This window comes from Microchirus variegatus, assembly GCF_963457635.1.
Source record: "Microchirus variegatus genome assembly, chromosome: 6".
NCBI classification, from domain to species: Eukaryota; Metazoa; Chordata; class Actinopteri; order Pleuronectiformes; family Soleidae; genus Microchirus; species Microchirus variegatus.
The window spans coordinates 505,265-570,533 of NC_139807.1; the positions used below are offsets into that span (position 1 = coordinate 505,265).

Consider the following 65,269-nt stretch of genomic DNA (forward strand, 5'->3'; position numbering starts at 1 on the left):
TGAGATTTAGTTTCATTTCAACAGTCATTTAACATACATGTATGTATATGTATACATACATATATACATATATACCACATACCACAAAATGACCTCCCTATACAAAATCATTAAAATACTTTTATGTATGTGTGTTCCCACCTGTTCAATTAAATATTGTCTAAGTCATTATTTTCTTTTCATTTAAAAAAATAAAAAAATAAAATGTATTTGTTCCTATACTTGGTGTAGAATATATAATAAACTATATAGTTATAGGTTGAATGTGTTAGGCCTTCATATTGGGGGGCGAAAATGCTAGTTCTTGGCCAAATAAAACTAACTAATAGGAACAAGGGACATGTTTGCAGTTCAAGCATATGTTTCTTTATGGTTATGGAAGGAAAAGACATAAAAACAAAGAGAACACGTCATGAATGGAGGGAGTTTTCACTTCCTGTTGTGTCTCATAGATAATGTGCTCACTCAAACACGTCAAATATATTCAGGCAACTTCCAAGTTTGTCGCAGATCTGTGAACATATGTGTGTGTGTGTGTGTGTAGCGGGCGAGGCTTGACTTAAATCAGGCTGTTGTTCCAGCTGAAGTAAACACCATCAGCAAACAGGGAACATCAATATTTGCTGTGAGTGTGAGTGTGAGTGTGAGTGTGAGTGTGAGTGACCCTGTTGATCTTTGAAAGAGCACCATTTTTTTATTTTATCTTAAGTTAATTCACAGGTAGACGGTGGTGGTTTTAAGAACTTCAAAGAAACTCTTGTTCACGACACATATAAAGTATTTATGAACTGACTAAGGATCGAGAGCAGATCCATACAACAAACATATGACAACATAGTGCAGTCAAATTATTCATTAAGTGTAAAGGAAAGTGCAGAATTGGCTCTTTAGATGTTGTGGTGTTGCTAAATGTGTCTTAGAACAATACTTTCTTACACAAAACAGTTGATTTTTGTCTGAAACTTAACCTGCAGTTTGACCCTGAGCGATACAAACGTCAACAATGCTAGCAAACAAGCTAACCAACGTCACCTCAAATGACTGCTGTCTGCTGCTATGAGCCCTATGTCAGCTGAGGTAGACACAGCCTATGATGGATGGATGGATGGATGGATGGATGGATGCATGGATGGATGCATGGATGGCCCACAGTTTACAAAACACAGTTTGCCTCACAGAACTTCACAGGGTTGGTGACATTTTTTTTTTCAGGAGTTTTATTTGTTTTACATGAATATGCTTTCAATATGTTTCTTCAGTACAGTTCATATTATTAAAGTAATAGTCTCTTTTAACACAAAATATGTTTTTAAATAACAAAAAAAGGTTACTATTTTCTATTTGGGCTTAAAGTAAACATTCTATGATGTTAGATCAGGAGTCTCAAACTGGCGGGGGGGCCGGGGGCCACATGCGGCCCCCCAATCGATTACTTGCGGCCCTCCACTTAATATCATGTTATAATGAAAACATGGCCCACGACCTCAGCGGTGTATAGGTGATATAATATATGTTTGCTAACAATGTTTATTATAACAGTAATAATAAGACATTTGGTCATAATTATCCCATTATTAAATGTATCATATACAACATTCAATTACACATATAAATACACTTGTTGGGGCCTGAGCCACGAATGGCAGTGGCCAAAACGGCTCCTGGTATGAATTTTAATGACAGTTGTCCACACTAGACCACAATAGATGCGCATTGGCCCCCAGGTCATTTGAGTTTGAGACCCCTGTGTTAGATCTTTTAAAGGAGACCACGAAAAACTCTAAAAAAATATTAGACCAAATAAATAAAAAAACATTTGCGTTATATTGTGACTGACAGTGTTGGAAAAAAAAGAAAAGAAAAATGGAAAAACGCTCATTTTTATGAGGAAAAATACATCATGAGGAGGCTGCAGCAGTACGTTGCTGAACAGCTAAGACCTTGGTCTATAATGAGATGCCTTCAGATTTTGTAATATATATATTTTTTTTTAATATAATTTAAACCTGTTTTAGCCAAATTCCCAAGAATCAGTGATCTTTATCTTTTTTATTTCACACTGAGGGAAGTTTTGGCAGCAACAGAAAGAAGAAAAACAAAACCCTAACCTGGTGACTGTGTGAGCAGACGACTCTACGTCACTGACATCATTCAACATGTGACGGAGAAGAACAACAACATAAACAAATATGTTTCTCTCAAATAGTTTTCTCACAGATCCACTTCTTTTCCAAATACTTAGGAGCCTGTGAAAATCTTCCCAGTCGATCACAGAATCCGGCATCATAATAGTCCATATGAACATTCAACTGTTCTCTGGCCTTGAACCTGTGGACGATAAACCATAGTATTAAGCTGAGCTGGAACTCGGGATTAAATAAACTTGAATTTTGACACCATCACACTCTAAAGCTAATGAAGTTCCTGTTGATGTAACACTCACACATGTCTGTTCATCTGCTCCATTGTGTCACTTTCAAACTTTGACTTTGAGGAAAGTGAATTTAAACAAAAGTTTGTCTCACCCTCGTGTCACAGCTGATCCGTCCGCCCAAATCCATTTAAGCTTATTTCCTGACCACTGCGTTTCCAAACCAATCCAGAACTCGTCGTTCTTACTCAACCCTGTGACAAATTTCTAAGAGTCGATAAGAGACGATGATCATCATGGTCAGAGTTTAGTGAGTAACAGATCAGTGACACTCACCTGCTCCTCTTCACTGTTGATCATCACCAGATCAGCCTTTTTATCATGACAGTATTTCCTGCTGTCATACCAGTCTCTCTTTTCAGAGGATTTCCAGTAACAACTGTATCCAGATCTGGTCCATCCATCAGGACACTGCATCACTTCATAAAGACAGACACTTACAGTCAATGATAACATCTGTCAATGTCATGAAACAGACAATTTAAGGAAGTGGATTTAAAAATAAACATTTTTTCCTTCAGCTTCTTCACCTCATCCTGGTAACTGCTCTGTATCTCAGTGATGTTCACTGACAAATATCAAGACATGGAAAACAGTAACACACTGTTGTCACATTTACACCAAACACTCAGTGAGACATTTGATCCAGTGAAACGTGTTATTGTGTCTTTTTAAACCTTTAAGCTCTGACAGCTTTTTCTGGAGTTGGTTGTTGTTGTCGTTCAGATTGTTGTAGTTGTTGTTCAGGTTGTTGTAGTTGTTGTTCAGGTTGTTGTAGTTGTTGTTCAGGTTGTTGTAGTTGTTGTTCAGGTTGTTGTAGTTGTTGTTCAGGTTGCTGTAGTTGTTGTTCAGGTTGTTGTTTCTGTTCTGCAGCTGCTCATATTCCAAAATGACTAAAATATCTGGTAAGAAACAAATTATAAGACACCAAACAAAATGAAAACCACTTTCACGCATTATTTCCTGTGTCACTTCTCAAGACCAAAGGATATTTTTAAATCATGAAACAGATCACGAGTTCAACAATGTAAGGAAACACAGTCTGCAGCGGGTCATCATTTGACTTAAAGAGCGTTGAATGTGGGCAAAGGAGACTTTAGCGGAAAAAGAAATGCTCACATCGTGTTGTGATCCCTGCTAATATCAGCAGATACAGAATTGCCAGAGTCACAGCAGACGCTCTGGAACGGCATCTTCTCACAGATGGAAGCTTCTCCTCACTCTGTGCTTCTACACATGAGAAATCACATTATTCTGACCTTTTAAACTCTGGTGGCAGCACAAAGAATGACCAAAAATACAGATTAGCTAGAGCCATTAGCATACATCAGCCGAGAGACGAGGTACAAACATAAACAAAGGAAAACATCATAAAACCAATGGAATAGAGTCAACAGTCTCACAGGGGAGGAATAAATACATACATAAAAAGAGGAAATTCATCTTAATGCAAACTTTCTGTGACTTTTCCTGCTAATTTAAACTATTGTTAAGAGCTGTGATTGAGATCGGAAACAAACGAGTTGTTAAACAGGTGAAATGTACAGCGTCAAACTCTGTATCGTCTGCCTGACGACAACAGCTCCTTTACATAGTGCACAACATGGGAGGAGTCACAAAGAACTCTGTGGTCATGTTTGAGTTCACACTGATTAAAGATATACTCAAACACTGTGACCATCTCCCTATAATCATGTATAAAAGACAGTGGAGTGTGACAGTACGCCGACGACAATGTGATATTTCTCTAAAAACACCAAATTCTCAGTCATTAATCCTCAACTTTAGTGTTTTTTTTCTGTCTTGTGTTAATTACCAGCTGTTTGTAAGTCCACATCTGTCTGCTGCTCTGCGCCGTCAAACATCTCCACCTCACTTTGGCCTTGGACATATTTGACAGACATCCTGATGAACCGAAGAGCCGTAGAACGACCTGAACTTCAGTTTGAGCTAAGAAGTTACTAAGAAGTTTAGTTTCTCACAATACTTGGTAGGTTGTAAACGGACAAAGCATATACTGGTTCTGATGATCAGTTAAATGAAATGAAATAACGGTTAAACACACTTTTATAACAGATCTTGCTTTGAAGTTGCATCAAAACTGTACTTTGATGTCAGACTGATGACAAACTGCAGTTTCCTGCTGGAAAGTTCTAGAGTCTTTGCAGTTTCTTTAAGGAAGTAACAGCAGAACAAAGCACAAATACAGTTTCTTCAAAGTCATTCAATAAAAGTCCTCCATTGTCCACATCAAGATCTGACCGCTATCCAATCACGGTCACCTCCCGTTCTTCATCTTCTTCTTCTGCAAAGGTTTCTTGCAGCAGGCTACAGCGTCACGTTGTGTGTGCTGCCGTGTCAACAACAACAACAACAACAACGCTAGCTGCACATGACGTCGTGCTATTTTATGGATTCTGCTTTTCAAGCTGAAGAGAAAAATATCCCCCGACACGTTCGCATTAGCTGCTCGGAGCCACTATTGTGTTTCCACTCATGTAGTAGTTGTGGGTGAAGCGGAGACACATGACTTTAACACTCTGTAAACTGGTCACAACTCGTATTTTGAGCTTCAAAGTGGTCAAACATGATCCACGATCACAGAACACACATTTTAATGCCAGTTTGAGTCAATCTGAATTGGGATCACTCACTTCTTTAGGGAAAGAAGTCTTTGTGGTTTTGTTGATCTTAACAGCTCACATTGACTTTACGATGTCATACATTTTTCCTCCAACTCCACTTTCTAACAGTTTAAGGCTTTTCTGAAGTCAACAAAAGAGGTCACGGTGCACTACCTGTGCAGGACATGATCCAAACTCAAGGAGTTATTATTTGCATTTGTTTTCTCTCTGTGTCTCAACAAACAAGACAAAATGGTTAATGTTGCTTCTCAAATGGCCAGTGGAGTTCCTCAAGGCTCAATTCAAGGCCCTTTGTTCTTGAACATATTTGCACCAGACCTGATCTCCGTGCAAAGTTTCAAGTGTTTTTCTGCACGTTAAGATCCTCAAAAGTGGCCACAATGACACGGAATAATAATAATAATAATGTGAAGGATAACAATTTCGGACCCGAGCATTCGTTCTCGGGCTCTAATGAACTAATTAGAGAGAGCTTTATGTTTCTGTGTTTGAAGACAACGTTCTATAATTTATTTATTAAACATTATTTTTGACAAATCAGTAAATGGAATAAGGGATTCCAGTCTGTAGCAGCTGCAACAATAAAAGGATGATTCTAAAGTATGTCAGTCCATGGAATGTGTTGAACTTTGTCCCACTTTTTTTACTCAAAGGAAATTCTTCCAGCAGCGTCTGCTTCCCGTGGCGTAGAAACACAGGAACATCCCAAAGAAACAGAACCAGGCGTAGAAGACGTTTATTAGGTCACGTTACATGTGATGTGCAGCCTCTTTATTTGCACATATAGGTCGATTTGTTTTGCGGTTTTAAACACGGTGGCTTCTCCTGACAAACATCTTACAGATAACTAAGACTAAAACATATCAATGACGTGAAATAATAACATGATAAGACAAAGTAAAAAAAGTGAGACAAAGAATTCCAACTGAGGCTCATAGAGCAAAAAGGAAAGTAAACAAACTATAGATAAGTAAATAAAGTCGACACACCTGCACCAACACGTCCTCATTCCATGTGCAACACATGTGCACTGTTTACTTGTTAATATACATATTATTTTCATTTGTTGCCTTGCACATATTTAGTGGTATTTAATAGTATTCTACATTGTTGTGGCTGTACGCTGCTCTAACTCTGCACATTTCCTTATCTTATCTTACAGTATAACACTCAAAGTCATTCAAATTCTTCTCTTAAAAGACAAGTTTTCAAACCATGTGATGAGACAGATGCAGATTAAAAACCAGTTCGATAAAAGTCAGTGTGGTTTTGTGGTGTGGAAAAACGAACGCCTCTTCAATTTAAATATACTGAGGATAAAATACAATATTGTTTTTTTATTTTCCTTTTACAGTACACACTGTGTTTGTCTCCTGTTTAAATGGAAACGCAGCAGACGGTCGAGCATAAATAGATCAGAGCGTTTCTCTTTCACTTCCATTTTTAGGACTTGGCCTTGTTAGAGTGACCTGCTGCAGTGGGTGAAGCTGCCACACACACACACACACACACACACACACACACACACACACACACACACACACACACACACACACACACACACACACACACACACACATACATTCTTGAACTTGCTGCATACTGAGGACTGGGTTGCTGACAAAGTGAGGACCAGCATTTCCACTTTATAAATAAACACAATTACAAATATCTACTTCATGAATGACATCTACAAAGAACTACTGGTTGCAGTACCATTAAATGTCTGCAGGTGGAGCCCCAGAGCAAAAAGGGCTGGAGAACTTTTTCGATTTTTTTTTTTTTTTAAATAATTTTTGGTCCAAAATTTTACAAAAACATCAAACAATACTATGTTGTCCAAAATAAAAAAAAATTTGACCAAAAATGTTTGGTCCAAAATTTGACAAAATCTTTGACAAAAAAATTTTGGTCCAAAATTTGACAAAAACATCATACTATACTATGTCGTCCAAAATTAAAAAAAAAAATTGAGCCAAAATATTTGGTCCAAAATTTGACAAAAACGTCATACTATACTATGTCGTCCAAAATTTGAAAAAATCTTATAAAAAAAAATGTTGGTACAAAATTTGACAAAAACGTCATACTATAGTCGTCTAAATTTTTTTTTTTTTTTTTTTTTTTGACAAATTGAGTATAGCATGTTTACAACCTAAGGAAGTGATTTCAATGAAAACAAAGTGAGGACTGGTAAAAATGTCCTCACTTTGTAAAAATGACCTCACTTTGTTGGTCAAAAACCCTCACTGGTCCTCAGTATGACACAAGTACAGTATGACCCAAGTACAGGAACACACACACACACACACACACACTCAAATGTCATTTAACTTCACGCGTTCTTCTCTTTCACTCGTCACATTAATGTTTCCTCATTTAAATCATGTTCTTATTATCTGTGTGTAAAGTGCATGAGAAAGTCAGAGTGTGCAGCAGCGTGTGGTCAAAGATCAATGTCAACATGACCTTTTTACCTTTTATATAAAGTAGGTCGTCCTAGTTTTTTACACTGGAAAAACACATTTCTGAAAATAAGAACAGTATAAAAATACAGGTTATATACATAACAACAGTGAGAGCGTTGTGACCTGACGTCATCTCTAAGAATCTAAGCTTTGATTTGACCGGAGCCACGTGGAGTTTTTCACCTTTGTTGTTGCAGCCAGGCTCCGACTGGTCAATCTGTGTCACGCTTTATTGTCCTTTATTTCCTCAAAAAGGGCAACAAAACTGTACAAAACTGACATCAAAATGTCGTGCAAACCATCAGAGTGGTGGTTATTTAATATACTATATATAATATACTTACTTCCACAGTGGGCGTCCACAGGACAATGGTTTGAACACAGTCGCCTCAGGTCTCGTCTATGTCACACAAACCTGATATTTAGAGGGAGGTGAACAGAACGTGTGAAGGCTTGTCATTACAGATGACTGTACTCTGGTGTGGGTAACTGACCAGTCTGCTTCTATAAGTAGACAACATGGGACATCAAAACCTTATTATAGCGCGTATTGGGCCTAATAAAGAGAATATTATGCCTAATATAGAGAGTATTATGCCTAATATAGAGAGTTTAGAGAGTATTGGGCCTAATATAGAGCATATTAGGCCTAAAATAGACAGTATTAGGTCTAATATAGAGAGTTTAGAGAGTATTAGGCCTAATATAGAGAGTAGTCAGTATTCAGTATTTCAGTCAGTATTTTTAAAACTCATCTTAAAACACATTTTTATTCTTCTGCGTTCAACTCAGCATGAGACTCTGCTCTTGTTTTAGTGTTTAAACATTTTTATTGTTTTATAGTTTTATTGTTTTTTATTATTTAAACATTGTTACTGTTTTATAGTTTTATTGTTTTTATTTTGTCTCCTATGTTTTATGTGCCATGTTTTATTTATTGTACTGTTAAGCACTTTGTACCAGCTATAGCTGCCTAAAGCGCTCTATAAATAAAGTTGAGTTGAGTATTAGGCCTAATATAGACAGTATTAGGTCTAATATAGAGAGTATAGAGAGTATTAGGTCTAATATAGAGAGTATTAGGCCTAATATAGACAATATTAGGCCTAATTTAGAGAGTTTAGAGAGTATTAGGTCTAATATAGAGCATATTAGGCCTAAAATAGACAGTATTAGGTCTAATATAGAGAGTTTAGAGAGTATTAGGTCTAATATAGAGAGTATAGAGAGTATTGGGCCTAAAGTAGACAGTATTAGGCCTAATATAGAGAGTAGCGTTTTAATGAGAAATACAGTGAAACATCATGTTTAAGAGACAGTTTTATTTCACAATACCATAATTAATACTAACATTTTCTCTTATGCTTCATAATTTCAGGACCGTCGGGAATGAAGATGTTTTCCTGGAAATAAAAGGCCTCTCTTGACTGATAATGGTGAAATGATGACCAACAGGAATTCATCCAGGGAAGAAAACTAACACAAATAAACAAACACACACACCTCAGGAAACTGGTTTCAAAATAAAACAGGAAATAATCTAGAGTTTATTGACTCTCTAAGAGGGTCAAACCAGGACATGTGATTAAATATATATCTTTGACTGTGTTTGTAAAATCAGCAGTTGGGAGGCTCACTGAAATATGTTTGCAATGTTTGAAATAGGAGCAGATGGAGGTGTGGTCCTCTGCTAATGCTGTGTGTGTGTGTGTGTGTGTGTGTGTGTGTGTGTGTGTGTGTGTGTGTGTGTGTGTGTGTGTGTGTGTGTGTGTGTGTGTTCTTGTACTTGCAGCATACTGAGGACCAGTGAGGGTTTTTAACCAACAAAGTGAGGTCATTTTTACAAAGTGAGGACATTTTGGCCGGTCCTCACTTTGTTTTCATTCAAATCACTTCCTTAGGTTGTAAACATGTTATACTCTGTTTTTAACACAGATCCTCAATTTGGTACAAAAACCTTTTTTTCCAGCCCTGATGTTTCACACACTTATTTTGCTCTGGGGCTCCACCTGCAGACATGTTATGGTACTGCAACACAGTAGTTCTATATAGATGTCATTCATGAAGTAGATATTTGTAATGGAGTTGATTTATAAAGTGGAAATGCTGGTCCTTACTCTGTCAACATTTTTACCTGGTCCTCAGTATGCAGCAAGTACAAAAGTGTGTGTGTGTGTGTGTGTGTCAGCTGACACAGGGCGGTGGTGAGTCTACTCAGCAGAGGAGGGCAGAGCCTGATTAGACATTGGTCTAATGACATAACAAGATTAAATACACATGCACACACACACACACACACACACACACACACACACACACACACACACACACGCATCACTCTCTGTTTATAAACAAAAGATTGTGAATTTAATTTATGGATACATGTGCATATAGAAGAAAAAACAACATATATTCAGGATTAAACACATAAATATATATAAAAAATGTACAAGATGGAAATAGAAGAATATCTCTAGAGTAAATAAATCCCAGTTTGTCAAGGTCTGGAACACAGGAGGTATTTTTTCTTTGCAGACCTCACACTGCACAGCAACCGATCTGAACCCTGGAAATAGAATGTGTGAACACTCTGCCCTCTAGTGGCTCATGCTGCCTAATAATAATAATGTATTAATAACATGATGTAAGACAGAAGCTGATGTTGTGCTCAAACTTCCACATATACTTCATTTTTCCCAGTGGAAAAGTTGGAGTTATGTGGTAAATTTCATGTATGTTATCATGTATTCAGCACATTTTTCACATCACATAAATAATTGTTTATTTGTTTACTGTCACCATGACACGTCTAATTCTCAGTAATCGCTGTGAACTCTGCTAAAGAGCAGTGTGACTATGTCATCATGATGTCATGACTGAAGCCTACATTTATCCAAATAAACAACAGGAAGAAGACGATCACACACAGTCACATGTGCTCCTGTACGTTTGGTCCAGTCAGAGAAGAACCATGTCGTCCAATGGCGTTGGATGTAGTGGCTCAGAGGATTCTGGGATTAGCTCCTCCCACATGAGGTGACCAAAGGCTTAGTGTGAAGCTAATTGGTTTTAATCCCGGTGGATACAAGATGTTGACAGAGACGAGCGTCCAAACTAATGCGTGGACATCGACCTGCTTCTGTGAGTATTTCTTGAATTTCTTTTTATTATTTGTATCAGGTGATTTCCTGCTCATGTGTTTGTTTATGACCTGTGTGCTGTTTAGAAGTGATGAACATATAACTGCTGTTTGACTGGTTTTTAATTGTCCTTTTTACAGTTTTACTGGGTGATAAATGATCAGGTTACTTGTTTGACACAAACTCAAGGAGAGAACAAATGCATGTTTTCATTCAAACCTTTACACCAGAATCAAGAGGTGGAAAGTACTGAAATATTAATATATATAATAAGTAAAAATACCACTATTTGGATAACGTTTTTACTTAAGTACGAGCAAAGGTACTGGTCTAAAAATGTACTTAAGTTAAAGTAAAAAAGTTTTTTTTTCTTGCGTCTCGCAAAAAAGGACAAGGGGACACAAATCTCACGTTAATTGTAATTCACCTGTCCTCATTATCATTCACCTGTCCTCATTATCATTCACCTGTCCTCATCATTCACCTGTCCTCATCATTCACCTGTCCTCATCATTTACATGTCCTCATTATCATTCACCTGGTCCTCATCGTTCACCTGTCCTCATCATTTACATGTCCTCATTATCATTCACCTGTCCCCATCATTCACCTGTCCTCATCATTCACCTGTCCTCATTATCATTCACCTGTCCTCATTATCATTCACCTGTCCTCATCATTCACCTGTCCTCATTATCATTCACCTGGTCCTCATTGTTCACCTGTCCTCATCATTTACAGGTCCTCATTATCGTTCACCTGTCCTCAACATTCACCTGTCCTCATTATCGTTCACCTGTCTTCATCATTCACCTGTCCTCATCATTCACCTGTCCTCATTATCGTTCACCTGTCCTCAACATTCACCTGTCCTCATTATCGTTCACCTGTCCTCATCATTCACCTGTCCTCATTATCGTTCACCTGTCCTCATCATTCACCTGTCCTCATTATCGTTCACCTGTCCTCAACATTCACCTGTCCTCATTATCGTTCACCTGTCCTCATCATTCACCTGTCCTCATTATCGTTCACCTGTCCTCAACATTCACCTGTCCTCATTATCGTTCACCTGTCCTCATCATTCACCTGTCCTCATTATCGTTCACCTGTCCTCATCATTCACCTGTCCTCATTATCGTTCACCTGTCTTCATCATTTACATGTCCTCATCACTCACTGCCTAATTATAATTTTTTGTACTCTTTTTTTTACTTTTACTAAAATGTACTAAAGTACAGTACAAAGCTTACATTACTTTAAAAACTACACAAACCCTAGTTAATTACAGTAAAGTGAGTAAACGTACAATTCATGTCCAGTGACACTGATGTCGCTGACGATGTCTTATGATGTCGCTGAATGTCTAAAAAGGTCAACACTGTGAAAGAATATGAGACAGTTTGTTAACAACACTGACAACAGGTCAGTCACAACACTGACAACAGGTCAGTCACAACACTGACAACAGGTCAGTCACAACGAGTCTGAGCAGATTACAAAGGACAGATCTGCTGTTTATTTTGGTGCATGGCACGACGACAAACACACACACACTTTACAGGATGTAGCATATAAACAGGACAGGTCCATTCTAGAGAGACAGAGCGACACACTTGGCAGTCAGAGCGCCACCTCAGTGTCTGACCATCTGCACACGTCTGCTAAGGTCAAAGGTCACTCGCTCAAAGCAGCGCCGCCGTCTGTTGGACCGTGTGTGACCGTGTGTCGTCTCTGCGACTGAACCATCTGTTTTCACAGGTACCAGTTCCAGAGACGATGGTGACGTCTGTGCTCGACTTGTTCACCTCCAGTAAACATGTTCAACCTAATGAGCAACTGGTGCAGCTGGGTCTCCAAAATACAAGAGCCGGTCAGGTGAGAGTCTGACCCAAGATCAGCAATCAGCAATGCATGTCTTATACTCTATATACTCTATGTACATATATATACATATACATATATATAAGGCAAAACCTTCACAACAATCAAGACACAGGTTTAGTAAAAGTATGTGTTACATCCGCGACAATAAAACCTCCAGTGATTATTCTACTTCTACTAAGATTTTCCTGACACAGCACCCGACTTAACCCGACTTTCTTGATTTTTGACGCCTGTAATGATTTTACCCGACAGCCTGACATGATTTCTGTTCATCGCTAACACTGGTCTGTCTGTAAACTGACGAGTTTGTCCGTGTCCAGTTTGTTAAGTACAGCTTTTACAAAGTACATTGTGTTAAAGTAGACGTATTATAGCCTATTTCTCCAACTTAGCCTATGTTAACACATGTAGATTTATGGGTCATATTAGCACAAAACATACAAAAATAGCCACAATAAATCCTTTCAACCTGCTGCACCTTATGTAAATACTGTTTGGTTGTGATTTTTTTTTATGTCTGATGTTTTCTTTGATTTTCTAATTTAATTGAATCTAATTCTATTGTATTCTATTTAAATGCACCAAAACACACCAAGTCAAATTCCTTGTGTGTGCAACTGGATTGTGATTCTGAATCTGACATGCTGGCTGGATATTGACAATATTAGAAATATACTTGCTAATATGTGTCATTTTAAACTCACAAACAAACATTACAGGCACATCAACGTAGGGTTTATGTCAGAGCAGGTGTACCTAATAAAGTGACCAAAATTTATTTTCAAGATTCAAAGAGTTTATTGTCATATTTACAGTAAGAAAAACATGTTTCTCTGTGCAATGAAATTCTTAAAAGTCAAATAAATAGATGAACAGTTAGTAATAAAATAATAACACACAATAAGAGCAGTTTAACTATACAATGAATTATGTTGACGTCAAACCCTGTACTCTGAATATCTGTCTGCAGAAAAGTCACCATTTCTGTGGTTGGTCTTGACAAAGCAGGAAAAACCTCCTCCATCAGAGGAATGCTGAGAGGTAACAGTGATTTAACCACGAATAACGACGTGACATCATTTAACAAAAGTATATTTCACCGTGTGTGTGTGTGTGTGTGTGTGTGTGTGTGTGTGTGTCGTCTTCAGTCCACCACGGCGTGGAAGCAGGACCCACTCACGGCTGCGTACGAAACGAGCTGAGAGTGGAGAACTACGTGGTCACGCTGCTGGACGTGGGAGGTTCAGCGGAGTCCAGAGGAGGCTGGAGGGAGGTCTACTCTGAGGCCCATGGGATCATCTTCGTGGTGGACTCCAGTGACAGGCAGAGGATGAAGGAGGTCAGGGACGTTCTGGCCGATCTGCTGAAGCAGCCCAGAGTGGCCGGGAAACCCATACTCGTGTAAGTTAGTCACGTTAAAAGTGATTTAAAGCTCCAGTGTGTGAGAATCAGTGAGACAGCAGAGTGCAACACTCAGGTCACCCTTTATTTCAATGAGGAAATGACTTCAGGAATCTTCTGTGACCTTCACATAATAGACGTCACATAAAGAACACGACCACGACTCCCTGGTGTTTCCTCTCTCATGCATCAGGTTTATGTGGATAAGGCCGATCACATTCATTTCAGCACTAAGCTTCATTTTCTGTCCTCTGTAAACTGTAAAATACATAAAAAACAAGCTCCTTACCTTAAGGCACACTTTTTACAACTTTTTAAAATTTTAATTATAATGAAACCTGTGAAGACTCTTTTTATAATAATACATGAGGTAATATTTATCATATTATTAAATTTGACATTTAAATATATATATGAGGTTGTTTCCTACATGTTATTTTGATTTAATGTGTTTATTCTATTTTATATTTATCTGCTCGTTGTTATTGTCATCAGAACAAAACACTTTTACTTTGAAATGGTGTGCAATATCTATCTATCTATCTATCTATCTATCTATCTATCTATCTATCTATCTATCTATCTATCTATCTATCTATCTATCTATCTATCTATCTATCTATCTATCTATCTATCTATCTATCTATCTATCTATCTATCTATCTATCTATCTATCTATCTATCTATCTATCTATCTATCTATCTATCTACCTATATTTTACACACTGGATCTTTAGAACCATGAGCTGTGCAAACAGTGCCCTCTGGTGGCTGAGGAGAGGAACTACAGAGGTAAACAGTAACCCACTTAAATTCAAACCCGTGTAACGTCCTTGTTTCAGTTTGGCAAACAAACAGGACAAAATGAACGCGTTGCTGGGAAGCGAGCTGATCGAGACACTGTCTCTGGAGAAGCTGGTGAACCAGAGTCGCTCCCTGTGTCATATTGTAAGTCACATAAACCTCAGATGACAGTAGATTTGGCAGGTTCACACGCATGTAAACCTTCAGAGACACACTGACCTCAGCCCTGTCCTTCTCAGGAGCCTTGTTCAGCCTTAACGGACCTGCGGCGCTGGTCGGACAGAAAGACCCTGCGAGGCCTTCGCTGGCTGCTGCGAGCCGTCAATCTGGATTATTCTGAGCTGTGTGTCCGTGTCGCCCACGACAGCAAGAGGCATCTGGACACAAGAGAGAGGGAAAGGAATGGAAAAACCAAGAAGACTCGCAGGAAGACCAAGGCAGAGCAGTAAGAATCCAAGCCTTTGAATTCAAACTAACTTCAAACAGCCAAAATGACTTTTAAACAATGACCTTAAAGGTGCATTATGTAATAAATGATAAAATCCTCCTAATATGTCACAGAGACTCAGGAATAATGTTCATATAACAAACTGAACTCACCAACAACAACAGTACAGACTAAATATTCGCAGACTGCAAATCATGTTTATGTTTTGAAATCATGTTTTGGTGTCATGTGGCGCCACCTACAGCCGTCTACCAATCATTGCAGTCTGTAGAGTCTCAGCTGCCGAGCAACCACGGGTTGCCAGTTACGTCAGGAAACAAAACCTAAAAGACCTCAGTATTTTGAATTTGAATGTAGTAACTGTTTTTGGCCACATTCTTACATATGGCACCTTTAACTCTTTAAGATACGCACCAAGAAAAAAGTAAAGGAAAAAATATTTCTTTGCATGTTTTATTATTTTATTATTTTTATTTTATTTATTTATGATAACAATAATGACAATCAATCTATATATATTTTAAATTAGCCCCTATACAGTATTTCAGATACAGGCCTCTACCAAACGGTGGAGACGTCAGTTCATAATAAACCTGGTTTGCATAATCCATAAAGTACAACATTCAGAACAAGTCACATTAATTTAGTGTTAGTGAGTTCAGTTCGATGCATTTTTCAATGAGATATAGTGACTTAAAGTGTGGTCGACCAAATGGTTGAGTCGCACCTTAAACGGTTAATGACCTTAATGTCTTTTCACCTCAGAATGCAGACCAGCAACTCAGATCTGCGTCGTGTTCATCGGCCAAAAGACAAGGAGAAGACGACCGAGGGCGAAGGAAAGCTGCAGCCCATAGGGAACATGCTGCAGAAGGTCAGGAAAACATGTCGGTTATTCTCGACTTTGACCGTCATCACTGTGACGTCCTAATGATACGATAATATATTATTATATTATAGTATAAGACGGATGTCACTACTGTAGAGCTGAAGCGATTCATGGATGAACCGATTACACTCACCGATAATGGATTACGAGACTAATCATTAGTTGCAGCACGAGATATCACTATAAACAGAGGCGTTTCTAGAGTCTGTAGGGGCCCTGGGCAAAAATTCCCAGGGTGCCCTTCCTTCCAACCAGTGTTCAAAATATTTTTTTTTTTCAAAATGAATGAAATAACATGGAAAAACCTTGTAATTAAAAAGTATTTGAAAATATAAATGAAAAGAACAATAAAATAGCTAAAAAGCTTTAAAAAAAAAAACGATATAAAATACATTACACTGTAAAGAACCCACATTATAAAACAATATAAATATACAGAACAATAAAATACTGTAAATAACTGAAAAAAACATATATAAACTGAGTAAAAAAGATATGCATTACACTGTAAATAATCCTCTTCATTTTCCAACTTGCAGAACGATAACTTCACACAGGTTAAAGTGAGGTGTGGCCTCTTTAGGGAGGTTTACTACTGAGATGTCATTGTTGTTTAAGGTGGACGTGGAGGCGGCTGCTCACTGCACATTTCAGTAAAAACAGCCCTCAGGCTCCGAGTGTCGGGGGCCCCCCTATCGGCTCGGGGCCCCAAGCAGTTGCCTGTTCACAAGCTGCGCCTCTGACTATAAAATTTTTTTTTTTTTTTTCCAGGAGTCGACAATTAAAAAGAAGCTGAAGCCAAAGAGGAAGAACAAGCCAGTTAAGGTCAAAGAAGGTGAAAAAGATCAAGATGAAGCCACTGAACAGAGGGAGGAGGAGGAAGAGGAGGGTGACAGTAATGAAGGAGACCAGGAGAACTCTGGTCAGAAAGCCAACAGTGCCCTGATCCCTCCCAAAAAGGGCAAAATGAAGCGCAAACCAAAGGTGAAAAAAGAGAGTGTGGACGCACCAGAGTCTGTGGACAACGACGAGAAGCCACTGAAAGGTTGTATATGAGACCTTTAACGTCTGTTTGTTAACTGTTCAAGACTAAGAGATCTAACCTTTCTTATGTCACATGTGTGTGTGTGTGTGTGTGTGTGTGTGTGTGTGTGTGTGTGTGTGTGTGTGTGTGTGTGTGTGTGTGTGTGTGTGTGTGTGTGTGTGCAGCTAAAGGGGAAAAGAGGAAGAAGAGGAAAGTTGTGAAAGTGAAACGGAAGAATAAGATCAACACGGAGGAGATGCCCAGAGCTTACTCTCAACCCGTGGACCTCTCTGCGACCTTTGGTGAGACCTCGTCCACTTCTTCCGTCCATCAGTCCGACACAATAACAATTAAAGGTGCATTATGTAATAAATCATAAAATCCTCCTAATATGTCACAGAGACTCAGGAATAATGTTCATATAACAAACTGAACTCACCAACAACAACAGTACAGACAAAATATTTGCGTTAAAAAATATATTTTGCAGACTGCAAATCATGTTTATGTTTTGAAATCATGTTTTGGCATGTGGCGCCACCTACCGCCGTCTACCAATCATTGCAGTCAGTAGAGTCTCAGCTGCCGAGCAACCACGGGTTGCCAGTTACGTCAGAAAAGGAAACCTAAAAGACCTCTGTATTTTGAATTTGAATGTAGTAACTGTTTTTGACCACAATCTTACATATGGCGCCTTTAAAGTGATGAAATTCTGCTGTTTTTTAAAAACTCGACTCCTGTCTCCTGATAGATCTTTACAGGAAAGCCATCCTCGCCCTGAAGGAACGTCAGGATCAGAGGCAGTGACTGTGAGACCACACCGGACCTGAACCCTGAACCCTGAACCTTTGTGGATGAATCTTCAAGTTTCAGTGTGTAGTGAAGGACATGTCTGCATGATATATGTATATGTCTGCATGATATATATATATATATATATATATATATATATATGAGTGTTATTATTACTTTAAAATGTTTTAAAATCATGACAAATATGTGTGAGTGTTTGGCCAAAATGTTTGTATAAATCTATGACGGTTTAATTGTAAAGGGAAACATGATTTATAAAACAGAATCTTCTTTTTTAAATGAGTAATGAACATGTATGTATAGCAAGGAGGATGTTGTGATGAACGAATATTTAAAAATTGTATTAATAAACATTTTTTTTCCACTTTCCTTTCCTTCCTCTTTTACTATTGTGGTCAATGGGAAAATTATGGAAGCCTGTTTCAGCAATAGTATTGAGATAGTATCTCAATATATTGACTTAGTGTCTCAAAATAATGAGATACTATCTCAAAATAATGACTTAGTATCTCAAAATACTGACTTAGTATCTCAAAATAATGAGATACTATCTCAAAATAATGACTTAGTATCTCAAAATACTGACTTAGTATCTCAAAATAATGAGATACTATCTCAAAGTAATGACTTAGTATCTCAAAACACTGACTTAGTATCTCAAAATAATGAGATACTATCTCAAAGTAATGACTTAGTATCTCAAAACACTGACTTAGTATCTCAAAATAATGAGATACTATCTCAAAATAATGACTTAGTATCTCAAAATAATGAGATACTATCTCAAAATAATGACTTAGTATCTCAAAATACTGACTTAGTATATCAATATAATGAGATAGTATCTCAATATATTGACTTAGTATCTCAAAATAATGAGATACTATCTCAAAATAATGACTTAGTATCTCAAAATACTGACTTAGTATCTCAATATAATGAGATAGTATCTCAATATATTCACTTAGTATCTCAAATTAATGAGATACTATCTCAAAATAATGACTAAGTATCTCAAAATAATGAGATAATATCTCAAAATAATGAGATAATATCTCAAAATAATGACTTAATATCTCAAAATAATGACATGATATCTCAAAATAATGACTTAGCATCTCAAAATAATGAGATTATATCTCAAAATAATGACGTATCTCATTATTTCGAGATATTATGTAATTATTTTGAGATAGTGGGATTTTTTTTAATTTTTTTTTACACTGGCGGAAATGGGCTTCCGTAGAAAATTGCTTTTTTGGCCCCGTGAGTATTTTTTGTTGCAGTACCCAGAGTGGCCAGCGGGGGGCGGAGCGCTATACACTCTTGCATCCTTGAATCGCCGCCATCTTTGCGGTTCCTCCACAGTATCCAGAAGCCCCATCCCCCTGGCGCTGCGCGTCTTCACCGGCGGGGGGAACTCTCTCTCTTCATTCATACCCAGTCAGTCGCTTGTGTGGGAAGCGTCCGGCTCCACAAACAAACATGGCCTCGCCAAGGACGGTAACCATTGTCGCGCTGTCGTTTGCCCTCGGCTTGTTCTTCGTGTTCATGGGAACCATCAAGCTAACGCCGAGGCTCAGCAAAGACGCGTACAGCGAGATGGTGAGTGAATGTGAGCCGTGATAAAGGCCATTGTTCTCGTTCGGCTGCAGCCGTTCAACGGTGATGTTGACCTAAATAAACGCTTCTCTGATGCGCTCGTGTGAAACGGTGTTTTCATGATAACGTGAACGAGCGGATGTGTTTTTATGTATGAAACAACACAGTGGGCGCATTAAATTACACAGAAAACACGTATAAATCAGTATTGTTTCAACCGGAGTAGCTCGTTAACGACGGAACAGGGGCGAATAATAATGAATGAATGAATTTATCCAGGGTGTTTCCTGATACATGACGCATATGTGAGCGTTTACACGTTGTTAAAACACGTTAAAGCTTCTCTTTTAAACATCGCTATCGACAACTGAACAGTTATCAGAGCAATGGCGGAGCGTTCGAGCACATTCTGAGGGATGCACTTGCTGATGTTGAAAAACGCCCCCTAGCGGTGGATAATAAGACACAAGACACTGCTGCTGTGACAGGCTTTATATGACATCATGTGCATGGTTCAATTACAGGTTCATTTTTGCAGCGTTTGTGATTCAATTGGGGCATTTCTGACGTGTAAAGGTCCAGTGATGGAGTGGGTAGAAAGTCTATACAATGCATGTGAAATGAAAACTGGTCTGATTTATGGAGCATCTACTTAATTCAAGGACCTTGCTTCATGGAAGCTGCCATCTTGTGTTGCCATGAAGACTAGTTCCCTGGTGCACTTGGGAATGGGAGTGAGTTACAATCTGCAGTCTCACCGTTATAATGGTGATGGTGTAATGGTAAATAGTCTGTGATAAGATCAGCAGAGTGGACACCAAAACCCTATTGTCAATTCTGATTTTCAAATCAGATTAGTGCCACTCGAGTTGGGCCGCAACCGTTATTCGATCCATAAATTTGGGTGTTTTTCTTTGATTTTTAAGCTAATTAAATCTCAATATTTTCAGGTTTCTTTGCTCCATATGACAAAGAAATAATCAACACTCAAAAGACTCAACATTTTTTGGTATTTCATGACGATGTCCATAGCGACTAAAGCATGTTTACATTGGTACGCTCCCGTCTTTCCAAAGCAACTCATGTACACTAGCGTTCAAAGGTTTGGGGTGACCTATACAATTTTTGTTGCGTTTTCCATTAAAAGTCAGACTTTTATTCATCAAAAGAGTTGCAAAATGAATAGAAAATATAGTCAAGACATTGACAATTTTAGAAATACTGATTTGCTCTTCAAACGCTGCTTTTATTGGTGGATTTTCAAGGCTTTTCTAATCATCCAATTGCCTTCTAACGCTTTTAGCAAACACAATGTACCTCTGGAAATGGGCCTCTATACACCTATGTACATATTCCATTAAAAACCAGACGTTTGCAGCTCGAATAGTCATTTACCACATTAACAATGTATATAGTGTATTTATGATTCATTTAATGTTATATTCATTAGAAAAAAGTGCTTTTCCTTCAAAAATAACTACATTTCTAAGTGACCCCAAGCTTTTGAACGGTAGTGTAGACACGTTGCTTAAATCTGGACATAAAAAATCCCGCTTGATCACTTGCGATTAACAGTTTGAACACAGCCTAAAATGTCCACCCATGGGTGTTTGTGTGAACTTGGTTTAATTTTGCACACGTGTAAAAACAAACCTGTTATTTTTCTTGCAGAAAAGGGCGTATAAGAGCTATGCCAAGGCGTTGCCAGGCCTGAAGAAGATTGGGATCAGCTCGGTGCTGCTGCGTAAGATCATCGGCTCTCTGGAGGTGGGCTGCGGCGTGGTGCTCACCCTGGTTCCAGGCCGACCAAAGGACGTGGCCAACTTCCTGCTGCTGCTGGTCATGCTGGCCGTCCTGTTCTTCCACCAGCTCGTAGGAGACCCCCTGAAGCGCTACGCCCACGCTCTCGTCTTTGGCATTCTGCTCACCTGCCGACTGCTTATCGCCCGCCAGGGTGACGAGCGGCCAGAGCGTGAGGACAGCAGAGAGGAACAGCAAATTAACGATCAGGAAAAGAACAAGGTCAAGCAGTCTTAAGATCTTCTTCCACTTTGGTCTCAGACGCAGCAAACGGAAACCTGGTGCACCTCTTATGGATTGTAGTAATTCAAATTTTGAAGGAAACAGTCACTCCCCGGTAATAAGAGCCCTCACACGTCCCTCTCCTCATCCAGCTGGTGGACTGATAACTCCTCTACACTCTTAATGTGAAACTGAGAACTCCTGATCCATAAATCCTCAACATAACTGTGGACAATCGTTCCTGTTCCAAACTCCAATGAGCACCGCTCATTTTAATAATAGTCCATCCATTTCCCCTGTTTATTTCAGTCTTACACTGTGTTTTAAAATGTTCTTTTTTGATAAGGTTGAATTTGTTTTACGTTGCATGTTGAGTTGAGAATTTCATGAAAAGGTTCTCCGTAGCTTGTTTTTCTAATTTGTTTTTATACTGCGAGTAAGACGGGACTGATGACTTATGAGTTTTGGATATTTCGAGCATGCTTCATTTGGTTATTGAGACAATAACACACAAACCAAAAAGAGAACCGGTGAAACGTTTTTGTACTAATCTTACATTGACATGTATTACATATCCTCAGTGTTATCAGATGACTGTTGCTAAATAATATGTACTTTTCATCTCCGTAGAGTACACATGACATGAGTTGAATCCCCTTGGGTTCAGCCTCACGTCTGCTGCTAGCTTGTGCAGCAGAAGCTATCCAAGTAATAATTTTGCCTGTTAAAATGTGAATTTTGTCTCTTTTTTTATATATTTATTTCCAGTTTAATACATGCGTATTAATATACCGTCTGCTCATCTGTTTTGTTTCCTGGGAAAATAAAATGAAGGTCATTCCTTTTTGAAAAAAAGTCTTGCTTTGGGAATAAAATGCTGTCATTTGAGGTTCATAATATTTCTGTAAGTGATACACTTGAAATAAAGAGTTGGAGGTAAGACTGGCTCAATGTTTTTGTTGGTATTACTGCATTTCAAATGCTTAATTGTGGGAACGTATAGTGTAAAATGGTGGGAGAAAACGGTGGCAATGATAAAATGACTTTAGTTTCTCTGTACACCTCTCTAGAATTATTAAGTATTCTAAAGATATCAGAAAGCTGGATAATAGAATTTGCAATGTAGCATTTAATTGAAGTAATGTCATTTTATTTATTAATTTATTAGGAACAATCAACTATTTTAATAATTTTTTTGTTAATATATAAATTAAAAGCTATGTAGTTTTTCAGTGTCTTAAATTTTAATATTTTCTGGTTTCTGTGCTCCGTGTAACAAAGAAATCATAACTGTATTAATTGTAATACTGTAATAATTTGTGAAGATCATCTTTTCCAGATTGTCTAACATTTTAAGGACCAAACAACTACTTGATTAAATCCGCAGATTAATCGATTATGAAAATAATTGTTAGATGCAGCCCTGAAAGTATCACAATTCTCAATTTTAAAAAAAAAGAAAGAATATTGTTAATTAACTATCTGGGTTATTATAAAAACAATCAATAAACATGCTTTGTCCTGTTAAAAAAAAGAAATATATATATATATTTGTGTATCCCAAACTATATTTGTGTATATTATATTATTATGAGAATTCTAACGGATCATATTTCAGTTGTTCCACTTTGTAGTCCAATCCAATTCAATCCAACTTTATTTATAAAGCACTTTACAAACAACAACAGCTCAAACAGTGCTTTACATCAGAGATAAATAAATACATAAAACACATACAGCATACAGACGTGTGACCTAAATAGACCTAAGAACAAACAATAAAACAAAACGATAAAAATACTGGCTTCCTCGCTTCACGTCTTTTGAATGGTTTTGACGGTTGACGACAGATGGACTACATCTCCCGGGAAGCCCTGAAGCGGAAGTACCCTACTGCGCAGGCGCAGACCAAACGGTCGCGCTGAATTTGAGTTTTGTTTGAATGGCCGCGGACGGAGTGGAGACGAGTCGCCGCAGTGTTTTTAAGTTTTTAGCGATGTAGAAATGGCAGCGAACCAAAGCGCGTCGGGCTCGTCGGACACAGAATCACCGTCCCTGTCCGACTCATCGTCGTCTCAAGCAGCGGGCAACGGTCGGAGCTTTAACCGGAGTGTGCGAGTGGCAGAGAAAGAAAGAAGGAAGAATGAGGCGGAGGACCCGTTCGTTCTGGCCCTCAAGTTCTTCTCTGACGGTAGGTGGTGTCCCCGGGCTGACCCACACAAACACACGGTGCTGCCGCAGCAGATGGACGGTTAACTGATTCATACGCTCCCGCAAACAGTTAGCAACAACTTTCATACACGTTAACTTTACTACGGTACTTGTTTATTTACTGGTTGTTAATGTTCGCTAATGTTCGCTCTCAGCTGGATGATGGCTTTAAGCTAGGTTTAAGCTAGTAGCTTAATGTTTTATTTAAACTATGACGAGCCGTTTTTTAACATTTTAATAAGGTGTCCTGATCTGTAAAACATATTTAATTCTACGTCGTCAGAAAGCAACGTTCGGATACCACAACTTATTTCCTCCATGACGTCACTTTCTTCAGTCATGTGTAAAGGGTGGATCTGTCACAACAATGCTAGCTATTGCTATTCAAATTAAAATATAGCTTTTGCAACCTGGAAACATGGATTATGTACATGGATAAAAGTTGGAATACTATTATTGTGGATATCTCAAACGTTCATTTTGTCTAGGAATAATTAAATAATAATAATTACCCACACTAGCTATTACATGTTAAAACGACTTGTCATAGCAAATGGTGGCTATAACGAAACATACATCACTATATTGAACGATGACTTTGTGCTAAAGACTTTCATATCTGTTTGGAAACATTCCCTTGGTTAAGTTATATTATACATTTACTAATAGTTGGTCAGTCAATGAATAAAATGGATAAGAGTCACAGTCAAATGGATAAAACCATTCAGAGCTCTCACCCACACCCACAGTGAGCTGACTTTCTTCAAGAAAACAAAAAGCATCTCGGAATGACTTGAAATTTACCATCATAATAGTCGGCATCACCCTGAACAAGGATCCGTTGAAAATATTTGCAAACCTCTTAAGGAATAATTTTAAGGAATTTTTGAAAATCAGGATATGACCCATTTGCTCTGATGCACTTTGACAGTGAGCTGACTTTCTTCTTGAAAACAAAATGTATCTTGGAATGACTTGAAATTTACCATCGTAATAGTCGGCATCGCCCCGAAACAAGGATCCGTTGAAAATATTTGCAAACCACTTAAGGAATAATTTAAATGAATTTTTGATGGTAAATTATGATGGCACAGCATAGCACTCAGATATCACTGTCAATAGAATCCTGAATCTGTATCCAGATCATCACCAAAACCTAATAACCTGCATAAACACAACAGACTCGCAGACATTCGGTCAAAAACACAAAACTCCTTTATGGAGGTGATAATCTAATATAATTCAAGGAGGCAACTGGAAGACTCTGGCATAAACAAGAAGGGGCATGTCCAAATCTCCCACCTTTCTCCCTGTGTCTGCTGGGATTGACTAAAGCTCCCCCGTGGCCCTCGTGTTGATGATTAATCTGTTGAAAATGGATGGACACCTGTGCTTTTGCTGCTAAAACATGTCAAACATGTCTGTGGTGTGAAAATAATGCATTTGATTTTGTAGATGAAGATGCGATTACATATTTTCGTAGTTGCTAAAACTTAACGAAAGCAGTACAAAAGCAGAAAAGTTGTAGTTTTTTATGCTAACATATGTGTATATTCTTTCTGACATGATGCTTTGTCTCCTTTCTATAGTTGAAGCAGGAACTCCAGTGCATGGGAATGATAACTTTGAGAGGAACCTGGTGCGGGTGGAGACGGTTGCCTACAGTAAAGGACTTTCCCCAGAGGCCGTCTCTGTTATGCTGGAGTTTGCCATGAGCCTCCGAATGGGTAAGACGGTCCCTTAGCGTCATTGGTAGACTTGGTATTAAAATGAGCGAACAATATTGCTTTAAAATGTCTCTCCTCACCTGTACAATTTTCTAGCCTAACGTCTACATGCCATTTTATGATGAGGCTAAATAATAAATATGAAAACAATTCACCTAAACTGCTGGTAAACTATAGGAACCTGCAGACAGGGGAAAAAACTATTGTGTATTTGCGTTCTTCTTTGAAAAGAATGCTGAATCCAAACATTGCTTATGTTCGGTAGGTATGTTGTTATATCTTATCATTGTAACACAAGCTTGTATGTTCTATTTTATAAAGATTGTTTGTGTTGATGTGTGGTCGACTTGATTTTGTTTGTGTTTATTTCTCTGTGTAGGGTCCAGTCCATGTGTGCGGGTGCTGAAGTGTCTGGTTCCGGCCTCTGTGGTGCCACAGGAGGCTGTTGTCAGAGCCATGGTTTGGCTCGGCGTCTGCAAAATACCCGTCAGCACTCAAGTATGTGGATATAATATTGGACTGGAAGCTTTGAGTGTTTGTTTCACTAAAGTTGTACCAGTGAATTAATGTTTGTGTTAACATGCATGTGCTTTATTCAGGTTCTTTTTATAAAGTGGGTGTTGACCGTTTTTGACATGATTGATGCTAAAGATCAGCTTCGGGCCATCTACGGCTTCATCTTCAGCTTCGTCACAGATGAGAATCTGGTACGTCTGCTCGTGTTCTTTGCATCACTTCAATACGCTGTTTTTCTGTGTAAATGGTTCACTTTTATTAATGACATTATCTACATTATATTACCGAGAATGCGACTGGTGTGATGAATAAAGGGTCATTTCTGCCTGGCTGGAAAGACATAAATGAGTTCATGTGATTTATGTGTATGTCAGGAGGAGCCATTTTTCCTCCAGGCTGAGTATCATCTGATAGTTTTAGGCTTTTAATCATCCAGCTATGTGTGTATTTCACTGTCAGTTATAAATATGTATAATTAGCTCTTTACCCATGTAATGAAAGTGAATCAATGTGAGAGCCACTGAACTGGTGTGATTATTTTTTCCAGTGTCCTTTCATCTGCCACCTCCTGTACCTTTTGACCAGAAAGGAAAGTGGTATGTCAAACACCTGAAACATGATCCACAACTTTACTGCTCTACTTACCTTTTTCTTTATTTTCTATTATTTGATCTTTTCTTAACCCTTCTGTCATTTATTTTGTCTTTGTAGTGCGAGTCTTCAGAGTACAGAAGCTGCTGGAGCTGCAGTCTAAACTGGTAACTACACCACTGATTTGACGATCCTCTAGCAGCGTGTATTTGATCATATTTCGACACAAACATTGTTTTCTGTTCTTCTTTGTTGTTGCATTTATTGAAGGAATCATCATTTGGAGTTTATGTGTCAAGTACAATGTTGTGATTCCCTCTTTGTTTCCTCAGGGAAGGCAGCCGTTCCTCTTGCACCTTCTGTCACTTTACAAAGTGTTTTGTCCTGAATACGTGACGCTCTCCATTCCATCCCGAATGAAGGTCAGTCCGTGAACTCTGCAGTTGCTGTTGTAATAGAATCATCCCTACAGCATTGGTGAAATTACACTTTTCTTTTTTGTTGTTGTTGTTGTTGTTTCATGCAGAGTGGATTTAGGAACCACAATTCTCCCTGGAAGTCAGCGTTGATTGCTGTCCAGAGGAGGAATGGCTCTCAGATTGCCTCCAGCACCAGTCTGCCCTCCACAATTAAAGATAAGACCAGCGTGCGGAAAAGGGTATGGGCGTATATTTAAGCTGTCGGGGTGCACTTGTTATAGTTTATGCAATCACTCCTGCTGCACCACAGCGACTGCAGCAGCAGCTTGTTAATATCTGTTTCACCATTAACACAGGCGAAAGTATCGCGTCACTTTGCTTATTCATTGTGCGTGGTTGTATGGATTGCCTTTCATAGTCGTTTACCACATTAACAACGTATAGAGTGTATTTCTGATTCATTTAATGTGATATTAATTTAAAAAAAGTGCTTTTCCTTCAGAAATAAAGACATTTCTAAGTGACCCCAAACTTTTCAACGGTAGTGTACGTTGATAAGTGAATAATCATTTGGCTTATGAATGAATTTAAGTTGAAATGACAGTTATATGTATTTCGGCTTCATCTGTTCCCTATGATTTCATTTGTTCCTTTTGCGAGTGTTGATCTAACATCATTCAACTGTCTTATTTCTTCCAGAAACACTATCACCTGGAGTTACCAGTTTTGTGCTCACTTGTAAATAAACCGGCTCAGGCGGAGCCGTCGTTTGGCAGAAAGTTGGTCCCTCTGGTGCAGCTCAGCTCCTTCACGCAACTCCTCGACCACATGCACCGTATCGAGGTAACAACGCTTGGGAAAAACCTCTGTGTCTTCTGCTGCATTTACTCTATTTCATATTCTGCTTTGAAATAGAGCTGCAACTAACTAATATTAATCTGTCAATTATTTTCTCGATGAATAGTTTGGTCCATAAAATGTCAGAAAATGTTAAAAAAATTTGGATCAGTGGTTGTCAAAACCTGGAAATGACGATGTTCTCTAATGTCTTGTTTTTGTCCACAATCCACAATGATTCAGTTTTAATGGTCGAAGCAAATTTGTCCATGTCATTTTAGATCTTTTACCACAGTCTGCGATGTATCCTCTTATCCACTGGGTGGTGCTGTGTAGCTATTATAATTTTAAACATTGCCCTGGAGAGAATTCAACAGAGGCTGTCATGTTTTTTATTGTTATTATTATTATTATAATAATGATATTGGAGTTTAATGAACATCATCCATGTCATTTGTTTTCATGAAAAGTCTTTCTTATTCAGATAGCAGTTATTTATCTGTCCTGTTATGAATAATGGAAGGAGAGATGTAGCTAAATAATGCATTGATCAAAGTTACAAAGCAAATGGTCATTTAAAGAACGCTCTGTATAATTGTCTATTTACCCTCGAGATCCAGTGACCCGAGAAACTAATATAAGTCATTTTGAATTACGTTCAGACTGTATATATAAATTCGCCTCTCTTAGAAAAAGGTTTTTGGACAACGTCCTCTGTTTTTTTTTTTTGCAATGTGTGAATAAAGACAGCTGAGGACGGTCCATCACTATTCAACAGAGGCATAGACACAGTGTGATGATTTTCCTCATTTCCTGTTGTCAAAATGGAAAAAAAACAAAGATGCTTACTCAGTTTAATGATACAGTCGCTTATTATTGATTAGCTCGGCTGTGTCCACTCACAGCTCCTGTTCTTGAGTTTATTTATCATACAGTCCTAATCTCCATATGTGCGGCCCTGGCTGTTGAAGCACATTCAGAAACGCCATAAAACACAACCTGCGATGAAGGAATCGTCCCAGTCTTGGAATTATGGCCGTTATTGGATGACTTAGCTTAGAATTAGCTGTGTATAACTTCTTTCAGGTTTATGGATTTGCAACCATTTCAAACTCTCAATTAAACTTTCCTCGCATCTGTTCCCCCTACGTTTCCTCACTTTGCCTCCACCAGCTGCCGGCTCAGATGGGCTCACTGCTGGGTTCCAGTCTGGCGCTGCAGTACCTGGACTGCGTACAGGATGAGTCTGCTCTCCTACGCCTCAACTTCTGGCTCGGCTACGCCCTCCATGAAGGTAAGTGGAGATGCAGCACGTGTGGATTCCTCTGCTGCTTTTTCCCCCACTCACAAAGCGACCCTTTTTTTTTTTTAATCTGCAAAGAGTTTCTGTTCTGCGGCGACGGACGAACGTCGCAGAATTCCGAAGAAGCGATGCAGTTTTTGGACAAGTTGCTGTCCACGCAGCACTTCCTCCAGGTGAGCCCCTCAGACACCTCTGATTACTGTCACTCATGATCTCTGATTATACACTGTTTTCTTAATTCATCACATTTCCACACTAGGAAGCGTTTTCCAGTACAGAAGTGTTCCTGTACAAGTTCCTCAGTCTTTGGGACGGCTCCCTCCTCCGCCCACAGATCCTCAGCCTGCTGAGCAACATTCCCGTTGTTCCCAGCTACCGTAAGTCGTCACCGTGAGAGCGATTATTGTTATAATCGATTAATCTGTTGATGATTTTCTTGATGAATCGTTTGGTCCATAAAACGTCAATTTAAGAAATTGTTATGTGGAGCAAAGACACAAAGACAAATATTCTCATTTAAGAAGCTAAAACAATCAGAAATCTTGTTTTAAGCATGAAAAAAGCTTCAAAGCAATGAATAGATTATCAAAATAGTTAACGATTCATGTAGTAATCGTAGTAATCTATTACATCTGTCAACTAATTTTGAATTTTTATAACAAAAAAATAGTGCTGTGATGCGTTTCCATGCCGGCTGACCGGAAAAACGCGCGTGACGCCATGTTTACGTGCCGCGACACCGGAGTCCAGGCGCTGTTTACCAGTTAGCTGCGTTAGCTCCTTTAGCGCCGTTAGCTTGCCTACAGTCGAACTGGAGCTGTCTGTTTATTAAACGAAGAGAGCAGCGCTACAAGTAACCAGCGTACCTGTGTAGAAACGCATCATGCGTCAATGTGCGTTAACGTTAGCGTCGCTAACCAGCGTTAACCAGTACTATAATGAATAGAATGTTGACTGCTGTCTGTGGCTGCCTGCCTCACAGGTTCTTGTGTGTGGGCCTGTCAGTGCACTACATCACAACCAGGGGTCTCACTCACCGTGTTACTTTCACTGATTGAAAATGAAATGTAAGCTGTCGAGCTGAACGAGTGAATAATTCATCAACGACCGTGTGGTTGTGGTGGCGGAGAATTTACAGCACGACTCGTCTGCAGATTGAGTGATTTGCACGCTCAGCGATTTAAAAAAAATAAAAATATATATCCCTCCTTTAGAAGTATTCCAGATTTTGGATCTCAAATAGGGCTGGGCGATATGGACCAAAAAGTCATAACCCGATATATTTACGCTGATTAAAGATATCGATATTCACAAGTAGTTTTTTGAATTTGGCATACATGTGCTCATAAAGGCTTTACAGACTGACTGTACTAAGTATTGCTTGCTAATGTTCCACAATAAGGAAAGCGCCCGTAGTGTCCTACACTGAGAATTGTGATTGTGATGCAGTTTTCTGCACCCTGCAGCATTAACCGCATTTCAAACTGTCTCCGCTCTGCACTTTTAGAAATCGGGCGTCTTCTGTTTGAGCCCCTCACGCAGCTCTTCTTCACATCCTCGCTGTTTTTCAAGGTAAGGCTCAGCTCCCCGAGGCACCGGTACTGCGCTCGCATCACAAAACCTCCTGTTGCTGGTGTTTATAAAGAGCCCAAGTTGAGTCTCTTGTTTTAGTCTGGAGCTTTAACTCTCGTCTTCTATGTCACGCATGTGTGCTCCTGCAGTGTGGACTGATCGAGTGCCTCAACAACATGCTGCTCAAGTGGCTGCTCTGGCATTCGGTGTACGCTCTGGAGGACGACCTCGACATCAGCCTCAACAGCCACACCTCCGTGTGAGTTTCGGCCGCGGAATATCTGCTGCATGTTTTTTACGCCCTGAGCGTAAACAAACGGCTGACCTTAAACACATGTGAATTTAGAATGATTGATAAGTGCCCTTTAAAGCTCCCGTAGACCGGAAGTTCCAATTAACGTTTTTTGTTTGGTGTGTATCTGCGCCATTACCTCGTTTATGAAACCCTTAAGTTTGGAAACTGCTGAGAACACTGGGTTTTATTCTCGGGCTCCGCAAGTGCTCTGAAAAAGCCTGGAATGGTGACTTAAGGATCCTGAAGTCTCCTGAACAGCAGATCCTCCTGCTCTGGTCACTAGTCCGGGCACATCTGGTTGCGTACATTGAACCGTAGAAGAAGAAGAACGTCCGTTGTGGAGGTGTTTCACTTGCGACGGTGTCTTCTGACTCAAAGGTCGTATAAGGGACTGCGGTGGGGAGTCGTGACCAAGCTATTTTTAAACACCGTTAAACGATGTTTTGATAATGAGTAGCAGTGCGTCCACCGTGCCAGAGGGGGGCGATGCGCTTCTGAGAGCTGACGTGCTAATGACGTCACTTACAGGTAACTTGTCAATCACAAGACAGTTGGAAAAGCTCTCGTTGGCTGGCCAATCACAACGCATTTCTGTCTTCCTGGGGTTGAGATTTCAGTCTGAAACTGCGCGGCTGATGAGAGCTTCAGTGAGGAGAGATTTTTATCGGCTGGTTTGCAGCAACTAGGAGGTTTTTGACCATAAAAACAAGTTAATCTATGTAAGTAGACCTCCATAACTCACATATATGTGCGCTAGGACCACTCTGTGGGAGCTTTAATCTTCACTTTCAGTTTTCACGCGTCACTTTTTACAGTTGCATAAAAGTCCCAAGGTTGTTACCTCAGTTTTAGTTGTGTGTAATTAAAGATCACTCCATTATAGAAGTCCCAGTGTACAGAATATAAATGATTATGGTCATAAATTGAGCCAGCTAATATGCATTGACAATCAATGCAGTGAAGACAGCTTAAGGGTGTATTGACCCCCCCTTTTAATTCAATATTGAGACAAAATAGACTCAAAAACTAGCTTCGGTTTATTGTGGAAGTTATCGACAGTTATGTTTTAATGCCCGGGCCATTATCAGTATTAACTTCTCACCTGGGTAATCCCACGATAAATAATCCAATAAATGGAGAGATCCATTTTATTCGCTGCCCTTCCCGAACTCAGCTGATGTAGAAATAATTGATTGCGTGTTTGTGCTCTTTCTCACATCAGTGGTGATTCAGTGTTTGTCCTTCTGTAATGTAGTGAGCTGTCACTTTGACTGATTCCACTCTGCTTCCACTTGCTTTAGTGTCTAAGTGGCCAAAGTTTCTCACTCTGCTCTGCCCTCTTCTGTCCCAGAAACATGACCCTGTCTGGGTTCAAGGATTCAGTGATGGACCTGGTGGACTTTGTGGGTCGCCTCGCCTCCGTGGGCCTCCAGCTCGAAGGCGCTCACTCCCTCCTCCTCAGCTTCATCCTGGACTTCTACGAGACGGTAAATCAGCCCATTCCCTTCGCCCACAGCTGTGTATATATATATATATATATATATATATTTTTTAGTTGTTATTCTTCAACTGTTGCTTTTTTGACCTCCTCTCAGCTGCGTCTTTGCTGGGACAAATAACTTCTCTCGCCTTTTCTTCTGGTTGCTTGGCAACTTCTCATGAAGATTTACATCAGACTGTCACATTTTACAATCAAATGGAGCACTTTATATAGTGTGTTTTTTATTGCTGCACACACACACACCTAAAAAACATTTACCGCACAGCATGAACAGTAGTTCCTGGTTTTATTTGGCACAGAAAATGATAAAGAAGTTCAGTGTGTTCAAGATTTAACTGAGCCACAATTACAGCTGCAGAAGCTCTGATTTCTCTTCTTCCTCCAGGTGTGTGATACATTTTTGAAGTACGGGCTCCCCCTCGTCGTGATGCCCCCGCCAGGCGTCTTTTACCCAGCCCTGCTCTCCCCTGACCCTGTTAGCGTGGACCGATTGGCCTACATCATGTACAGGTGTGCAACCCCCCCCCCCCACACACACACACAGTAGAGCAGATTATTGAATTTTTTTTTTCAGGAAAATCTTTGAATGTACCTCTTGGGTCATTCTTTTCAAAAATCCCATTGGCTGCGTACATTTCCACCGTCTTTTACATCAGAATTTCATTTCCTGGGGTGAATTTGGTGTCGAATGATCAGTAATAATTCTAATTTATAAATCAGAAATCCTTTTTATATCTCTTTCTGCCATTTACTCAGAATATTTTCTAAAATAATGAACAAAAATGTTAGTGCTGGGCACCACGTTGTGTTTACATGTCGACTGGCCGGAAAAAGATGCCCGTGATGTCATGTTTAGGTGCCGCGACACCGGAGTCCAGGCACTGTTTACCAGTTAGCTCCGTTAGCTGCATAAGCTCCTTTAGTGCCGTTAGCGCGCCTACAGTGGAACTGGAGCGGTCTGTTTATTAAACGAAAAGAGCAGCGCTCCAAATAACCAGCGTACCTGTGTACTGTGTATGTGTGCCTCTGTTTTTAAAGTTTAGAGTTACTCATTTTAACAATCGGGAGTCACGTAAACATGACGTCTCGCGCGTCTTTTTCTGGTAAGTCGTCATGGTTAACCGCCGTTAACACACCCAGCACTAAAAATATGCACAAACACAACATTATTACACCAAACTGTTGATTTCAAATGTACAAAAATGGTCCATAATTTCTGATTTATAAATGGCAAATTTAACGTATCGTTTGACACCAAAATCACTGAAATCGGCTCAGGAAAAGAAATTCTGATGTAAAAGATAGTTGGAAATTGACATTTAGAAATGTACGTGGCTAATGGGATTTTACAAAAGTCAAATTTTGGTGCTTCTTTCCACTTGTGAATGATTTTCTTTTTCTTTACTAACCAGTTTATCTGGATGCAACCATAACGCAGTATGTCGTGTGCTTATGCATATTTGACGAGGGACCAGAACTGAACTCAAATGGCTACATTGCACTTATCTCCATGTTAATGTATGATTTATGATAATGAGAGCTAAGAGGCAATCCACTTACAACCTCTTCTCGTCTTTATGTAGAACCCAAGCGTCATTTATGACTCCAGGCCTTAATAAGACAAATCCTTACAGAGCTGCTTCATTTGACTGCACCCCCCAGGGCTAGGAAGTTTTACCAACACATAAAAAACCACAGCAAGAGAAGAAGTGGAGCATAGAAAACAGAGCGTTTTGTATGAAGTCACTGGTCTTTCATTGTCCTTTTCTTTTTTTATTTGTGCAGGTACAAAGTGAACTTGACGTCGGCGAAGAATCAAGAAAAAGTCACAGAGGTAAAAACAAACTTGTTATTCTTCAGCTTCACACTGTGCTTTGAAATGAAGACGCCGCACAGATGCACAACAACACTTCATGTTGGCGTTTGTGCACCTTTTGCTGAACTATAGAGGTTTTCATACATTTTACATGTCTCAGTTCTGGCTCGACAGGAATCCACAAGCATCAAACCGTTTCCAATTCTGTCTCAGACGAGGGCCTTAAAAAGTTGTTGATTTGTAATCTAGCTGCCGCTGTGAGTTACGAATCGTCTGTCGTGCGGCTGCGTCGCTCTCCTGAAAATGTCACAGGCACGTTTTATTAAGAAATATTGTCCTGGTAAATGGCACGTGCAAATGAATGTGTGGAGTGATTCAGTTCACCCCCTTTCTTCCCTTCCGTTCTCTGTCGCTCACTGCGGTTGCGTCTCTCAGCAGGCCTTTCACATCAAGCGGCAGACGTTCCACGAGTTCAACCACTACCTGGTCGTCATGGTCAACTGCCTGTGGAACTCCAAAATGTTCCAGTCGGACATGGGCGTCAAACTGGGAGAGGAGCTGCTCCTGAAGAGCAACGTGCCGCAGCACTCGAAGAGCTTTGACCTGGTCCACCACCCCGCCTTCATGAGCTACGCCGTCGACTTTCACCACAGGGTGAGCGTGTCCTTCATCATGTCTTTTAAACACGAGCTACTGAAAAAGCCCCCGTGCTTATTTTGAAACTGTCAGCTGCACTCGGTTTATCAGTCTGTGCAGTTTGGTTAATAGACTTCCAGGCGAGCTGAGCAGACAAATGTGTTATTAATGCATCCTCGCAGAAGATGCATTAATACAGAAAGACATTTTATTATTAATGGCTTCTGCATGAGACATGGTTTTCATCATGTTTAATAATACAGGCCACCCTTTTCTTTCTTTTTTTTGGTATGGTCCGACTGCAGCATTCAGCAGTGATCTTGTGGGATTTAACGGGGGTTGGTTGACAATGAATATTAATGTTGTCTCTTTATCAGTGTTGGCCCGAGAGAAAGGACATGGACCTGGATTCCATACAGGTAAGAAAGGTTTCCTTTTCATTTCTGCAATTATAAAGGACTTCAGTCTACGTAGTTTGATGTGCAACGACCTCGAGGATTCTCAAAAAGATTAATAAGAGACACTGCTTTGATCGTGTGATTTCTGCGTCTGATTTAGCATTCCAAGTCGTGGAGCTGGTACCTGGAGTACCTGTACAGTCAAGGATACGACGGCCTCAAACAGATTGTTCCAGCGCCGTAGCCCCAGGAGACAACGTGGACCACATATCCGACTTCTCCGAGCCACCAAACCACAAACCAGACAGGCTTTTTTTTAATTTTAATTTTTTTAGCCTTCACTGCTCATTAAAACCTCCAAGAATTAACTTATTTTTAATATTTCCAACTATCTATTTCTGTTTTTTCTCGCTTGCTGAAGTGGTTATGTCATCCCGTACACTTGAAGAAAAGTGTCATCACTCATGACATAAGCACACTTAGAGGTCCAGTGTGTAACATTTAGTGAGGGTGAATATTAGAGCTGGAACTATTTTGATCATCGCTTAATCGGTTTGAAGCTTTTTTTTCATGATTAAAACTAGATTTCTGATCGTTTCAGCTTCTTAAATGTGATTATTTTCTTGGTTCCTTTGCTCCACATAACAAAGAAACCATTCAAACTCAATCATTTTAGTTTGTGGACAAAAATAAAGACATTGGAGAACATTGTCATTTCCAGGTTTGACAAACACTGATCAACATTTTTTAACATTTTGTGGTTTAATTGATTACGAAAATATTCGTTAGTTGCAGCTCTAGTGAATTATCCATAAGAACGCCATCATTTCTGATCTGCAAAGGCCACCGTAGTTTCCCCATGACACCCACGGGAAAAGGTGGCTAGGTTTAGTGGAAGAAGAGTCCTCTTTGTTGCAGTTTGCAGTCTCTACACACTGGACCTTTTTTAAAGTGACGCTAAGCTCATCGTAACATCCTAAAATCGCACACGCGACATGTTTTTTTTCGTGGACGACGAGGACTGGGAGAGCATTGTGTTATTTGACTGACATGTTTTTGGCGACTATGTGGAAACAGCTCCGCCTCTATTCACACACACACACACACACACTAATTGTTCATCAGTCTGATTTTTTTTTTTTAATTGTAAAAGAATTCACAGGAGGTGGAGGTTGTTGTCAGAGGACAGACATTTCACTCTGTTACTGCATCACCTTGTTGGCAGTGGGTCTGGGTTTGTTGGGAGGACAGATGACGCTCAGGATGACGGTCTGTGGAGACGTCGCGGACTAAAAAAAACGACAACCACTTGCATCTTCCGCCTTTAAAAAAACGAAAAAAAAAAAAAAACTTGTACATATTTTATCTCCCTCTGTCTTCCACGGGAGCTACTGCGAGTGATTTGTTTTCATGTACATAGTTTTATACGTTTATTGTGCTTTCTTATTTGTCGTGTGTTGTCGGTGGTCGGTTCAAGACGTTCAGCGCGTGACACTCTGACCACGAACCTGTTCCTCCACTCCAATGCTTTTTTTTTTTATAGCTTACAGTTTGTTTTGTTGGATTCTTGCCGTCTGCAGAACCTCACCCCGCGCTCGTCGCTGAAAATAAACCAGTGTACGGCTTTTACTGTAGCAGCAATTAAACTCAATCTGTTGTCTCTTATTGATTGCGCTGCAGCGTGTCGCCGTCCTAACGCCTACCTGAATGTTCTCTATCATGTGCTGGAGGATGTGTTTGGATAGATGATAAGCATTTTGGGGCTTTTAATGGAGGGGAAACCATCTGGATGAGCGATGGGCCTCTGGCTCCTCATGCTGAGTGAAATCACCGCACACACTCCAGGTTCACTCGGTTCACTTCTCTTGTGTTTGTGCATTTGAATGTTTGATTTTCCAGCCTCTTAAATACAAACACACTGTGGTTTCTTTGCTCCTGTTCAACAGCAAACTGAAAATATTGTGGTTATTTTTAAGGTTTGGGAAACAGGTCAACGTTTTCTGACATTTTATGGACGACAAAACTGATCAGATCATTGCTGCCTCACTGTATGTCGGTGAAATTTGCCCTTCAAAGTAAAGTTCACTGGTTCAGAAACACGACACCGTCCTATAGATTTGCAAATTCTAATTGTTTCAAGTTAACCGATTCACTTTTGAAATGTCAAAAACAATAGTGGCTGTGGTTCCCACACTTTCTGTTGCTGGGGGAAAAAAAGAAATCTGGCTTTTTAAGCTGTTAAAGTTTAAAAAAAATAGGTGGAAATAAACCACCACACAAGTGCTGCTGAAAAATGTGAAGACTTATCCAATATAAAAAATAACAGAAAGTCTACAAATGTGAAAAGTGGAACTTATATATATATATATATATATATATATATATATATAGATTCATGCCGTGGTTCTTAAACTTTCAAACCACCTGAGAAAACACAGAGCTCTCAGATTAACCTCATGTACTTCATATACTGGCTTAGAGAAATGAGATTAAGATGGATTATTATTATTATTATTGTTATTTGATAACTGATTTTCCTCCCGAGTACCACCGGGAGGAGGAGGAGGCTCGCGTACCACTGGTGGTCCACGCTCCACAGTTTGAGAACCACGTGCGTTGATGGATTAAACTCTGAAAGTGTCGATGAGGATGAGTGAATCACACATGACCCACATGTTTAACTGTTGTTATTATGATTATTATTATTATTATTATGGGATAGTTGACTCTGTCACATGTGATGAAGAGTTGCAGAGAATGTGTGCTCTCTCTCTCTCTCTCTCTCTCTCTCTCTCTCTCTCTCTCTCTCTCTCTCTCTCTCTCTCAGAGCCTCCTCCTCCTCCTGCAGCTCCTCTGAGCCGCGGAAGTTTCCCCTTCACTGTGTGATGTGATCGCGTCCCAACTCTGGCCGAAGACGATGATGATGATGATGATGATGATGATGTCCATGTTGGGAATGGTTGAATCCAGCAGATGATTCAGGGGAATGAGCGCATCCTCTCTCATCCTCTCAGAGACGCAGACGCCGCCGTCGCTGCTGCTGCTGTCGATCCCCGGTTTCAAATCTCCTCTCCTCCTCCTCACCTCCTCCTCCTCCACCGCCGCCTCACTTTCTCCAGCTCGTGCGTCGTCTGCATTCCCGGGAGTAGCTCGTTCCTGCCTCTTCGCCAACACCGTCAGCTGATCCACTTCCACACCTGAGACGAATCAAATCCTCGCTTTGGGAGAAGAAATCAAGAAAAGGTAAGAAAGCTTCTCTGTTTTTTAGGGGGGAAAAGCCGGTTCACGTGTGTGTGTGTGTGTGAGAGAGGCGTGTTTGTGTGCGTGTTGATGCTCACACGGACACGGGACTTTTTTATTTTCCACACGACATCGCGTGTGATTCATGCCTTTGCCTGATTGCGCTTTCCGTAACTTGCGTGTTGTGCGCAACCGGACGCACAGAAACAGCAGCGTGTCCTCGTGTTTATCACCCACTCCTCCGTGTTCCTCAGTGCGCACACTGTGACTGAAGCGCGCACCGCACTTTATCCATTCATCCATTTGTGCGCTCCACTGTGTGTGCGCGCGTTTGTTTCTCTGCGAGTTTCCGCGCATTTTTTTGTTTACTTCCTCATAAGTTTGCGTGTTTTTTGGGGCACAGTCGCCGTGATGACGCACAGTCGGGTCTGGAGTCATTTGCGTCTCTGCGCTGTGAGGATGCGGCACAGCGGGATAATCCAGGGGAATATTTGGGAGGCTGAAGTAATCCAGTGTTCTGCATCTCTCTGGGTGTATCCTCCAAACTGTAAACAAAACAACAGACTATAGGCTCGACAACTGGATTAGAAAGACGTCAATGGACTATTTCAGATTAGAAAATCACATTTAATCTACCATTTGTTGAATTCTTAGTCATTTTGTAAAAATAATTCATTGGAACTGGTTCAAATGTCAGAGCAGTGTTCGGATGTGCTACTGTTTGAAATTATAAACTGTATTCTGTATTATTCTGGGTGTGGTTTTCAGATTATCACCCCTATAGGTTTGTACCACACCTTCACTCATGGTCAGTTTTCTGTTCTTGTTTTTAATGTTAAAATAGATAATTTAGCACCATTTAAAACTTATTTTTAACTTTCCAATATTCTCAAAAACCTAATGACTGATAAGATGCTACATTAAACCTAGTTTACATCCATTTTAAGACATTAATCACAGTAAATGAGCTATGTTTTTTCAGTCTTTTTTTCAGTTCTTATTGCTGTGGCTGATCGGCTGATTTTCATAAATGCACCTGGAAACGATCAGAGCCAAAACATCGAGACAGCAACAAGTCTTAAAGGCGCCATATGTAAGAATGTGGCCAAAAGCAGTTACTACATTCAAATTCAAAATACCGAGGTCTTCTACGTTTTGTTTTCTGACTTAACTGGCAACCCGTGGTTGCTCGGCAGCAGAGAATCTACTGATTGGTAGGTGGCGCCACATGACGCCAAAACATGATTTCAAAACATAAACATGATTTGCAGTCTGCAAAATATATATTTTTTAATGCAAATATTTTGTCTGTACTGTTGTTGTTGGTGAGTTCAGTTTGTTATATGAACATTATTCCTGAGTCTCTGTGACATATTAGGAGGATTTTATGATTTATTACATAATGCACCTTTAATCTTGACATCACAAAGTGATTTGTGGAATAAAAACGCTGACGAGTCATCGACACCGTGACAGATTATCACAGCAAACCAATCAGTTCGACATGAACTTGTCTTGCATGTTTGAAAATGTTGCCGTGACCAAATGTTGACAAAGAAAATCAGCAGGAACATCTTCTTCCTCTCTTCTGTTTTTTATTAGTTTTCATGATCAACCATAAAGCCTCGTCAGTGACCGTGTTAATGGCTCAGTCCAGGGTTAAAACCAAAGGTCTACGTCAGACTTAAATGGTTTATTTTAAGCCTGTGTTTTTCTCACAGGGGCATAAAGTAAAGTCCTGTTCCACAGAAATTCCTCTCTAATTTTTTTTTATCACCTCTTTGACCTTTGTCGGTCTGCTTTCATCTGTAACAGCTCCAAGTCATTTTCACGGACAATAATCTTCCTGTACCTACAGCAGTGTCCTCGGGCCTGAAAAGCTGAATGAAAGCACGTCTTCAGGCAGTCCACTTAAATGTGATGATGGAATTAAATGTCTTTGGATCTGGGGGCGAGGGACGACTGCATGACGCAAAACATCTGGAAACGTAAAAAACAATCCACGACATGTGGTTAATAATGAAGATCACGCAGCCCGACGACCGTGATTGCGTATTCTATTACTCCTCGTCACCGTAAATTGTGAGAGACGCTAAAAGGATTATGAGGACGTCCTTTTGTCTCCGTCCTCGTTCCTCCTGGTCATGTTTTAGCTTATGCATTTTCAACAGTCGTTTAGGGAGAGAAGGCTATAGATTAAACTGTAGCATCATCATCATCATCATCACCATGTTAATGTCTCTTATCTTGGTTTAACAGCACAGTGACATCGTCACATGCATCAGACGTTGTTAGAGCAGCGTTTACTAACGTCTGTCTTTGGTCGAGAATGAAATGGAACTAACGCTTGAATAAGTGGTGGATAAAGTGGTAAAAGATCTGATATCTGAGTATATACATCACTTTTACTCCACTTTATTGTTTTCTATCTATCTATCTATCTATCTATCTATCTATCTATCTATCTATCTATCTATCTATCTATCTATCTATCTATCTATCTATCTATCTATCTATCTATCTATCTATCTATCTATCTATCTATCTATCTGTTAGCTTTTTAGTTGAGTCATGCTTGTTCTTTTTTGGTAGAGCAATATTAGTTGGAGATTTATATCTTGTGAAATGACTCAGCACAAATGTGTTGTTAACAGTGTTCATACGTTCATTAATGGTCTAAAATAACTGTAGTGAACTAATATCGATATCGGTAGATACTCGATTTTGTGATATCGGCATCGGTGTAAAGTTACCCACCACTAAAGTGACTTCTTATGTTAGTGTCCCGTCTGTTCAAGGGTCAAGTGAAGCTGTCGTAAAGACAGTAACGTGACGCCATTAAGGATCCAGATATTTGTCATTCTCAGATTTAGATTTAGTGTTGTGTCATGAACAATAACCGGTGAACACTTCTTCTCTCTGTGGTGTTTTGGTTATGAAACAGTGTCTGTCCCAGTTTGAAGTAAACACCAGTGAAAGCGTTGCTTATTCAGGGAAATTGAACTTTTGGAATCTCGCGTCATCCGTCATTGAAATGCTTATTTTCCTCTTATCTAGAGCTGTTTGCTCGGACGTAAGAATAAACCAGGAAGTCTGTTTCAGTCTCACTCTTTGGAAAATGAACCTACGAGTCGTTGGTCTCATTGGTACGTTTCAGTTTTTCTTGAATAGAACGTGTACATTTTGTGAATTACGTTCACATTTAGAGTAAAAACGGTTGATAAAGCATGACACAAATATGATTGACAGGTATAGGTTATGGTTTCCAATTTCCTTATAATAAAATAAGGAGGACTCTGTTGCACTGTTTACATATCTCACTTCACACACATTGCTTTGCACCTTCCTCCCTCCATAGACTGTACTTTACACACTTTCACTTCCACTGTTTGTTTTACAATCAACAGTCCTGTCGTCATCGCCGTTGCTACGATACAAAGGACTCACAATGGATCGGACGAACGATTTCAATTGGCTTGATGATCAGAAATAAGGAACAAAGTGTGTCTTTTATCTTTCAAATACGGAGCTAATTCCTTATCTTAGCAGTTTTGTCTAACGGGAGCGTGGTTGCAGGTTTCGTCTTTGCAAAATCTTAACGTGACGCTGCTAAAATGGTGAATCTCAAAGCTTCAGATTGGGAGTTCAGGTTCTTATGTGTGCATCAGGACCAGGTTGGCCATAATCAGACGTTGTCTGGACTCTTTAAGCACATTTTTGGGGGATAAGGTTTAGCATGTTTTCCCCTCTTCCTCTGAATGCATGTATTTTGGGATTGCGTTATAAATGCTGTAACGTGGGGGGTGGAGCGAGTTCCTTGGTCATATTTCCCTCTCCTTCTCTTTTCAAATCCAGGAGAGTGATCTTAAAATGTCATATTCTGTTCAATTCTGCCCGAGGTCTTGAGTCGTGTAGCTGAGCGTTAAGAATTAGCGAACTGCGAGTGACATAACGAGCTTTAACTGACGAGATCGTTCTATTATTTACCGGGAAAAGGTGAATGCGGGTCAGACGCTGTGTTTTCAGCTCGGCACAGTTACTGTGACTGTAGTCTTTCTTTTAGATCATAGCACGGATGGACTTTATGACCTCAGTCATGAAAGTCTTCCTGTGATTTAATCACCGATGACCTCATCTTTGACCTTTATTGATCCTTCCCTCCATGAGGCAGTGACAGGCTCAACAGAGCTCCTCTTCCTGTTCACTATAATGATTATTTGTTTATGTTTTTTTTAAATATAGACATTTGTCCATTGTGCCATTTTTCATTACATCATTTTAATTTTCCTTGATATAGAGAGTTTCTGGAGGAGACTTCACACAGTCTGCATAGCTGGAGTTATCAAGACCAATTTGACTCACTCTATAAGAACCATTTGTTGTTGTTCGCTCTCTCTCTCTCTCTCTCTCTCACACACACACACGCACACAGAATAACAAACATCTTCCACTAAACTATAAGAAGCCCAGGATTTGGATCCTGTGAAGCTTTAATTAAGTTTGTTTTTAAGTTTTTGTGCTGTGTCATTTAATCTCATTTTGCTTTGATGTTTTAATTTGTAACGTTACGTGCAGAGAGTTAAGTGACTCCACTCTAACTAACTCTAACTCTATATACCTGACACAACACTGAGCTTTCATCATCTGTGCTGCTGTCATTTGTGCTGGACTGAGACACTAGTGCAGTGTGTTGTATGTGTCGCATCATTGTTATGGACGTTATGTATATGTATATATATACTGTGTATGTGTGTGTGTATATATAAATATATACATATACACGTATATATGTATATATATATGTGCGTATATATATGTATATATGTAAATGTATGTGCGTATGTGTGTATATATGCGTATATATGTATGTATGTGTATATATATGTATGTATATGTGTGTATATATATGTATGTGCATATATGTATGCATATGTGTGTATATGTATATATATGTATGTGCGTATGTGTGTATATATGTTTGTGTATATATGCGTATATATGTATGTGTGTATATATGTATATATCTGTATACATGTGTATATATGTGTGTGTATATATACATACACACATATGTGTGTGTGTGTGTATGTATGTATATATATTTGTATATATACTGTATATATGTATGTATGACACATTGTTGAATTTGGTCCTGTCATGGTCTTGTTGAAGCTGCAGTGAGGTCATTATTGATGACCATTATTTGTTTGTTTGTTTTTTTGCGGTTATTTAAAGTATTCATGTTCCGACGTTGCCGCTCCTCTCATCAGGTCCTTCCTGTGTTGCGTTTGCATGTTCTCTTCAGGTTCTCTGGACGTGGACTTGGTTTCTCCCATTGCTAACAAACCTACTGTACGTGCTCTGCATGTGGCTGTTGCCCACTGCTACTGTAGATTTAGGACGGTTCCTTTACTCCAGGATGAGTAAAAATAAAAATACAGAGGACAAACGTACCCATGGGGATGAACAGAGTGACCTTAACCATAATAGCAGCACCTGCTCTCCCTCTCCCTTAACTGCTCTGTGATTGGCTAAAGCTGAAGGTAACCTAAACACAGATTATGGTCATTTTAATTACAAATACTATTAATTTGAGCTGCAGTGAGTTTGAAGGAGTGAGTTGGAAGTGTGATGTGATCCGATTCGTCAAAGTCATGTTACAGATGAGGATGTGAGGCTGTAAACAGAACCCTGAGGAGATACATGAGTGTCATTTACTTCTCATTACGCTGAAAGGGTATTAGAGTCATTTATCAAAAAAAATCTGACAGTATTTACGCTCACATTGTTATATTTTTAGCTTCAAATTTGTATAATTCTGACGACAAAGCTATGGTCTAGAGACCGAAACACGACGTCCGCTGACCACAGACCACAGTTTCTGTCTGACGAAGGTTCCACAGGTGTGAGCCGAGCACCTCGGGCCGTCGCTGGAGTAAGAAATATGTGGGTGACTCTCTGTCATGTGGCTGTTTCTCCAAAGAGCCAGATGTACAGGTAGTTGTCGTACACCTCCTGTCGCACCATCATCGTGAGCTCTCTGTGGCTGCAGGACAGGTGTGCTCAGTCAAGCAAGCGGCGTAGGTCCCATCATTTCACTGCACCTCTCCATCATACCCCCCCCCCCCCCCCCCTCCACCACCACCACCACCACATACTGAGAGATGGCAAAACCGACAAATGGGGGAAGAATGGGGATAGAAAAGCAATTTGCTAACTCCATAAATTCCTCGGCCTGCGGTACCTATCCTGGGCCACGGTGACTGCGAGCTATTATTTAGAATCTGGTAAACGATGCCTTCCTATTAACATTAAATGGGTTAGTGTCTGCTGGTTGTCTCCCGTGACACGTTTATGCTGGTTATTTACTGCCGGGATAGACAGGCCTCGCTGTGGGAGTGACTTCGGAGGGTCGGCACACACTGTGGCCACATGTGGCAACTCATCCTTTAATATAGCTGGAGAGACGGGAGGGAGGAGGGGGAGGAGGGGGAGGAGGAGAGGGAGGAGGAGGGGGAGGAGAGGGAGGAGAGGGAGGGGGAGGAGGAAGGAGAGGGAGGAGGAGGGGGAGGAGAGGGAGGAGAGGGAGGAGGAGGGGGAAGGAGAGGGAGGAGGAGGGGGAGGAAGGAGCAACCAGTTGCTTGATATACGATTTGTTTCTAAGGGCGAGTGAGAAAATGCACTCAGTATGTTAGAAAAGAAGGTGAAGTTTGTGACACAGGCATAAAGAAGCTCTGTGAGTATATGGAGGATGTTAAAGCTGCAGCTCTGAAAATACCTCTTCACTTCACTGCTTTGGTGGTTATGTGTATATATATATTTATATGTATAGACATACATATATACACATATAAATATATATGTGAGTATATATGTGCGTGTATATTTGTATATATATATATATATTTATATGTATATGTGTGTATATATGTATGTCTATATATAGACATACATACACATATGTGTATATAAATGTATTTGTGTGTGTATATATGTGTGTGTATATATATATATATATATAGTTGTATATAGACATACATATACATACATATATAAGTATAGATGTGCATACAGCATATGTCATGCACATATATACATGTATATACATATAAATATATATACATATATATGTACAGTATATACAGTATATATGAAAACGCCTCTTCACTTCACTACTTTGGTCCCAAACTGACAAACCTGTCGGACAGAAATCAATGACATTTTGTGAATCTTTCTTTAAAAGATTGGATTTTTGCTGAAGTCACTTTTCAATTATCCCGTGAAAGATGGATTCGTAGTCGATTTGATGCAGATGTTCGAGGCCTTCTATGAATCCCTATGACTCTGGTGGACATGTTAGCATAATGACGTACTCAGAGTCTTTTCCTTTTGTTGTGTTCCTGAAAGAGTTGACGGTGAACTGAGATCTTCTGTTTGTTGCAGCGTCTCAGGCTGTGAGCTGCAGAGAGAGAGAGAGTCTCCAGTATGAAGCTGATGTTGTGTCTTAATCCCGTTATGCTCTGCACCGTCGATGCCGCCTTTCATCTGTGTTTATCAGCATGTGGGAGCACAGGTTTTTTTTTGTCTTTTTTCCTTTTTTGTTTTGATGAAATCTCCACCTCAACATTGCTGCTGAACAACACTGAGTTTCCTGCTCTGACAGCAGCGCGTCACAACAGATGAACGTCTGCGGATGATTTGACAGCGAGTCAGTCGTGATGAATGTCTTCAGCTTTATGAGACTGGAGACGGAGTCTTTGCTCCATTTCTGATTTAGTTTTTGGTGAATTATCGTCGCTTAGTGGTGACTGAAGTTACACGTCGCCATTTAAAGACTAAATTACACGTGTTCAAGTAGATTTTTGTGCATCTGCAACTTTTAAGGTCAGATCTTCAGCCTGTAATTGAAGCTCCTGCACTGAGTTGAACTTGCAGCTTGTGTCAGTGCTGCCACACTGTTTCCTTCAAATTTTATATGCAATTGAACAGCTTTCTTTCTTTATTTCATTTGTGTGTGTGTGTGTTTGTCAGGTTCTGCTTTCACTAATGCACTCTTGCGCTGACGGGGTCCAATTAAAGGTGACATGTTCCGATCAGCGTCGTGACCTCGGGTCGCGGGTGCAGCCGACCTCAAATCTTTGTTGTTTAATCTAAAAAATTGAAGAAAAGCTCATTGTTGAACTGTTGGGGAAATGACACAGGCTTATTTTGGATGGTTGCTGTCAGTGTTCTGGAGTCACATCATTCTAGAAAATGTAATGAAGCATTTACGGCAATTTGAAACCCACACTTGTAATAAGTGAGGTGCTGAACTCATTAGAAATAACTGCCAGTCTTTTTCCCTCCATAGTCGAACCTTCGGGCCATGAAAGGAAACGGTTAGAGAGCGTATATTATCATATCGGTCTATGAAATATAAACACTGTGTGTGCTTTCTTTACCGCTGTATATTATGCATGATTGAAAGAGTAAAGTGCATAAATAACAGGTGGAACAGTACGATCATTAGTTTTAATAACAGTTTACTCACCTGCACCATTTCACACATTTGGGAGACGGCGGCTCCATTAACTACAGCCTGTAGAGCACTGGACGTTTAGTGCAACACGAGTTTCAAAGGTCCCATATTATGCAAAATCAACTTTTTTAATCATTTTAAAGTAACCAAAAACGGTTACTACACTGAAATTCAAAATACTGAGGTCTGGTTTCCTGACGTAACTGGCAACCTGCGGTTGCCCGGTAGCTGAGACTCTACTGACTGCAATGATTGGTAGACGGCGGTAGGTGGCGCCACATGCCAAAACATGATTTCAAAACATAAACATGATTTGCAGTCTGCAAAATATATTTTTTAATGCAAATATTTTGTCTGTTGTTGTTGGTGAGTTCAGTTTGTTATATGAACATTATTCCTGAGTCTCTGTGACATATTAGGAGGATTTTATGGCCAGTTGCTTTAGATTTATTACATAATGCTCCTTTAATCCTTATATTTGTGACCCTGGAGGCCCTACCAGTCACCAAAGTGTGAAAAAGGATGACTCACTCATGTTTTTGTGCTCCTCCTCAGTCTAAGTACACGCGACGTTGACTTCCGCGTTCACTGGTGACGTCACAAGACGCTAAATTCCTGGAATCGCTGTCTCATGTAGCTCCGTTTTGTCCGTAAAACACGCGAGAGTGCTGGCGAGGGCAACGGTAGTCTGCGAAAAGTTCTATTCTTGGCTCCACAGTGCAGCACAGAGTTCTACACAAACTTCCAGCCTCAGAGGATTAATCTGTCCAGTGGACACATGTTATATATGACGTCAATGTGCCTGCTAGAGCCTGCATATGAGCACTTTTCCAAATGCTAACTGCTGTTAGCTTCCAGTAGCCTCTGTGGCTGATGTCATTTCCTGTCCCTAAAGTTTCGTTTTCCTGGTCTGATTTTCCCTTCACTGTGATCTTGGATGCTATGACGCTGTAGCATCTTCATGACGTATCCGTCCTGTTGATTTAGGTGCGTCGTCTGCGCTCTGGAGCTCAGATATCGGGAAACTAACAAAGTGAAATGAAGTGCGACAAACCTCATAATGACATTATGTTAATGACGAGCCACTGCGGCAAAAAAACACACAGAAGAGACGCACAGTAAAAAATGCTCATTATTACCACGAGGAATGAAAAGTGAAACGCGGTGATTTGTTGAGTTTTTTTCCTCCCATAATAATCCCGCTCCATCATCATCTGTGTGTGAGCAGGTTATTCTGACCTGCTGGTAGGTGGCCTCCAGGCAGCCAGAGTGATTATGACATGGTCAAATGAATAAGTCATTAGGCGTCTGATAATACGGAGCAGAAGGGTGGGCAACATTTCTCTCTCCAGAGGGTCACTCTGACATAAATGAAGGAAGCAAAAGGCTGCACTTTGAGTGATGACGGAACTTATTTATTTATTTTTTTAACAGATTATAATTTTACCCTTTACATTCACTACATTTACATTTCTAACTGTGAAAATGATGTAAATGAAGTAAATAACAACTCTGTGCAAGACAACATCCACGACTTAGCATGAAAACACATACAATTAGCAGTGGTGGCAGTAAAGGCCAGGTCGTAGTTGCTGTGCACAGTGGTGCACATTTCTGCATTCTTGTAAATGCAGATACACTCAACTAATATAACATTAAATGAATCATAAAAACACTCTATACATTGTTAATGTGGTAAACGACTATTGTAGCTGCAAACGTCTGGTTTTTAATGGAATATGTACATAGGTGTATAGAGGCACATTTACACTGTGTTTTTTGTCATTGTGTTTGCTAATGGTGTTAGAAGACTATTGATGATTAGAAAACCCTTGAAAACCCTTAGAAAAATCATTATTTCTAATCTTGTCAATGTCTTGATTATATTTTCTATTCATTTTGCAACTCTTTTGATGAATAAAAGTCTGACTTTTAATGGAAAACACAACAAAAATTGTATAGGTGACACCAAACTTTTGAACGGTAGTGTGCTAACATCAATGTTTTACGTTAGCTCGTGCTGTAAGCGTTAGCGATTGGATGCTTTGGGCTCAGATGCTGAATCATTGAGGACTTCCTGTGCGTCTGCTAAAACGGTCCGTGTGGAACAATGCACTCGTTGGAATTAAACGAATACTCGAGGCAGAGTTTTTGCCTCGAGGAATTTTTGTAATCGAGTTCCTCGAATCAATCGAGTAATCGTATCGATTTGTTTAAGCTAAATCTTTGGCTGCAGGTGAATATTTCAGCTTTGAAGAGTCCACACCTCGTTCTCTTTAATAGATAATAACATGATGACGTTAGTTTGAAATCACACTCGGCCCTCTCTAACTCCGCCCTCCATCTTGACGATAAGTGCTCTCCTCTAAAGCTGTGATTACGTGATTAATTCTAAGTGTTGTCTCGCTCCCGTTTGAATTATTTTTCATTCAAAAAGCAGCAGATGAGGAATCGAGCGCGATCAAAAACCTTCCGAGTTCAAAAGCCTCTCTGCTCTGACGTCGTGGTTTCATCGTAAAATGATCCAGAAAATCGTTCTTCACAGTCCTTCACAGGACCAGTGTGGCTTCACACGCTGAAGCTTAATGAAGCACCAGGGGAACGATGCTCTTTACTGGATGATAATAGGACCAGTGAGGGTTCTTAACCAACAAAGTGAGGTCATTTTTACGAAGTGGGGACATTTTGGCCGGTCCTCACTTTGTTTTCATTGAAATCACTTCCTGAGGTTGTAAACATGCTATACTCAAATCCTCAATTTGGTACAAAAACCCGTTTTCCAGCCCTGGTGGAAACTTGCAGACATGTTATGGTACTGCACGCAGTAGTTCTTGATAGATGTCATTCATGAAGTAGATATTTGTAATTGTGTTGATTTATAAAGTGGAAATGCTGGTCCTCAGTATGCAGCAAGTACAAGAATGTGTGTGTGTGTGTGTGTCGGGTCGATACAGCCTCAGATCCTCAGATCCTGAGATCGTTTCTCAGAGCTGCATATTTCCCCATTTCCAAGACTAATGGCAGTTTCTCAGGCTTTATGATTTATGATACTGCAAAGGTCATGGTGTCAGCCTGCAATTAATCCTGTCTGCTTTTATTTGGAGCTGCTGAGCAGCGTTCGCTCCATTAGTGACATGTGTCACGACAGAGGCCGTCGACGTGACGGGAGCAAAGAAAGTGCTGCTATTTGAGTTATTTATTTTTAAATAGAGATGCTCTATGTCTAAATGTTCGTGAACATTTTTGCAGTTTGATGAGTTAATGATGCTTTTAAGTGGCGCCTTGACACAGACTGACACACAGCTTCATTTCAAGCAGATGTGAAACCAAACAGAAAGAAAATGGACAAAGGGAAAGGAACAAAAAAACATTTCTAATTCGTTTCTAATTAGGAATAAACTGTTTGCTTTTATCAAGAGGCGTTTTAATTCTCCACTCACAGCAGGTTTGCTTGAAGAGATACAGTAGACGGTGAAGCCTCGTTTTGCTGCTCACAGACAGTTTACTGTGATTACACCACGGAGGCCGTTCACTTAGCATGAAATACTTAAATATTTAAAGGCTCTGTTTACGAAAGTTCCTGCCGACATCTCCCCAACACAGCGTCCAATAAGAGACTGGGACAGTGTGACACTGACGGCTGAAACCCCAGAACAACTAATATGAAAATATGACAGAGATTTAGAGCTGAATCGATTATTAACCGATTGACTAAATTAATTGACTAAGCTTTTTTCATGATTATAACAAGATTCCAGATTGTTTTAGCTTCTTAAAGTTAAGCAAAAACTTACTCATTTGTTCCTAGCAGCAGAAAACGAAGGCCACCATCCCAAAATAGCTGTAAAAACATTATGCAAGAATATTTTTTTCCACTTTAAACAAGTCTTTGAAAGCTCAGTTTATTTTCACAACTCCACTGTTTTTCTTTCAAAAAAAACCCAAAATAAATGTGGGTTTTGGTTTTTGAATTTCTTAAATTCTTAAATGAGCCTAAAATGGCTACACAAGAAGTTTACATTTTGAAATTTGACTGAATGACCAAAGAGGTACATTCAGTCAAAGTTTGCTGCTTCTTTCCACAACATTTTCCTGAACAAAACTAATAGGAGCCGCACACTGCACAGAACAGCAGACACTGTGATGGTGCACATTTCCCTGACTGTTCATCAAAATACGATTTTGAAATCCTACCAAACAACCAGGGCTATTCTTAGCAGTTGAATCCACTCCTGAAAACTGTGCAGTAAACAGTGGGAAATGTAGCGCCACCTGGTGGACAAATATATATTTAAAAAAAATGCAATGCTCATAGTCCAACATGAAATCTTAACATAAAGAAATGCATGAGTTTATTTTAAGATAAATGTGTAGTGAACGTGTACGAAGTCTTGTTTGTTTGTTGTTGTTTGTTTGGCTCATTGCTTGATTTGGAGCCTCTGATGGTGAATGTGAGTGTGAACGGTTGTTTGTCTCGTGTGTGTAGACCCTGTGATAGGAACGTGACCTTCCATTGTTACCCTGTTCCTCTCAACACGTCACCAGCTCCCTGTTCGACCCTTAAAGGATAAGCAATATAAATGATGGATGGATGATTCTGTTGTTTCGTCTCAAGCCAGAGGTAAAAGAAAAAGAAGAAATATCTAGTGGTGTTTTTATCTTGTGAACTGTCATTAATCTGCAATGATTCTTAAAGACAAAATACCACTTTTATAATTTCACTTTGTCAACGGTGACAACAACAAGGCTTTGTTTCTTAAACAGCTGACATTTGTAGGCTGCACGTTTTGAAGCGAATGACCTTTTGACTGGAGTGAACTCACGAGCCTCTTCTTTCATGTGTACATTACTGAAGTGTCTGCTTTGACCTGTGCTCAGAGATGATCTTCTGCCACATACTGTGCTCGTTCATGTCACTTTGAACCAGTCTGCTTGTTGTCCTCTGATCTCTGTCATCGAGGAAAAGAGATATTTGCTGCTCACTGGTTTGTTTTCTACATAGACTCTAGTGATGATTGTGTGTGTGAAAATCCCAGGAGATCAGCAGTTTTTGATCTATGATCTAACTATGACACGCTGAAACACACTTTACTCACCTTTCCTCCCCAGTCCTGATGCTTTTATAATGTATATATGTATATATATATATATATATATATATATATGTATATATGTATATATGTATATCAAGAACAAAGTTCCAGTAACAAATTGACACACACAACATAATCAAATCAGGGGAAAATACAATGTCAACAAGGATGCAAATTAAAATAAACTCACAGAGACAGGACAATAGAAGTGGAAAAATAAATAAATAATATTTGTTTTAACAAGCAGTGAAACAAGTGTACCTAATAAAGTGGCTGGTGAGACTTGCCTGTTACTTATATAAGATAAGATAAGATGGTCCTTTATTATTCCTGCAGTGAGGACATTTACATTGTCACAGCAGCAAAGATGCTAAAGATAAAGATAATAAAATAAAAATCATGACGATTCCTCTTGGAGAAGATAACATCTGCCGTCTACTTATTCCTCTTCTTCTGGACGGTTGCCATGACGCTCGTCAACAATGACATTTAACAGCTTGTGTGTGTGTGTGTGTGTGTTGTAAATGTAACCAAGTACAAATACTTTGTTAGTGTACTTAAGTACAGAATTCTCATAATCTATACTTCATCCACTACATTTCCTTTAACTATCTCTGTTACTTGTTGCTACCAAATAAAATCAGTAGAAGAAGAGGAAGAGTTGCTAATGGTCTGTATTTACATAGAGCTTTTCTCGTCTCGATGAGCTGCTTTAAACTATAGTTTTTCCATTCGCCCATTCAAGTGTCTTTGCTCAAGGACACTTGCCCAAGAAATTGAACCCACAACCTTCCAGCTGAAAGACAACTCGCCCGACCACTCAGCCGCCATAGCTCAATCCTTCTTCTAAAACTTTAATACATTTTATATCAGAAAATGACTCTTGATACTGAGGTACAGTAAAAAAAAAAAATCATATACTTTAAGACTTTATTATATTATTTTAAAAAAGTGACTTCAACTTCTTCCAAAGTCATTTTCTGCTCAGATACTTATACTTTACTAACCTGACAGGTGTGCAGCCGTCTACTCGTCTGTTATTTCATGTTATTTGGGTGTCGTGAGAACGTTTCTGAGCATATTTATGTGCAGAAACTGGACTGTGTGAAATGCTGCAGTGCGTAACTTTATAAATATACAGTAAAACCACTGTCGGGTGAAATTACACAGCACTGATGAAGCCTCTCAGCTCCACATGTCGCTCTGTGTGACACAGAGAGAGAGAGAGAGAGAGAGAGACAGAGAGAGAGCGACGGCTTTTCAAATCAGGACTGAGGAGACGAGGTGAAAGAAAGAATCTCACGGCTGCTGTGAATACACCAGGAAACGCCTGTGGAAAGTTTCAGGAGAGGATTCTGCTGCTAAAAATAGCCCCGGAACAAAAACAATTGTATTTTGATTAACAGTCAGGGAAATGTGCACCATCACAGTTTCTGCTGTTCTGCGCAGCGTGCGGCTCCAAGAGTTTCCTGGACGGAGTTCAGACGACTAATGCAGGTATACAGATATACAAGACATTATTTCTTATCAAAGCCTATCGTAGAAAGAACATCCTTGTAGAATCCCACGACTTTCCCCTTTCAGCAAATTCGACAGCCATAATCTGCTGCTTCGTCTCCTTTATTGTATTTTTTTTAAATGCAAAGACGTTCCATCTCAGATTAGCCTCCTCGCCTGTGGCAGAGTTTATTTTTGTTCAAATTCATTCGGAAGTCGTTTCAACGTTTCATAAATCCCGGTTGTTTTCCTTCATAATTAACGCCCCAAACTTCTTCGTAAGCCCAGCGGCTGTGTTTTCAACATGAATAGCTTTGGTTCGTCAGTCTGTCCTGATCGACTCTCTCTTCCTTGGTTCCTATGGAAACTGCTAACATGTTAAGAGTTCAAACTTATTGCTATGCTGACTCATGCAACAGTTACTTACTCTGCGAGACACTGAGAGCTGGCTGTTTAACTTTGGCCTTGTGTTATTTCTTTTAAAGATCCTGTGAAAGAGCTGTGAAATAAACCTCGACAGATTATTCGATTATTTTGCGATAGCCTTGACCTTTCAGATTCCCCTTTGCAATCGCGTTGACCTTTCCGTACGCCGGCAGACGCTGCTCTCAGCCGTTTGCTCTCCACATATTAAATCCCGACATACGCTGCATCGCATGATCCTCTTTTGCCAAATTTTACCCCCAAACCCTTTCGGCTTCTCCTGATGCTGCTCATGCTCCCAGATCAGCGGCTGCATCACTGGCAGATGTGATACAGTGTGTGAGGAAAACGCTGATGCTGCTCAGTCTCTTTTGTATTTTTATTTTTAGAGTCTCCTGTTGGTGCGGAAGCAGTGAGTCATGTTAACGCTCGTGAATGTGAACTGACAAACGGCAAACGTCAAGATCGCTGTCGCTCGGTCGTATTTCTTTGATCAGCAAACATGATGCGCCTGGATTTGCCAGAGTGTGTGTGTGAGGATTTAAAGCTCACATAGAGCGGTTCCTGAGCACATATATGTTAGTTATGGAGGTCTATTTACATACATTAACTTGTTTTTATGCTCAAAAACCTCCTAGTTGCTGCAAATGAGCCGATAAAAATCTCTCCTCACTGAATCTCTCGTCAGCCGCGCTGTTTCAGACATACGGGTTCCAAAAGGGTTCTTCTACAAGGGCTGAGGTTCTACCTGGAACCATTTGTTTCTGAAAAACCCTTTCCCAAAGAAAGGGTTTTCAGGGTCCAGTAAGAACCATTTTGATCCAGAGAACCCTTTAAAACCCCTTTCTGAATAAAGGGATTTAAAAGGGTTCCAGGTGGAACCTTTATAAAAAGGTTCTACGTGGAGCCAAAAAGGGTTCTCCTATGAGGACATGAAGCCGAATAAAACCCTTTATTCAGGAAAGGGGTTTTAAAGGGTTCTCTGGATCAAAATGGTTCTTACTGGAACCATTAGTGTTACCAAGAACCCTTGAAAAACCCTTTATTCGGGAAAGCGTTTTTTCAGAAGCAAATGGTTCCAGGTAGAACCTCAGCCCTTGTTGAAGGATCCTTTTGGAACCCTTATTTCCAAGAGTTCCAGTAAGAACCATTTTGACCCAGAGAACCCTTTAAAACCCCTTTCCTGAATAAAGGATTTCAAAAGGGTTCTTGGTGGAACCTTTATAAAAAGGTTCTACCTGGAACCAAAAAGGGTTCTCCTATTGTTCTATTTAGCACTTGTAGTGTAAATGTGCTTCCACAAGCCTGGCTCCAAACCGTACCATACCAAACTGAACCGTACTGGGATGGAAACACAACATTATGGTCTGTGTTTGTCTGGTGGGCGGAGCTTAGGACATTCAGTCACCTGTAGAATCGACCAATCACGGCGACGCCTCACACGAAGAAGTGTGGACGCCGCTAACGTTTGTCTCGACACGTTCACATCCATATTCCAGCCTCTTCTATTATTATTCTTCTCCATCTCACATCAGACATGTTTGTCCTCTGTCGCTCTTTACGGCAACGCTTTCATTTTCGTCCTTGTTAAAATTGTCTGGAAAGTTTTTCTCCCTCTCTTCTTATCTGTACAGAGTTTCCGAGGATAGAGGATATCGTGCTCACAGATTGTTGTAAATTTCTCCCAGAGGCACATTTGCGACTCCTGATATTGGGTTATATAAATAAAATTGACAATTTTTATTTGGGGGGGGAATCACGGCTCAAAGTCGGTCATCAATTAAAATTCAGAGAAGTCGAGTCGAGGAAAATGTCCTCAAGCAACAAAGGTCTGGAACATCAAGATGTCCAAACTGTGCTAGATGTGTGAAATATGTCAAAAAAATACAGCGTCAAGGTTTAGTTGATATAAATATAGTATAATTACTTTATACAGTTTAACATAACATATTTTTGACTAACATATATAAGTCTGTAAGTTTGTTAGATAAAACACTAATAAACGTAAGATGATTTGTTTACATGGGAAATAATGTGATCATGTGGTGTAGAAGGGGGCGGAGTCATGGTCCATTGTCCACGCTGACCCTCAGGTGACCTTCAGGTGACCTCAGGTGTCCACAGGTGTCCTCAGGCGTCGTTGACTGACGAAAAAAAGAAGAATTCAAGTTCATCTATAAGCAAAATTTAGGAAAAAACGTTTGTAAGATAAAAGGCTAATAAACTGCAGCTCGTCAGACGTACAGGACGTTGCTGCGCTGGATTCCAGAGTCTGACAGAGAATCAATTTTATTACGCTTCTCATTTTTGAAACACTAATGGTTTGTGACAAAATTAAACTCAGTGTGTTTGGTGTAAACGGGGCTGGTAATTGTTCCCAGAATGATGTCGAGGACACGACGAGGCTAATGTTTGACCTGAGATTTGCTTCAACTCTTCACAGGATCGTCTTTGTCATCTGAACTTCTGTCAGTTCAGCTTTTTTTGTTCTCTATATAAAACACTTTGATAAAATGTGCTGTAACCAAATGTGCACATGGTTCATCTTCCATTGTACTGAAAGAAAATGTGTTTTAGGGCTGCGACTAATGATAGTTTTCACGTTTAACTGATAAGTATAATCCACAAACCATAGATTTGAAGCATTTGCATTTGCGTTTAACAGCTGAAATCAGAAAAGTTTTTATTCAAACATACGTTCAATCCACTTAATCTAAAAGCTTTTCATCAACTGTTGCAACTCAACACTACAAAACTATTTTGACAAGTACACCAAGTACTTGTTATCCACTGAGCTCAGTTACCTGTTCACACACTTTTAAGGTTTCAACTCTGTATGAAAACCATCAAATATCCCCTTATATATCACCCACTTGTGATAAAACCCATTTAATCCAGGGATTAAAAATGCGTTTCGCTAGATTCTGCAATATACTCTGATCGAGCTGCAGCAACTGAATTAACCGTCAACTATTTTTGGTAATTAATTCATCGGTTTGCAGATTTTTCAGCTTCTTAAATGTGAATATTTCCTGGTTTTCTTTGCTCCATTTAACAAAGAAATCATTAAAACTGAATCATTTTTGGTTTGTGGACAAAACACGACATCCGAGATCATTATCATTCCCAGGACTGTCAGCAATAATGTTTGTAGTGACCCCTTATTTTTTTCTTGAAAAGTTGTGGGAATAGCACTCAATATCCTTTTATTTCATCAATCACATCATCTCTGAACACTTGATTTAAAGAGAGACAGAAGTAAAAGATCCAAACTATGAACCACTTTAACATTAGCTGTGATGTAGTAACTTCCCCAGGGTTTAACAATCCCGTACCTGCTAATGTGAGTGTGAAAGACTCCGCTCTTGTGCAAATGAGCCTGAACAGAGAAAGACGTAAACTTAAGATCACTCCACAGCTCAATCACTGACGTTTAATCTCGAATTAGCCCGAGCTGTGAAGCAGAAAAGCTCTAAAGTCAGTGACCTGCGTCGGTACCTGAGTGTTTGTCAGCCGCGTCTTTGATGTCTTCTCCAAAGTCCTGATGGTTTCTTTCACAGACGCAGCCTCAACTTCAAAAAATGTATCTCCAGAAGAATCCAGGCTGTCGTCGTCCTCGCACCGGTTCCCTTTCATGCTGTTTTTTTTTTTTATTCTTTCAAAACACAAGAGATTTAACGCGGCTTGTTTCACTCTTTAATGTGGTCCTGAGAGGGAGCTCAAAGAAACAGACACGCCTTTGTTTCATCATGTTGAATAAGGGTTATTTTGTGCCCGAGTGTGCTGCGTCTATAGAAAGAGGAGACGAGGAGATGGATACAATCCTGCTTTAATGCTCGGGAGATGAGTCGTTTCTGCAGGCTTCGTGTTTGCTTAGACACTCGGATGCAGTTGTGATGTGCTTTTCAACAAAATGCATGAGGTGAGAAAAATATGGCGCACAGTTGGAAACTTTGGAAACCAGTTATAGTTTACAGTGGTTCCACTGCACCGTGTTGGCTTCTTGTTGAAGCGTGAAATGGTCCCACACTTTGGACATTTTCTGCCTTTTACGGCCTGTTTTACTCTCCACGTCTCTGCCATCGCGCCGAGAAGGTAATGGCTGCAGCCGGCGGGAAGGTCCAACTGGTAGGTCCAACCGGAAGGTCCAACTGGAAGGTCCAACTGGAAGGTCCAACCGGAAGGTCCAACTGGAAGGTCCAACCGGAAGGTCCAACCGGAAGGTCCAACCGGAAGGTCCAACCGGAAGGTCCAACCTGAAGGTCCAACTGGAAGGTCCAACCGGAAGGTCCAACCTGAAGGTCCAACCGGAAGGTCCAACCTGAATGTCCAACCGGAAGGTCCAACCGGAAGCTCTAACCGGAAGGTCCAACCCTGCCTACATCTAACTCCGGCCCTGAATCGTCTACAACACGTGCCACACACACCTTCCTCCCCTGGAGCTCCGCGACTTTACTTGATTCAACTTTTTACAAATTTTACATTATTTGACATTAATATTAACTGTTTCACATTATTTTCACTTTCCTATTTTACAAATTTTCACAAAATTTAACCCCCAACTTCCACTACTTCCACTACCACCACTGCCACCACCTCCAGTCCCCAGTCCTGGAGCTCCACACCGGAACAACCACCACCTACCTGGGTCAGGGGGGCCCTGAATCGGCCACAACAAGCTCCACACACACACACCCCCCCCCCCCCCACTTTCCTATTTTACAAATTTTCACAAAATTTAACTCCCTAACCCTGCAATAAAACTAAATCTTATTTCATTTGTCATTACATAGGAATGAGGCTTTGGTATTGCGGGCGGAGTTGGACCTACAGCTTGCGGAAAAGGCGGAGTTAGATGGTCCAACAGCTGAAATCCGGATGGTGCGTCTGCTAAACCGGTCCGTGTGGAACAATGATCCCTGCGCTGAACAGGAATTAAACAAATACTTATTTGTAGTTGTATATGGAGTTACTCAAATCACTGGAGTAGTCGCTGCAGCCCGAGTGAGTTTTCACTCTAGTATGAGGTGAAGGAGGAGCCTCAGGTAAAAGAAAGTTCCTGAATGAGGTCGTCCAGTGAAGGTGAAGCGATAATAAGCTGCAGGGCTGGAGTTATAGGACTTATTCGTATGCTGGACACGTCGTGCAGTCGCACCTTTTCACACTTTTAATTATATTTGGATTCTGCCGTTCACAGAATGTTGCTGAAAAATGCTCTTTTTCATTCTGATATTTGGCTCCATGTTTCTCAGACTGATGCATAGATGGTGTTGGGTATCGCAGCGAGCGGTGATGAAAGCTGAGTCATTTGCATATATTCACCAAGCGTGAAGCGTTTTTGGCGTCTGGGTTTGAGTTTCACCTGCAGTATCAGCAGCAGCCTGGAGGTCGACTGTGAGGCCTTGGTTTGGGATAAAGTGAAGGATACAAAGGGTTGATATAGGAATATATTCCACGACTAACTGAGCAGATAGAGTTTGCTCTGCTTCTTTATTTGATTTTTCCCCACGGGAATTTTTCCTCCAGGAGTTCCCATGGGACTGTTCGACCTGAAATGTCATTAACATTAACCACAAATACACAATTTAAGCACAGATTAACAGTGAATGTAGTTACAAATACTATTAATTAAAGCTGCAGTGTGAAGACAACAAATCCACAGTTTAATGAGAATACTCACACTGTGGGATTATTATGGTTGTCTGTTATTAGATAAACACAGACTGATGCTCTTGTTCTGGAAATATTAGCGTAAACATGTATAAGTATATGTCTATAATATTAATATTCTCAGGAATGAAGCTGCACGATGGACAGAGATTATCATGAGATTGAGTTTTATTTGAGTTTGGGAATGAGTTACAAAAATATTCTCAGAAAGGAGTCATTATTACAGAGGTTAAGTAAAGACATTCACAGGTTCTAACTTCCTACATGACGTAGAAACCAACTTAATTTTCATCAAAAATGACAACACACCGTTTATTAAACTGCACGTAGAGATCAACATAGTTTCTGCAGCTCTTTGTTGAATCATAGAGACGCAGCTTTTCTCTCTCTATGATTCAAAATAAGTCTCTCCTGTGTTTCAATAATGTTCCTCTTAAATGTTATTAATCTCGGGATTTTAAAACCTGCAAATATCTTTCTAACTTTATTTTAGGTTGGCAGTTTCAGGCGAGGGTGCGCTCTATTTGCTCACCATGAACGATGAGTTTCTTCTCCTCCCCAGGTCATGTCTAGGGCTCTGTACTTTCCTACTTATCTTTTTATTTTTTCGTTTTTCATTTATTTTGCGTTTCTGTGCAGTGTTTTTGTTCTTTTGTTTTGCTCCAGCATCAAAAAGGATGAATATGCAGAGCAGGTTGTGGTTGGAGGAGTCAACTGGAACAAAGGCTTGTGATTTGGGCTCACCTATACAAATTTTGTTGTGTTTTCCATTAAAAGTCAGACTTTTATTCATCAAAAGAGTTGTAAAATGAATAGAAAATATAGTCAAGACATTGACAAGATTAGAAATAATGATTTTTATTCTAAATAATTCCATAAATAACCTCATTGCACAAGGGTTTTCAAGGGTTTTCTAATCATCAATAGTCTTCTAACACCATTAGCAAACACAATGTACCATTAGAACAGTGTAAATGTGCCTCTATACACCTATGTACATATTCCATTAAAAACCAGACGTTTGCAGCTAGAATAGTCGTTTACCACATTAACAATGTATAGAGTGTATTTATGATTCATTTAATGTTAGATTCATTGAAAAAAAAAAGTGCTTTTCCTTTAAAAAACAAGGACATTTCTAAGTGAGCCCAAACTTTTGAACTGTAGTGTATGGGTTTAGTTTGTGTCTGTAAACAAACACAGCAGCACAATCACTGGTCTCATCTCTGTCAGTGATGCTCCTGCTAACATGAAGTCCAGGTTTTTCCGGATGCATTCAAATGAGTTTTAATGGAGCTGTTTCTGACTCACACATCATCATAACCTGAGCGGCTCCACTTGATCAAACACCAGCCCATTGCAGATCCGTCGAGTGAAGGCGGAATGTTTTGCCGTTTGTCAGTCGCAGGCAAAACTCTGCATGTCACTTTCCCTTTCAGCTCGGTGCCTCACAGGTGGAGCAGGGTTGAGAACTGATGATTAAATCATCCGCTGGACCCAAAGGGCAACGCCGCGCACATGCAGCAGACTGAAGGAAAACAGTCGGGGGGTGTTGTTATTTGAGGCGTTTTGTATTCCAGGTGAATATGACTCCAGTGAACACTGACGTTTCATATCTCAGAGGTGAGAGCAGAGAGAAAGACGGAGGCGTCAGTGCTGCAGCGCTGGAGATTTTTTTTAACCCAAACGACCGACCCGTGTTTAACCTCGACTTCACTGCACTCGTCTGCTTTTGAATAGAAGACGCTTCACTTCTTCTGCTCGTACAGTTGAACGTCAATAACTGCTGCCTTTCATAAAAGAAAGTTTCCATCCATCCATTATCTACCGCTTTATCCTCCACTAGAGGCCCACGATATAGGGCGATAGGTGGAGTCACACCCTGGACAGTTCCCCAGTCCATCACATGCATGTTTTTGGGCTGTGGGAGGAAGCCGTAGAACCTGGAGAACCCCCCCCCCCACACACACACACACACACACATGGGGAGAACATGAAAACTCCATGCAGAAAGGCCCTTGTTCCAACCAGGCCTCGAACCCAGGTCTTCTTGCTGCAAAGACGAGAGCAAAATCCACTACGTCAACCGTTCTTCGCCCCAGAAAGTTTCCAACTGTTCTCCGTATTCTCCTCACATAATGCATTTCGTTTAAAAAGCACATCACCTATCAGGTCCTTTCAGTCAACCCTTAACATATGTGTTTCCATGGTAACAGCAGACAAGTTTTTTTTACCCTTCAGATCATTGAAAGACATTTTCACTGGACACTTTTTCCAGCCCTGTAGCTCAGTGAGGTCTCGAGCACATGTGGCTTTATCCAAGTCTTGACTCTGGAGAGAGGGAGCTCAAACAGTGGTGAGTGACTCCCTATGTGTCCTCCTTCATCATCCCCTTCTCCTTCCTCCTCTCCTTACTTCCTCACTTCCAGTGCTCTGTGAGTAATGAGCCTCAGGCGAGGCTGCCTAATTAAACCTGACATCGTACCACAGCTCGTGAACACACACACACACACATGGACGCACAACTATCTGCATATGAGACCACGTCGAAGAAGAAGAACACCCAGAGAGAGCAAAAAAATGCTGGAAAATACTGCAAAACAACATCGTCGGTGTTTGTTCAGCCAAGTCAGAGCCGTTCTGAACACTGATGATCAAAGGCAGCGAGAGGAACCAGTCATTACTGACCGGGACAGACACTCCACTGACCACTTTACTGGGTACACAGGACACCTAATAAAGCTGCTGCTGGAGTTACTGATGCCTTTTTCTGTCATTTCAAACCAATCTGGCTTTTCTCCTCTGACCTCTGTCACTCACTCTATCTCACTCTATCTCACTCAGACCATTCTTTAAAAAGACTCCAGAGATGGAGCAGCTCTTTCACTGCAGGGACATTAAAGTCGATTACACGCCTAATCGTCTACCGACAGATTGGGGACTCGATTGGGTGGCTGCAACATCCAGGCGGTCCTAGTTTTGCTTTCACATTTTCACACTTTAGTGAATAACATATATATTCCCCTCCTCGCCTGAGGGGGCGCTGTGTCGAGAATTAGTGAAGGAGAAGACGAAAATATCTGTTGGTTAAACCTCTGTTTTTTTGCAAAACGTGGAGCTGCGTCGAATCCTACGGGTCTTGGGTTGTTTATTTTGTTTTATGTGAACATACGACACACATGCGTATGTTTTGGTTGTGTTGTACCCACAATGCACTGCGTTGTACTCCCTCTTCCTGCTTTTGGTTCACTGGAAGCAAACTGAGACCTATATTTTTTTTTTTAAGCTGACCAGAGTTTGCTTCTTTCAGAGTTCGGTTCCCCAAACGAACCGGACTTTCCGATTAATCGAACTAGCGCTGGTGTGAATGCGCGCTAAAATAGTGTGAATGTCATCCCATCTTTTTCATGTGAATCATTTGTGTGTTGAATGGGAAATTGGCCGCGTGCTATTGCCACCACCTTTTGTTTCGTGCCAAGGTTGATTTTATGCTAGTTCCTGGGCACGTTTGCGCGTTAATGACGGTTAACAGCGGCACAGTTTACGCGAATGACGCATTTCCATGACGGCTGGCCGGAAAAAAACGCGTTGCGACACCATGTTTACTTGACTCCAGATTGTTAAAATGAGTCTCTAAAGTAACGCTAAACTTTAAAAACAGAGACACACATACACAGTACACAGGTACGCTGGTTTTTTGTAGCGCTGCTCTTTTCCTTTAATAAACAGACCGCTCCAGTTCCACTGTAGGCTAACGCTAACCGGCGCCAAAAGGAGCTAACGGAGCTAAGTGGTAAACGGTGACTGGACTCCAGTGCCGCGTCACACGCCCAGCGCTATTTTATGCATAAAAATGTCCACATAAGAACCGTAAACTTCCTTGTTTACTAAGTTAAGCACCAGCTCATCATTGCAAGACGTTAGCATCTGTTTTTCCCGTAAAGTGATATCTTCCAATTCACCATTTTCCGCTCCACTTTCAGTAGTTTGATATAGAAAGGTAATCTGAGGACGCTGTAGTCAGAAACAGTGATTTATGTGTTTCCTGCACGCTGGTTTAAAGTGGTTAAAAGAGAGAGAGCATCTGGGTTAGAAGCTCAGAGGAAAAACGCTCCTGAGCCGGTTCATCTGTAGGTGAGAGGTAACGCTAACGTTCAGCCTGCAGCACAAACACAAAGCTGCACAGTTGTTGTGACAGTTGTTGTGTGGAGGCTCCGATCCTGTCGACACACACACACACACACACACACACACACACATTATTGTACTTGCTGCATACTGAGGACTGCGTTGCTGACAAAGTGAGGACCAGCATTTCCACTTTATAAATCAACACAATTACAAATATCTACTTCATGAATGACATCTACAAAGAACTACTGGTTGCAGTACCATAACATGTCTGCAGGTGGAGCCCCAGAGCAAAAAGGGCTGGAAAACATAATTTTTTATTTTTTTTGGACCAAAATTTTACATGTGTGAAATTATAATTTTTTATTTTTTTTGGACCAAAATTTTACAAAAACATGTCGACCAAAATTTTTTTTTTTTAATTTGACCAAAAGATTTTGGTCCAAAATTTGACCAAAAGATTTTGGTCCAAAATTTGACCAAAAGATTTTGGTCCAAAATTTGACCAAAAGATTTTGGTCCAAAATTTGACCAAAAGTTTTTGGTCCAAAATTTCACAAAAACATCATACTTATACTATGTCGACCAAAATTTTAACAAATCTTTGACAAAAAAATGTTGGTCCAAAATTTGACAAAAAAATGTTGGTCCAAAATTTGACAAAAAAAATTTGGTCCAAAATTTGACAAAAAAAAAATTTGGTCCAAAATTTGACAAAAAAAAATTTGGTCCAAAATCTGACAAAAAAAATTTGGTCCAAAATTTGACCAAAAACATTTTGGTCCAAAATTTGACCAAAAACATTTTGGTCCAAAATTTGACAAAAAAAATTTGACCCAAAATTTTTGGTCCAAAATTTGACAAAAACGTCATACTATACTATGTCGTCCAAAATGTGGAAAACAAATTTGGACAAATTGAGTATTGCATGTTATAGCAACCTCGGGAAGTGATTTCAATGAAAACAAAGTGAGGACCGGCCAAAATGTCCTCACTCTGTAAAAATGACCTCACTTTGTTGGTTAAAAACCCTCACTGGTCCTCAGAATGCCGCAAGTACAAGAACACACACACACACACACACACACACACACACACACACACACACACACACACACACACACACACACACACACACACACACACACACGTGTGCGTGATAGTGTTGAGATTTGCAGCATCATCATCATCGTGTGCTGACGTTTGAGTAATTGTGTTCCCTCCACACACGTGTGTTAACGCCTCCTGTTTTATTCTGCGATAAAGCAAACGATCTAAAGACAGAGTTGTTCTCGCCGCGT

At 40.1% G+C, this 65,269-nt stretch overlaps 3 protein-coding genes across 3 annotated transcripts; all 3 read left to right on the forward strand.

Moving 5' to 3' along the window:
- Positions 1 to 10,674: 10,674 nt before the first annotated feature.
- arl13a (ADP-ribosylation factor-like 13A) lies at positions 10,675 to 17,944 on the forward strand (the record flags this gene model as incomplete). Its single annotated transcript, XM_083891090.1, has 10 exons — positions 10,675 to 10,685; positions 12,446 to 12,562; positions 13,542 to 13,612; positions 13,720 to 13,972; positions 14,815 to 14,920; positions 15,016 to 15,221; positions 15,990 to 16,098; positions 16,885 to 17,158; positions 17,323 to 17,439; positions 17,889 to 17,944. The coding sequence occupies exons 2-10, from the start codon at positions 12,504 to 12,506 to the stop codon at positions 17,942 to 17,944; spliced, it is 1,251 nt and encodes a 416-aa protein (XP_083747216.1). The 5' UTR covers positions 10,675 to 10,685; positions 12,446 to 12,503.
- A 1,491-nt stretch (positions 17,945 to 19,435) lies between these two features.
- On the forward strand, positions 19,436 to 21,589 carry tmem35 (transmembrane protein 35; the record flags this gene model as incomplete). Its single annotated transcript, XM_083891225.1, has 2 exons — positions 19,436 to 19,555; positions 21,224 to 21,589. The coding sequence occupies 2 exons, from the start codon at positions 19,436 to 19,438 to the stop codon at positions 21,587 to 21,589; spliced, it is 486 nt and encodes a 161-aa protein (XP_083747351.1).
- A 1,989-nt stretch (positions 21,590 to 23,578) lies between these two features.
- cenpi (centromere protein I) lies at positions 23,579 to 35,640 on the forward strand (the record flags this gene model as incomplete). Its single annotated transcript, XM_083891341.1, has 20 exons — positions 23,579 to 23,765; positions 25,375 to 25,512; positions 25,892 to 26,010; positions 26,112 to 26,219; positions 26,576 to 26,624; positions 26,740 to 26,786; positions 26,952 to 27,041; positions 27,146 to 27,277; positions 27,738 to 27,881; positions 29,049 to 29,169; positions 29,257 to 29,351; positions 29,438 to 29,555; positions 30,686 to 30,750; positions 30,900 to 31,009; positions 32,397 to 32,532; positions 32,932 to 33,056; positions 34,332 to 34,380; positions 34,798 to 35,016; positions 35,376 to 35,417; positions 35,557 to 35,640. The coding sequence occupies 20 exons, from the start codon at positions 23,579 to 23,581 to the stop codon at positions 35,638 to 35,640; spliced, it is 2,178 nt and encodes a 725-aa protein (XP_083747467.1).
- Between the last annotated feature and the right edge of the window lie 29,629 nt (positions 35,641 to 65,269).